Here is a 72,089-nt window from a genome sequence, read left to right as displayed (position 1 = left end):
CGCAGAGCCTGTCGCCTGGGTGAGATCGCCGCACCGCTTGCTTGCGGACCGCATCACGTCGCTGCGCACATCGTCGCAGAAACATCACATCCAGGAGCTGCGAGAGAGAGGGTCACCGCTGGACCGCGCATCGTCGCCCCGGAGACCGTCGCAGCCCCTACGAGATCATCGCATCGTGCCTTTGCGAGAACAGACTTCCTACGGAACCTACGCACCGGAATCTACGCAAGCTGCCTTCCTCCCCATACAGACCGGATTCGCCGCCACACGCCCGCTGCTGCAGCGGGGCTGTCCCATCGCCTCCCCAGGGTCTCAGGAGTAACGCATCGCTTGTTTCCACCGCACCAGCTTCCTGCTTGTGGAACTTTGTTGCATCTAAAAGGTACTGTGAGTCAACGTGACGCAACTGTGAACTTTTCACGCATCTGTGGATTATTTTAACGCAACTTAAAGAACTTTGATTACAAGCTGAAGAACTCTTTTTGAAACCATATCCTTGAACTGTGTATGTTGGATTTTTTGCCGTTTTGGTCTTGTGTAGTTTAGAATAAATATCTTTATTTTCCTAAACTGTTGTGGAATCAGTTTGTGGTGTTTTCACTGTGTTACTGTGAGTGTTGGAACAAATACTTTACGCATTGCCTCTGGTTAGCCTAGACTGCTCAGGCCAAGCTACCTTGAGGGCGAGCAGGGGTTATCTAAGAGGGTTATCTCCTCGTCCTGACTAGAAGCAAGGGTCCCTATTTGGACATTGGTACCTACCTCTGCCAACTAGAGACCCCCAGTTCTAACATTGGTGGTCAGGCGGTGGGATTTGAACTTGTATTTGTACTTGACCCACAGTAATTGGTGTACATCACTAGTGAGTGCAGACCACTACGCCACCGCATACTATTGGTTTTTGAGTTTTTTGAATTCTATTTTTGAGTAACTCTTCGAAAAGCATCATGTCTCAGAATGGGAAGGCACCCAGTGAGAGGGCAGAAGTGGAATTGGAGTTTGCCATTGGAGATTTGTATTCATACAAAGTTGAGCAACTTAGGAAATTCTGCCTTGATTTTGATTGCCCCATAAAAAGCGCCTACAGAAAAGAGGAGCTGCAGAGAATCTTGAAAGCCCATTGGGAGGCACAAGAGGGAGATGATGATGTGGATGTAGAAAATGCTTTTCAAGGCAACGATCTGCCAGTGGGCAGAGTAGGCTCAGGAGCTGGCAGCAACCACTCCAGTAGGGGCCTCACCCCAGAAGAGTTACAGGAAAATCAAAGAATAAGAGAATATGACTTGGAGGTCATGAAAATGAAAATGAGGCAATTGGAAGTAGAGAAGGTGGCGGAGGAGAGCAAGGATACCCGCGCCTTAGAGGAGAAGAAATTGCTTTTGGCTCATGAATTGAGAATAAAAGAGCTGGATCTGAAAAACAAGGAGGTGGATGCCAGTTCAAATGGTGGCAGTGCGCAGCCAGTGCATGGGGGTAAAGTATATATTCCCAAAGACCTGGTACAGAATTACCATAGGAGTGAGGATATTTATGCCTGGTTCACTTCGTATGAAATTGCATTGAAGATGAATGATGTGCCTGACAAGTATTGGGGGGCGGGCCTGTGGAAACATTTTGAGGCGTCTGGGAGGAGTGCTCTAGAGCCTTTAGAGTTGACAGGTGCCATGACCTACCCCAATATGAAGGAGGCCTTATGTCTCAGGTATGGCCTTACTCCAGAGCAGTACAGACTGCAGTTTAGAAACTCCAAGAAGAAAGAGTCTGAGACTTGGATGGAGTGTGTGAATGGGTACTCGCGTGCACTGGAAGGTTGGATGAAGGGCAGTAAAGTAACTGATTTGAAGGGGTTGTTGCATTTAATCAGTTGGGAGCACTTGAGTAGTCTTTGTGTTCCAGAGCTGCGCCAGCATCTTTTAGACAGCAAGCTGACCGACCCCATTGAGCTTGCTAAGGAGGCGGACCGCTGGACCAGCACCAGGGTCCACAAAGGAATTGTGGGTACCACAGCCAAAGGTGGGCAGGGTCCCCAGCAGAAGAGTGGGGGGGACAAGGGTAACCAAAAGGAGTTCTCACAAGGGCCCCAAAGTAGTTCCCCGGAAAAGGATTCCCAAACCCCCAAGCCTAAAAAGTCATGGCCCTCTAAGGGTAGGCGGGACAAGAGAAATAACCAGGGTCCCCCTACCTGCTATCACTGCAACGAGGTGGGCCATATTGCTCCGAAATGTCCCAAGAAGAAGCCCGCACCCACTGGTGCTCCCGCCCCAGCGTTAGCTAGTGTAGCTTTGGGTGGGGATTTGGTTTCTAGTGTCTGGGGAGAGCTAGCAGTTATGACCCTTGTCTCGCTAGGAGACCAAGAGGTGGTCCAGGAAACCTTACTGCCCTCTAACACTAAGAAATATGGGCAGAAGGTGACCATCAATGGGAGGGAGGTTGAGGCTCTGAGAGACACCGGAGCCAGTGTGACATCCGTGAGGTGTCAGTGGGTGTCTGACGAGCAAATCATCCCTGGTGTACTCCGCCCTGTAGTGGCCGCTGACAGCTCAGTGCGCCTCTGCAAGCTAGCGAAGGTTTCCTTTGAATGGGGAGGAGTCTCTGGTCTTTTGGAGGTAGTTGTCAGTGATGCCTTGCCTGTGGACTGTCTGTTAGGCAATGACCTGGAGAGTTCTCCATGGAAAGACATAGAGCACCGAACTCACTTGGAGATGTTGGGTCTGCCTGCGTGGATCTGCGTGACCACGCGTGCTATGGCAGCCAGTAAGGGTGAATCAGCAGAACTGGAGCCTGAAACAGTGGCCCAGAGACCTGCCAAGAGAGGAAGAGGCAGAGGGCGCGGGAAACCAGCCCCAGCCGTTCCCACAGTCCAGGAGGAAGCAGAACCTGAGGGGGATGCCCTGGAACCTACAGGGGAACAGGTGGCCGAACTGGGAGACCTACCTGAGCTGACCCATTGGCAGCAAGAAGGCGGTCCCTCCAGGGAGGAGTTCTGCCAGGCGCAGAAGGAATGCCCTTCCCTCATTGGTCTGCGGCAACAGGCTGTAGATCAGGCAGCAGGTGGAGCAGTCAAAGATCACTATGTTTACTGGGAAGGTGACCTACTTTATAGCGAGCCTAAGTTTGCTGAGCCCGGTGCAGCCCGTGTGCTGGTGGTACCCGAGCGCTTCAGAAACTTCCTAATGGGTCTGGCTCATGACGTGCCTCTTGCAGGACATCTGGGGCAAGACAAGACCCTAAACCGGCTTGTCACCCACTTCCACTGGCCCCAGATGAGAAAGCACGTTGGTTCCTTTTGCAGATCTTGCCAAACCTGTCAAGCTAGTGGCAAGACTGGAATGAAGTTGAAGGCCCCCCTTCAACCCTTCCCAGTGGTGAGCACCCCTTTCGAGCGGGTGGGCATAGATATCGTAGGGCCCCTGGACCCCAAGACAGCCTTAGGCAACAGGTTCATCCTGGTCTTGGTGGACCATGCCACCCGATACCCGGAAGCAGTCCCTCTCAGGACAATCACAGCACCCGTGGTGGGCCGTGCATTGATGGGGATCTTTTCCCGTGTGGGGTTCCCCAGAGAGGTGGTCTCCAACCGGGGTACCAACTTCATCTCTAGGTACATGAAGTCTCTGTGGGAGGAGTGTGGGGTAACTTATAAGTTCACCACTCCTTACCATCCTCAAGGAAATGGGCTGGTTGAAAGGTTCAACCGGACCCTGAAAGGTATGATTATGGGCCTAGCGGAGCCCATGAGACGGAAGTGGGACGTCTTGTTACCATGCCTGTTGTTTGCCTACAGGGAGGTGCCTCAGAAGTCCTTAGGGTTCAGTCCCTTTGAACTCCTGTATGGCCACCCTGTCAGAGGACCTCTCTCGCTGGTGAAGGAGGGTTGGGAAAAGTCCCGTGGGAAAACCCCCCAGGATGTGTTCAGCTATGTGCTGGCCATCCGCAACCAGACACAACGCTTCAGGAAGCTCGCTCAGGCGAACCTGGAAGCAAGCCAGGAAGAAATGAAAAGATGGTACGACCAGAATACCACTCTGGTCGAATTTCAACCTGGGCAGAAAGTGTGGGTGATGGCGCCAGTGGAGCCTTGCGCGCTCCAAGACAAGTGGTCTGGGCCATACGAGGTGGTGGAAAGGAAGAGTGAGGTAACCTACCTGGTTAACCTGAAGACTCCCAGGCAGCCCCTGAGAGTTTTGCACGTGAACCGCCTCAAACCCCACTTTGAGAGGTCTGAAGTAACCATGCTCATGGCTACAGATGCAGGAATGGAAGAGGATAGTGATCCTCTCCCTGACCTCCTGGCAGTTAAGGAGCACGATGGGTCAGTGAATGGTGTGGTCCTCTCGGCCACCCTGACCCCAGAACAGCAGAACGACTGTCGCCAAGTGTTGGGTCAGTTCTCCTCTCTGTTCTCCCTGACCCCAGGAGTCACCAACTGGTGCGTCCATGATGTGGACACTGGAGAAAGTCTGCCTGTGAAGCAAAAATTTTACAGGGTAGCTGACAAGGTCAGGGCCAGCATCAAGGAAGAGGTTTCCAAGATGTTGGCGCTAGGGGTGATTGAGCCCTCCAGCAGCCCCTGGGCTAGCCCAGTGGTCTTGGTCCCCAAGAAAGCTGCTACCCCCGGTGGCCCACCAGAACTCCGGTTTTGCGTGGACTACCGTGGGCTCAATGCGGTCACGAAGACTGACGCACACCCTATCCCCAGAGCTGATGAGCTCGTGGATCGGTTGGGAGCTGCCAAGTACCTCAGTACGTTTGATTTGACTTCGGGGTACTGGCAGATTGCCTTAACTGACGGGGCCAAAGAGAGGTCAGCATTTTCAACGCCAGAGGGGCACTTCCAGTTCCGTGTCATGCCCTTTGGGTTGAAGAATGCCCCTGCCACGTTCCAGAGACTGGTTAACCAGGTACTGTCCGGGCTGGAGGAATTCAGCGCCGCATACCTGGATGACATTGCTGTGTTCAGCTCCACGTGGGAAGAACACTTGCAACACCTCTGCGAAGTGTTGAAGGCTCTGCAGAAGGCAGGCCTCACTATCAAGGCCAGTAAGTGCCAGATAGGGCAGGGATCTGTGGTGTATTTGGGACACCAGGTGGGGAGCGGCCAGGTGGCGCCCCTACAGGCAAAAATTGATACCATTCTGGCTTGGGAGCCCCCCAAGACCCAGACAGAGGTGAGAGCCTTTCTAGGACTCACCGGGTATTACAGACGGTTTGTCAAGGGATATGGCACCATTGTCGCCCCCTTGACAGAACTCACTTCCAAGAAGTTGCCCAAAAGAGTTGACTGGACTGACGCCTGCCAAACTGCTTTTGAGGCCCTGAAGACTGCGATGTGCACAGCACCGGTGCTCAAGGCACCTGACTTTTCCAGTGAGTTCATAGTTCAGACGGACGCTTCAGAGCACGGTGTGGGAGCAGTACTCTCACAAGCCACTGAGGAGAATGGAGACCAGCCAGTAGCTTTCAATAGTCGGAGGCTACTCCCCAGGGAACAGAAGTGGAGTGCGATCGAAAGGGAGGCTTTTGCTGTGGTCTGGGCCCTGAAAAAGTTGAGGCCCTACCTGTTTGGGACTCACTTTCGTGTTCAGACCGACCACAGGCCCCTCAGGTGGTTAATGCACATGAGGGGTGAAAATCCAAAACTGTTGAGGTGGTCCATCTCCCTACAGGGAATGGACTTTACGGTGGAACACCGCCCTGGTACAGAACACGCCAACGCTGATGGTCTGTCCAGATTTTTCCGCCTTAGTGAAGAGAACTCCCAAGAGGGTGGGTAGTTCTCCCCACTTTCAGCTGGAGGGGACACGTGTTAGACCTGGCATCTTTGGCGTGATTACCCCTATCTTTTTGCCTCTACCTCCTGTATTTTTGATGCTGTGCTGGATTTCGTTTTTGCTGGTTTAGATGCTTTGGACATTCTGCCACTGCTGTCCAGTGCCAGAGTGTAAGTGCTCCCTATGTAAATTGTTATCATGATTGGATATCCATGTTTGGCATATTTGTATCACCACGAAGTCCCTAGTAAAGTGCACAGGGTGTGCCAGGGCCGGTGATGACGAATGCTACTAGTGGGCCTGCAGCACTGATTGTGCCACCCACAGGAGTAGCTCTAAAATGGTGTCTCGGGCCTGCCACTGCAGCGCCTACGGGCAGTTTAGAACTGCCATGTCCTCCTGGTCGGCGTCCCCGCTGACCAGGCCTAACCCTTCCCTTTGCGTGCACATCAGTCACCCCTATGGAAGGCCCAAGGTACCCCCCTGGGCAGGGTGCCGTGTATGTGAAAGGTAGAGCATGTACTGGTGCAGGTGACATGCTCTGGTAGTGAATTACAGCCATTTTCGTTTTTCACTATTGTAAGGCTATCTTGCTCCATAGGTTAACATGGGGGATGCTGGCTACAGTGGTTAACAGCGTTTCTTCTCATAGGAACAAGATAGGACATAAGTATCTAGTATCCCTGAACTCAGGGTTTAATAACGCATCTTTTAGGAAAGGTGGTTTTTAGATCCTGAGTTTGAGAACCACACTTTTAGAAAGTTGCTGTTCTCTTGTCTGACCCTTCTGTGTGCCTCAGAAGGTTTGTGTATTGACTGTCTGGTTTGTGAGTGACAGGGGCTGGGGAATCCCCCCAGAGGCTGGATGAGTCAGCACTAGGCTGAGTGGAGCAATTGCTACCTGAGTGGTGGGAGGAGTTAGCACCTGGGCTGAATAGGGCTGTGCCTGCCTGCCACAATGCTGGCTCCACCTCCTGCTGGGCGGCTGAGGACTCTGCCCCTCACTCTGAAAGGAAAGATGCAGCCAGCACATCAAGGTGCTCAGGATCCACCCAGAACTGGTTCAGACCGGGCTCAGGGCCCACATGCACAGAGAGAACAAAGACTTTAGGGGTATAAGAACAGGACCCCCGACAACAGAAAATTATATCATCCTGGAAATCAAGAAGGAACCTCTGCCAAGGAGAAAGCTGACTCTGAAGAAGGAAGACTGTCCTGCTGTTGCTCTGCTGGACTGACCTGTTGTTGCTTTGCTGCCAAGGAGAGGGGAAGGTCTTTGCTGTGAGCTGTGTCCCCTGTCTTGTAAGGGATCTCCAAGGGCCTGAGAAGAGCTGGCTCCCTGTTTCCGAAGTCCCAGGAACAAAAGGACTTCACCCCCAGTCTCCCTGAACTCTGCTGAGAGAGTTCTGTCCTTCGTAGAGTGCTTGATCCAGTTGTGGGGCCTCTAGAAGTTGAACCTGAGCTGGGAAGCTTGAGACTAAGCTGAGAAACTTGTGAAGCTGAAAAGTGTCGCATCGCTCGCTTGCAGAGCGCATCCCCGACAGTGCGAGAAGTTTCCCGCCGCTACGAAGGTCGAGATCGGCGCAGCGCCTGACGTCGCTGCCGGAGCCGTCGCACCCTTCGTTTGCGGGACGCACCAGCCCGGTGCGGGAGAATCGAACATCGCTGCGAGTGTCGTCGCAGAGCCTGTCGCCTGGGTGAGATCGCCGCACCGCTTGCTTGCGGACCGCATCACGTCGCTGCGCACATCGTCGCAGAAACATCACATCCAGGAGCTGCGAGAGAGAGGGTCACCGCTGGACCGCGCATCGTCGCCCCGGAGACCGTCGCAGCCCCTACGAGATCATCGCATCGTGCCTTTGCGAGAACAGACTTCCTACGGAACCTACGCACCGGAATCTACGCAAGCTGCCTTCCTCCCCATACAGACCGGATTCGCCGCCACACGCTCGCTGCTGCAGCGGGGCTGTCCCATCGCCTCCCCAGGGTCTAAGGAGTAACGCATCGCTTGTTTCCACCGCATCCGGCTTCCTGCTTGTGGAACTTTGTTGCATCTAAAAGGTACTGTGAGTCAACGTGACGCAACTGTGAACTTTTCACGCATCTGTGGATTATTTTAACGCAACTTAAAGAACTTTGATTACAAGCTGAAGAACTCTTTTTGAAACCATATCCTTGAACTGTGTATGTTGGATTTTTTGCCGTTTTGGTCTTGTGTAGTTTAGAATAAATATCTTTATTTTCCTAAACTGTTGTGGAATCAGTTTGTGGTGTTTTCACTGTGTTACTGTGAGTGTTGGTACAAATACTTTACGCATTGCCTCTGGTTAGCCTAGACTGCTCAGGCCAAGCTACCTTGAGGGCGAGCAGGGGTTATCTAAGAGGGTTATCTCCTCGTCCTGACTAGAAGCAAGGGTCCCTATTTGGACATTGGTACCTACCTCTGCCAACTAGAGACCCCCAGTTCTAACACACATCATATAGGAGAACTGCCTGTGTGGGGATTCTGACTAGGCCAGATTCCACCTCAGTACCCAGGGTCAACCCTACTAAACCCTTGGGCTGTGTACCACCACTGCTAACTGTACTAGGGGGTGCAGGTGCTTTAGGAGCTGCAGTGGTGGGGACTGGATTTTTCTTAGTGCATTCACTGCCCCAGTGTGAAACTGATTTGCAGGTATTACACCAAGGTTTCTTTGGGCCATCATTCTTCTTTTTCTTGTTTCCATTTTGGGAACCCCCCTCCTTATTGCTAGTTTGGGGGCCTGAAGACTTCTGGTCCTTTTCTTTATCTTTCTGATTCCCACCCTTCTGGTCTGTTTTCTTCTGGTCACCTTGGTTCTGGTTTTTCTGCTTAATCCTTGTTCTGACCCATTTGTCTGCCTTCTTTCCCAATTCTTGGGGAGAGGTCAAATCAGAGTCAACAAGGTATTGATGCAACAGCTGGTTCTGACATTTATTAAGGATCTGCTCTCTCATCATAAGATTGTACAATCCTGTATAGTCTGAAACTTTACTTCCCTGCAGCCAACCCTCCAGAGCCTTAGTGGCACAATCTACAAAATCAGTCCAGTCCTGAGTCTGTGCTTTTTGGGTGTCTCTGAACAACAACCTGTATTGCTCAGTGGTTAGGCCAAACCCTTCAATAAGAGCACTCTTCAGAACAGAGTAGTTTTTGGCATCCTCAGGTCTAACAGTGAGGAGCCTGTCCCTCCCTTTCTCAGAAAAGGAGTACCATAAAATTGCTGCCCACTGATCCTCAGGGACCTGCTGTACCATGCAGGCCCTCTCAAGAGCAGTCATCCATTTGTGGATATCATCCCCTTCCTTGTAGGGGGGCACAATTTTTGTCAGGTTTCTATTGTCATAGGCCCTGTCTTTTTCTTTAGGAACTTTGCTGCCACCAGTGGCATCTAAGCCACTCAATTTCTGCTCCCTTGCCAAGGTAAGTTTAGCTTGAGCCAAGGTAAGCTTAGCTTGAGCCAGAGCTAACTCCTCCCTCTCTATCTGGAGTTGGACAGCCCTCATTCTGGCCCTATGCTCTTTCCTCTGGGAGGGAGTCATCCCTCTCTGAGATTCTCTTGAGGCACTAGAAAGATGAGAATCCCCTGATTGAGATCTCACCCTCCTGTTACCTGGGAGAATTTGGTTATGAGACCTGGGGAGGTGCTGGCCCTCTCCATTCCCATGTAGGTCTAGGTTGGCCTGGTTAAGCCTGGCAACCTGTATCTGGTTCACCCTCTGATCCTGATCTTCAGGCTCTTCTAAATCTGAGCCTTCCTCTTCCTCTTCCTCTTCCTCCTCCTCTTCTTCTTCTTCTGGAAGATTCTCATTCTCAGGGGAGTGTATCCCTTCACCTGATTCTAAGGGAGCCTGACTCACCTTATCTAGGTCATTCTTTTCTAGGAGAGCTATTAGGGAAGGAATGGTAGGGTCTCTGCCCTTTTTTAGCCCCCTGGCTGTGCACAAGGCACTCAGGTCTTTGTGGCTAAGGTTGTCATATCTGGATGTTGTCCCTATAGGATCAACTATTACAGGAGCAGAGCCTGAGGCTCTATCTGTATCAGACATGACTGCTAGTGAGGTGTAAGTGATGCACTTACCTACACTGAGTGTTTTCCTACTGTACCTTGCTAGTGAGTTGTAGTCAGGGTGTGCTAGTCCCTTTAATCTACAAATACTAAGTTCAGTAGAACCTAATATGCTAAGCTTTTGATTTATATGTACTTAGAGGTACTTGATGTGATCTTTCAATTTGATGTAAAGATTGCAATGGTAAAACAAACAGCAAGCTCAAATCCGCACCGCTGCACACCAATGTGAGAAGTTGGCCTGATAGGTAGTGTTTCCAATTCTGGAACCACTGGTTATCAGTCCAAACAAACCCCAAAGATGTCAGGTTGTAAGTCAACCTTGTTAGACAAGCTATCCTAGTGGTAGCATGGACTAAGCAGCCTTAAAGGCTTAACTTAAGAGGTCGTGTTAAGCGAGCTGTTTTACCACATACAATCCTGTAATCAAATGAAAGGACACCACACAAGTATATATTGTAAAAATATATGTATTTATTTCTAAATTACTCCCCAGTACTCTTTATGAGGAAAGGGGCACAAGCGTTAAATCAAAAGCACAGTAAAACATATAAAGTTGCACAATTATGGATGAGGGCGGGTGGCCACTCAGACCATATACTAAAAAAGTGGTATAAGGAACACTTATCGAACAGTGGTTAGGCCTAGGGCCTAGAGATTCGCTGGGAGCAGTCAGGACTAGCAATGCTGAAGTCGGGAGTAGCCCACAGGAGACGGGTGCAGCACGGAAAGTGCGGCTCGCACCAATGCAATGTCAATGGTGCGTAAAAGTTGGATAAAGTGAATTAAAAGATACTTCCGCTGAACCTAGAGGAACAAAACTTTAGACACAGACCCTAGAGGTGTGTACCAGTGTAAGAACACCGGCGTTGCAATGTTACCTCACCCACAGGCCGTGGGTGCACAGGGTCGAAGTGGCGTCGGGTTTTGACACGCAGGCTCTTGGTGCTTGAAGCTGTTGCAGCTGCAGGCGCTGTGAAGCAGAAGTGTCCGGTGCGATCCAAAGGTGGATCGAAGTAGTAAAGTACCTGAAAGCAGAGGGGACAGAGTCTGGGTCACTCAGCAGTGACAAGGGTGGAACCAGGACGGAACCAGGCAATGTCGGGCGCAATCAGGTGGTTGTCGATAGGCTTCTCTCCGCTGTCACGTGGGCTCTGGGGCATCTGCGACGTCCAGGAGCAGGTCACGATCTGTCCCACGTACCACGTAGGCTCTCGCCGTCAGCACCGTCGGCTTTAAGATTGCAGCAAACAGCACTTGGCAAAAGCAATCCACGCGGAACCAGGAGATTGCTTATCACTCGAACCAGGAGAGTCAGAGTGGGGGCTCCTTTTCACAGCAGCTGGTGCAGATCTGGAGCAACCAGAAAAGCAAGTCGTATTTCAGTTTTCGTCGGCACAGGGGCCACAAGCCAGCTGGCAAGTGACCGGGCCAACGCGTCGAGCCAACACAAGCAGAAGGGCCCCATGCAGCACTCGTCGAGTGTGGAGGGGTGAGCTTTGGTGCAAGTGGAGCTCGGGGTTGGGGCTTCTCAAACCCCGGTGCACAGCTTCGAGGATCACTCGTGGGCTGCACGGTCAGCATCTCGTGGCCTTTTCAAGATGGCGTGCCCCACGCTTCCGGTTGCCTCCACTGGTCTCAGCTTTGCAGGGACTGTGGATCGGGCAGGGAGAAGGCAGGCAAGCTTGATCTCGTCGATCTCTGTCGCTCGAGTTCCGGCGGGAACTGCAACAAAGCAAGGGTCGAGGGCTGGATGTTGCCTGTTTGCACAGGGTGGTCACTCCTTGACCACAAGGGAGATTCTTCAGTCTTCTAACGTCGAGTAGAAAGTCGAAGGGTCCAGAATTAGTTTCTTATGTTTCTTCAGGATGATCTGCGTTGCATTGGCACTGCTCCCACTCTTATTCGAATCTGGTGGGCTGGACATCCTGCTAGGTCCCCTCCTATGGGTGGGACCCAGGAAGGGGGTGGTTACACCCCTTTCCTTTGATCCAGGCCGCGCTGGGACAGGGGCTGGGAGGCCCCAGAACCGGTTTGGCCGGATTATGCAAGGGGCAGCCTTGTGCTCCCCAGGCAGTGTCTGGTTTCTTTGAAACCTCCTGTGAGAAGTTGGCCTGATATGTAGTGTTTCCAATTCTGGAACCACTTGGTATCAGTCCAAACAAACCCCAAAGATGTCAGGTTGTAAGTCAACCTTGTTAGACAAGCTATCCTAGTGGTAGCATGGACTAAGCAGCCTTAAAGGCTTAACTTAAGAGGTCGTGTTAAGCGAGCTGTTTTACCACATACAATCCTGTAATCAAATGAAGGGACACCACACAAGTATATATTATAAAAATATATGTATTTATTTCTAAATTACTCCCCAGTACTCTTTATGAGGAAAGGGGCACAAGCGTTAAATCAAAAGCACAGTAAAACATATAAAGTTGCACAATTATGGATGAGGGCGGGTGGCCACTCAGACCATATACTAAAAAAGTGGTATAAGTAACACTTCTCGAACAGTGGTTAGGCCTAGGGCCTAGAGATTCGCTGGGAGCAGTCAGGACTAGCAATGCTGAAGTCGGGAGTAGCCCACAGGAGACGGGTGCAGCACGGAAAGTGCGGCTCGCACCAATGCAATGTCAATGGTGCGTAAAAGTTAGATAAAGTGAATTAAAAGATACTTCCGCTGAACCTAGAGGAACAAAACTTTAGACACAGACCCTAGAGGTGTGTACCAGTGTAAGAACACCGGCGTTGCAATGTTACCTCACCCACAGGCCGTGGGTGCACAGGGTCGAAGTGGCGTTGGGTTCTGTCACGCAGGTTCTTGGTGCTTGAAGCTGTTGCAGCTGCAGGCGCTGTGAAGCAGAAGTGTCCGGTGCGATCCAAGGGTGGATCGAAGTAGAAAAGTACCTGAAAGCAGAGGGGACAGAGTCTGGGTCACTCAGCAGTGACCAGGGTGGAACCAGGACGGAACCAGGCAATGTCGGGCGCAATCAGGTGGTTGTTGATAGGCTTCTCTCCACTGTCACGTGGGCTCTGGGGCATCTGCAACGTCCAGGAGCAGGTCACGATCTGTCCCACGTAGGCTCTCGCCGTCAGCACCGTCGGCTTCAAGATTGCAGCAAACAGCACTTGGCAAAAGCAATCCACGCGGAACCGGGAGATTGCTTATCACTCAAACCTGGAGGGTCAGAGTGGGGGCTCCTTTTCACAGGAGCTGGTGCAGATCTGGAGCAACCAGAAAAGCAAGTCGTATTTCAAGTTTCGTCGGTACAGAGGCCACAAGCCAACTGGCAAGGGACCGGGCCAACGCGTCGAGCCCACACAAGCAGAAGGGCCCCACGCAGCACTCGTCGAGTGTGGAGGGGTGAGCTTTGGTGCAAGTGGAGCTCGGGGCTGGGGCTTCTTAAACCCCGGTGCACAGCTTCAAGGATCACTCGTGGGCTGCACGGTCAGCGTCTCGTGGCCTTTTCAAGATGGCGTGCCCCACGCTTCCGGTCACTTCCACTGGTCTCAGCTCTGCAGGGACTGTGGATCGAGCAGGGAGAAGGCAGGCAAGCTTGATCTCGTCGATCTCTGTCGCTCGAGTTCCGGCGGGAACTGCAACAAAGCAAGGGTCGAGGGCTGGTTGGTACCTGTTTGCACAGGGTGGTCACTCCTTGACCACAAGGGAGATTCTTCAGTCTTCTAACGTCGGGCAGAAAGTCGAAGGGTCCAGAATTCGTTTCTTATGTTTCTTCAGGATGATCTGAGTTGCATTGGCACTGCTCCCCCTCTTATTCCAATCTGAGGGGTGGATCTCCTGCTAGGTCCCTCCCCTATGGGTGGGACCAGGAAGGAGGGTGGTTACACCCCCTTTCCTTTGTCCAGGTCTCACTGGAGCTGGGGCTGGGCTGCCCCAGAACCGGTTTGACCGGATTATGCAAGGGGAAGCCTTGTGCTCCCCAGGCACTGTCTGGTTTCTTTCAAACCTCCCTGCTACAATCCACTATCTCCTATCTGGGGTGGTGTCACACCTCCCTGTGACAGGAAATCCTTTGTCCAGGCCTCCTCTGCTGAGTTTCGGTCAGCAGCAGGAGGTCAGACATGTGTCTGTGGCAGAAGCATCCATTTTGTGGATCTGAGGCTCTTAACATGTCGTCCCCTCTAGCTATCCTATGGTCACCCCAATTGTTGCTTTTTGCTTCACTGGTTTTCGACTTACTGAGGCTGTGGGCCTGCTAATCAGACCCCCAGCCTGCTGTTCTCTCTCTAAATTTATAATACATGTGCTATAGGTACATACCACAATTGGAAATGGACTCCTTGTCAGCCCCTGTACAATGCACTATAGGTGCTCAGGGCATAGGTGCCACCAAGGCCTACCAGGGGCTGAAGCATAGCTTTTGCCACCCCTGGCTGGTTCTTAAATTGACACAACTGGCTGATCACTCAGCTGGGGCAAGTGGGTGTAATCACCCCTTGCTTAGATATAGTATACCTATATCTAAACCTATATCTGGACACATATATAGCCTGTAAGCCACTCCTATGGAAGGCCTCATCAATCCTGGAGGCAGAGTGCGTGGTTTTATGTGAGATGGAGCTCTGGCATGAGCTGAGCCTGTCTGCAGCTGTCGGGAACAACTCCCTAAGCTGATCCGGGATAATGCCATACCATATACTCTTAAGCGCCTTATAATCCTCGCGGTTATATAGCAACTTTGGTTTGGCTTTATCAAAACATGTCGTGTAAGGTGTCATACGAATTGGAATACTACCCCCTCGCCAGTTCTGGCGACGGGGGTAGCATTCCACCCTTCTAGAGGGATAAGACATGTTACTTTACTGAAACGCGGTTGATTTAAAATGAGCCTCAGATCCACAAAATGGATGCCCCTGCCACAGACACGGGTCTGGCCTCCTGCTGCTGACCGAAACTCAGCATATGGTGGCCTTGACAAAGGGTTTCCTGTCGCAGGGCGGTGTCAAACCACCCCAGACAGGAGATAGTGGATTGGAGTAGGGAGGTTTCAAAGAAACCAGACACTGCCTGGGGAGCACAAGGCTGCCCCTTGCATAATCCGGCCAACCTGGTTCTGGGGCCTCCCAGCCCCTGTCCCAGCGCAGCCTGGATCAAAGGAAAGGGGAGTAACCACCCCCTTCCTGGGTCCCACCCATAGGAGGGGGCCTAGCAGGATGTCCAGCCCACCAGATTCGAATAAGAGTGGGAGCAGTGCCAATGCAACTCAGATCATCCTGAAGAAACATAAGAAACAAATTCTGGACCCTTAGACTTTCTACTGAACGCAGAATACTGAAGAATCTCCCTTGTGGTCAAGGAGTGACCACCCTGTGCAAACAGGCACCATCCAGCCCTCGACCCTTGCTTTGTTCCAGTTCCCGCCGGAACTCGAGCGACAGAGATCAAGCTTGCCAGCCTTCTCCCTGCTCGATCCACAGTCCCTGCAGAGCTGAGACCAGTGGAGGCGACCGAAAGCGTGGGGCACGCCATCTTGAAAAGGCCACGAGACGCTGACCGTGCAGCCCACGAGTGATCCTCGAAGCTGTGCACCGGGGTTTGAGAAGCCCCCACCCCGAGCTACACTTGCACCAAAGCTACCCCCTCCACACTCGACGAGTGCTGCGTGGGGCCCTTCTGCTTGTGGCGGCTCGACGCGTTGGCCCAGTCACTTGCCAGCTGGCTTGTGGCCCCTGTGCCGACGAAAACTGAAATACGACTTGCTTTTCTGGTTGCTCCAGATCTGCACCAGCTCCTGTGAAAAGGAGCTCCCACTCTGACCCTCCTGGTTTGAGTAATAAGCAATCTCCCGGTTCCACGTGGATTGCTTTTGCCAAGTGCTGTTTGCTGCAATCTTGAAGCCGACGGTGCTGACGGCGAGAGCCTACGTGGGACAGATCGTGACCTGCTTCTGGACATCGCAGATGCCCCAGAGCCCACGTGACAGCGGAGAGAAGCCTATCAACAACCACCTGATTGCGCCCGACATTGCCTGGTTCCGTCCTGGTTCCACCCTGGTCACTGCTGAGTGACCCAGACTCTGTCCCCTCTGCTTTCAGGTACTTTTCTACTTCGATCCACCCTTGGATCGCACCGGACACTTCTGCTTCACATCGCCTGCAGCTGCAACAGCTTCAAGCACCAAGAGCCTGCGTGTCAAAACCCGACGCCACTTCGACCCTGTGCACCCACGGCCTGTGGGTGAGGTAACATTGCAACGCCGGTGTTCCTACACTGGTACACACCTCTAGGGTCTGTGTCTAAAGTTTTGTTCCTCTAGGTTCAGCGGAAGTATCTTTTAACTCACTTTATTTAACTTTTACGCACCATTGACATTGCATTGGTGCGAGCCGCACTTTCCGTGCTGCACCCGTCTCCTGTGGGCTACTCCCGACTTCAGCATTGCTAGTCCTGACTGCTCCCAGCGAATCTCTAGGCCCTAGGCCTAACCACTGTTCGATTGGTATCTCTTATACCACTTTTTTAGTATATGGTTTAAGTGGCCACCGGCCCTTATCCAAAAATTGTGCAACTTTGTATGTTATACTGTGCTTTTGATTTAAGGCTTGTGCCCCTTTCCTCATAAAGAGTACTGGGGAGTAATTTAGAAATAAATACATATATTTTTATAATATATACTTGTGTGGTGTCCTTTCATTTGATTACAGGATTGTATGTGGTAAAACAGCTCGCTTAACACGACCTCTTAAGTTAAGCCTTTAAGGCTGCTTAGTCCATGCTACCTCTAGGATAGCTTGTCTAACAAGGTTGACTTACAACCAGACATCTTTGGGGCTTGTTTGGACTGATACCCAGTGGTTCCAGAATTGGAAACACTACATATCAGGCCAACTTCTCACAAGTATCTAGTATCCCTGAACTCAGAATTTAATAACACATCTTTTAGGAAAGGTGGTTTTTAAATCCTGTGTTTAAGAACAGCACTTTTAAAAAGTTGCTGTTCTCTTGTCTGACCCTTCTGTGTGCCTGGGCCTGTTTGTGTATTGACTGTCTGGTTTGTGAGTGACAGGGGCTGGGGAATTCCCCCAGAGGCTGGATGAGTCAGCACTAGGCTGAATGAAGCAATTGCTACCTGAGTGGTGGGCAGGGTTAGCACCTGGGCTGAATAGGGCTGTGCCTGCCTGCCACAATGCTGGCTCCACCTCCTGCTGGGCGGCTGAGGACTCTGCCCCTCACTCTGAAAGGAAAGATGCAGCCAGCAAAACAAAGTGCTCAGGATCCACCCAGAACTGGTTCAGACCGGCCTCAGGGCCCACATGCACAGAGAGAACAAAGACTTTAGGGGTATAAGTACAGGACCCCTGACAACAGAAAATTAGATCATCCTGGAATCAAGAAAGAACCTCTGCCAAGGAGAAAGCTGACTCTGAAGAAGGAAGACTGTCCTGCTGTTGCTCTGCTGGACTGACCTGCTGTTGCTTTGATGCCAAGGAGAGGGGAAGGACTTTGCTGTGAGCTGTGTCCCCTGTCTTGAAGGAATCTCCAAGGGCCTGAGAAGAGCTGCCTCCCTGTTTTTGAAGTCCCAGGAACAAAAGGACTTCACCCCCAGTTTCTCTGAACTCTGCTGAGAGAGTTCTGTCCTTCCTAGAGTGCTTTATCCAGTTGTGGGGCCCCTGGAAGTTGAACCTGAGCTGGGAAGCTTGAAACTAATGCGAGAAGTTTCCCGCCGCTACGAAGGTCGAGATCGGAGCAGCGCCTGACGCCGCTGCCGGAGCCGTCGCATCCTTCGTTTGCGGGACGCACCAGACCGGTGCGGGAGAATCGAACATCGCTGCGAGTGTCGTCGCAGAGCCTGTCGTCGCTGGGTGAGATCACCGCACCGCTTGCTTGCGGACCGCATTACGTCGCTGCGAGCATCGTCGCAGAACCATCGCTTCGAGGAGCTGCGAGAGAGAGGATCACCGCTGGACCGCGCCTCGTCGCCCCTGAGATCGTTGCAGCCCCTACGAGATCATCGCATCGTGCCTTTGCGAGAACAGACTTCCTACGGAACCTACGCACCGGAATCCACGCAAGTGGCCTTCCTCCCCATACAGACCGAATTCGTCGCAACACGCCAGCTGCTGCAGCGGGGCTGTCGCATCGCCTCCCCAGGGTCTCAGGAGTAACGCATCGCTTGTTTTCCACCGCACCAGCTTCCTGCTTGTGGAACTTTGTTGCATCTAAAAGGTACTGTGAGTAAACGTGACGCAACTGTGAACTTTTCACGCATCTGTGGATTATTTTAACGCAACTTAAAGAACTTTGATTACAACCTGAAGAACTCTTTTGAAACCATATTCTTGAACTGTGTATGTTGGATTTTTGTCATTTTGGTCTTGTGTAGTTTGAATAAATACATTTATTTTCCTAAACTGTTGTGGAATCAGTTTGTGGTGTTTTCACTGTGTTACTGTGAGTGTTGGTACAAATACTTTACGCATTGCCTCTGGTTAGCCTAGACTGCTCAGGCCAAGCTACCTTGAGGGCGAGCAGGGGTTATCTAAGAGGGTTATCTCCTCGTCCTGACTAGAAGCAAGGGTCCCTATTTGGACAGTGGTACCTACCTCTGCCAACTAGAGACCCCCAGTTCTAACAGTCATTTGGTGTCATGTGTCATCATGTGTCATGTGGTGTCATGTGTCATCATGTGTCATCATGTGTCAAGTGGGTCATGTAGTGTCATGTGGTGTCATGTGGTGTCATGTGTCGCCATGTGGTATCATGTGGTGTCATGTTTTGTCATGTGTCATCAGGTGTCGTCATGTGGTGTCATGTGGTTTCATGTGTCATGTGGTGTCATGTGGGTCATGTGTTGTCATGCTTCATCATGTGTCATGTGGGTCATGTGATGTCATGTGGTGTCATGTGTTGTCATGTGTCATCATGTGTCATGTGGGTCATGTGGTGTCATGTGTCATCATGTGTCATGTGGTGTCATGTGTCATCATGTGTCATCATGTGTCAAGTGGGTCATGTAGTGTCATGTGGTGTCATGTGGTGTCATGTGTCGTCATGTGGTGTCATGTGGTGTCATGTGGTGTCATGTGTCATCATGTGTCATGTGCTGTCATGTGTCATCATGTGTCATGTGGTGTCATGTGTCATCATGTGTCATCATGTGTCGTCATGTGGTGTCATGTGGTGTCATGTTTCGTCATGTGTCATCATGTGTCATGTGGTGTCATGTGTCATCATGTGTCATGTGGTAACATGTGTCATCATGCATCATCATGTGTTGTCATATGTTGTCATGTGTCATCATGTGTCTTCATGTGGTGTCATGTGTCATGTGTTGTCATGTGTCATGTGGTGTCATGTGTTATGTGTTGTGGTGTTATATGTTATCATGTGTCATGTGGTGTCATGTGGTGTCATGTGGTGTCATGTGGTGTCATGTGGTGTCATGTGTCGTCATGTGTCATGTGTCATGTGGTGTCATGTGTCGTCATGTGTTTGTCATGTGTCATCATGTGTTGTCATGTGTCGTCATGTGTCATCATGTGGTGTCATGTGTCATGTGGTGTCATGTGTCATGTGGTGTCATGTATTGTCATGTGTTGTCATGTGTCATGTGGTGTCATGTGTCATGTGGTGTCACATGGTGTCATGTGTTATCATGTGTCATGTGGTATCTTGTGGTGTCATGTGCTGTCATGTGTCGTCATGTGTCATGCGTCGTCATGTGTTATGTGGTGTCATGTGGTGTCATGTGGTGTCATGTGTTGTCATGTACCGCCATGTGGTGTCATGTGTCATCATGTGTCATCATGTGTCATGTGGTGTCATGTGTCATCATGTGTCATGTGTCATCATGTGTCGTCATGTGTTGTCATGTGTCATCATGTGGTGTCATGTGGTTTAATGTGTCATGTGGTGTCATGTGTCATCATGTGTCATGTTGGTCATGTGGTGTCATGTGGTGTCATGTGGTTTAATGTGTCATGTGTTGTCATGTGTCATCATGTGTTGTCATGTGTTGTCATGTGTCGTCATGTGTTGTCATGTGTCATGTGGTGTCATGTGTCATGTGGTGTCATGTGTCATGTGGTGTCATGTGTTATCATGTGTAATGTGTCATGTGGTATCTTGTGGTGTCATGTGGTGTCATGTGTTGTCATGTGTCATGTGTCGTCATGTGTCATGTGGTGTCATGTGGTGTCATGTGGTGTCATGTGGTGTCATGTGTCGTCATGTACCCTCATGTGGTGTCATGTGTCATCATATGTCATCATGTGTCATCATGTGTCATGTGGTGTCATGTGTCATCATGTGTCATGTGTCGTCATGTGTCGTCATGTGTCGTCATGTGGTGTCATGTGGTTTAATGTGTCATGTGGTGTCATGTGTCATAATGTGTCATGTGGGTCATGTGTTGTCATGTGGTGTCATGTGGTGTCATGTTTCATCATTTGTCATCATGTGTCATGTGTTGTCATGTGTCATCATGTGTCGTCATGTGGTGTCATGTGGTTTCATATGTCAAGTGGTGTCATGTGGGTCATGTGTTGTCATGCTTCATCATGTGTCATGTGGGTCATGTAATGTCATGTGGTGTCATGTGTCATCATGTGTCATGTGGGTTATGTGGTGTCATGTGTCATCATGTGTCATGTGGTGTCATGTGTCATCATGTGTCATCATGTGTCATGTGGGTCATGTGGTGTCATGTGGTGTCATGTGGTGTCATGTGTCATCATGTGGTGTCATGTGGTGTCATGTGTCATCATGTGTCATCATGTGTCATGTGGGTCATGTGGTGTCATGTGGTGTCATGTGTCGTCATGTGGTGTCATGTGGTGTCATGTTTCGTCATGTGTCATCATGTGTTATGTGGTGTCATGTGTCATCATGTGTCATCATGTGTTGTCATGTGTTGTCATGTGTCATCATGTGTCATCATGTGGTGTCATGTGGTTTCATGTGTCATGTGGTGTCATGTGGGTCATGTGTTGTCATGCTTCATCATGTGTCATGTGGGTCATGTGATGTCATGTGGTGTCATGTGTCATCATATGACATGTGGTGTCATGTGTCATCATGTGTCATGTGGTGTCATGTGTCATCATGTGTCATCATGTGTCATCATGTGTCATCATGTGTCATCATGTGTCATGTGGGTCATGTGGTGTCATGTGGTGTCATGTGGTGTCATGTGTCATCATGTGGTTTTATGTGGTGTCATGTTTCGTCATGTGTCATCATGTGTCATGTGGTCATGTGTCATCACGTGTCATGTGGTGTCATGTGTCATCATGTGTTGTCATATGTCATGTGGTGTCATGTGTCATGTGGTGTCATGTGTCATCATGTGTCATCATGTGTTATAATGTTTCATGTGGTGTAATGTGGTGTCATGTGGTATCATGTGTTGTCATGTGTCATCATGTGTCATGTGGGATCATTTGGTGTCATGTGTCATCTGGTGTCATGTGGTGTCATGTGTCATGTGTCGTCATGTGTCGTCATGTGGTGTCATGTGGTTTAATGTGTCATGTGTTGTCATGTGTCATCATGTGTCATCATGTGTCATCATGTGTTATAATGTTTTATGTGGTGTAATGTGGTGTCATGTGGTATCATGTAGTGTCATGTGTCATCATGTGTCATGTGGGGTCATGTGGTGTCATGTGTCATGTGGTGTTATGTGGTGTCATGTGTCATGTGGTGTCATGTGGTGTCATGTGGTGTCATGTGTTTTCATGTGTCAAGTGGTGTCATGTGCCATCAAGTGTCGTGGTGTCATGTGTTGTCTTGTTGTGTCATGTGCCATGCATCATCATGTGTCATCATATGTTGCCATGTGTTGTCATGTATCATGTGGAATCATGTGGTGTCATGTGTCATCATGTGTCAAGTGTCATGTGGTGTCATGCGCTATCATGTGGTGTCATGTGTCATCATGTGTCAAGTGTCATGTGTTGTCATGTGGTGTCATGTGTCATGAGTTGTCATGTGGTGTCATGTGTTGTCATGTGCTGTCCCACTCCTGACTCTAAGGGAGCCTGACTCACCTTATCTAAGTCATCCTTTTCCAGGATAGCTATCAGGGAAGGAATGGTAGGGCCTCTGCCCTTTTTTAGCCCTCTTGCTGTGCACAAGGCACCCAAGTCTTTGTGGCTAAGGTTGTCATATCTGGAAGTTGCCTTGGTAGGGTCAACTATTACAGGAGCAGAGCCTGAGTGGATTGTAGCAGGGAGGTTTCAAAGAAACCAGACACTGCCTGGGGAGCACAAGGCTGCCCCTTGCATAATCCGGCCAAACCGGGTCTGGGGCATTCCAGCCCCAATCCCAGCGTGGCCTGGATCAAAGGAAAGGGGTGAAACCACCCCCTTCCTGGGTCCCACCCATAGGAGGGGACCTAGCAGGATGTCCAGCCCACCAGATTCGAATAAGAGTGGGAGCAGTGCCAATGCAACTCAGATCATCCTGAAGAAACATAAGAAACGAATTCTGAACCCTTCAACTTCCTACTCAACGTAGAAGACTGAAGAATCTCCCTTGTGGTCAAGGAATGACCACCCTGTGCAAACAGGCAACATCCAGCCCTCGACCCTTGCTTTGTTGCAGTTCCCGCCGGAACTCGAGCGACAGAGATCGACGAGATCAAGCTTGCCTGCCTTCTCCCAGCCCGATCCACAGTCCCTGCAGAGCTGAGACCAGTGGAGGCGACCGGAAGCGGGGGCACGCCATCTTGAAAAGGCCACGAGATGCTGACCGTGCAGCCCACGAGTGACCCTCGAAGCTGTACACTGGGGTTTGAGAAGCCCAAACCCTGAGCTACACTTGCACCAAAGCTACCCCCTCCACACTCGACGAGTGCTGCGTGGGGCCCTTCTGCTTGTGTTGGCTCGACGCGTTGGCCCGGTCACTTGGCAGCTGGCTTGTGGCCCCTGTGCCAACGAAAACTTGGAAACAACCTGCTTTTCTGGTTGCTCCTGATCTGCACCAGCTCCTGTGAAAAGGAGCCCCCACTCTGACCCTCCTGGTCTGAGTGAGAAGCAATCTCCCAGTTCCGTGTGGATTGCTTTTGCTAAGTGCTGTTTGCAGCAATCTTGAAGCCGACGGTGCTGACGGCGAGAGCCTGCGTGGGACAGATCGTGACCTGCTCCTGGACGTCGCAGATGCCCCAGAGCCCACGTGACAGCGGAGAGAAGCCTTTTGACAACCATCTGATTGTGCCCGACATTGCCTGGTTCCGTCCTGGTTCCACCCTGGTCACTGATGAGTGACCCAGACTCTGTCCCCTCTGCTTTCAGATTCATCTCGACTTTGATCCACCTTTGGATCACACTGGACACTTCTGCTTTCCATCGCCTACAGCTTCTCCAGCTCCAAGCACCAAGAACCTGCGTGTCAAAACCCAACGCCACTTCGACCCTGTGCACCCACTTCCTGTGGGTGAGGTAACATTGCAACGCCGGCGTCCCTACACTGGTACACACCTCTAGGGTCTTTGTCTTAAGTTTTGTTCCTCTAGGTTCAGCTGAAGTATCTTTAAACTAACTTTGTGCAACTTTGTATGTTATACTGTGCTTTTGATTTAACGCTTGTGCCCCTTTCCTCATAAAGAGTACTGGGGATTAATTTAGAAATAAACACATATATTTTTATAATATATACTTGTGTGGTGTCCTTTCATTTGGTATTACAGGATTGTATGTGGTAAAACAGCTCGCTTAACACGACCTCTTAAGTTAAGCCTTTAAGGCTGCTTAGTCCATGCTACCCCTAGGATAGCTTGTCTACAAGGTTGACTTACAACCAGACACCATAAGGGATTGTTTGGACTGATACAAGGTGGTTCCAAATTGGAAACACCGCATATCAGGCAAACTTTTCACACTGGGGGTGTCAATGATAGGTCATTACAACACACGTGACCCACGTATCATGTGTCATCATGTGTCTTCATGTGTCGTCATGTGTCGTCATGATAAGTCATGATGTGTCATGTGTCATGTGGTGTCATGTGGTGTCATGTGGGGTCATGTGGTGTCATGTGGTGTCATGTGGGGTCATGTGGGGTCATGTGGGTCATGTGGTGTCATGTGTCATCATGTGTCATGTGTCGTCATGTGGTGTCATCATGTGCTGTCATGTGTCATCATGTGGTGTCATGTGTCATCATGTGGTGTCATGTGTCGTCATGTGGTGTCATGTGTCATCATGTGGTGCATGTGTCATCATGTGGTGTCATCATGTGCCATCATGTGCCATCATGTGTCATCATGTGGTGTCATGTGGCGCCATGTGTTGCCATGTGCTGCCATGTGTCGCAATGTGGAGTCATGTGGGGTCATGTGAGGTCATGTAAATGTAAATGTAAATGTAGGTGTACTTATATAGCGCAACCTGTCACCCAAAGGGCATCCTGGCGCTTGCTTAGGGAACCCGTCCTGGTATTCCCCTGTGAGAGGCCCCTGATAGGGTGTCCACAGGGTGAAAGCCAGGCATCCCACCACGAGGGGCCGTAGTGGAGATTAAGCAAGCTATTGCTCAGAGTTGCAGAGTGAGACCCCGTGAGTCGAGTAGGCACCGGAGCGAGAATTGTCGAGACCGTGGAATTTTTAAGCCAGAGACCCGCTGAGGTTGGGAATCGAACCCTGGTCCACGGTCGATCTCAGCTTCCAGGTCTGCCGCCTCTCACCACTGAGCCACACTTCTCCACATGTGGGGTCATGTGGTGTCATGTGGTGTCATGTGGTGTCATGTGTCATCTTGTGTTGCCATGTGCCGCCATGTGCCGCCATGTGTTGCCATGTGGTGTCATACGGTATCATGTGTCATCATGTGGTGTCATGTGGTGTCATGTGGTGTCATGTGTCATCATGTGTCATCATGTGCTGCCATGTGTCGTCATGTTCCGTTATGTGGTGTCATGTGTCGTCATGTGTCATCATGTGTCATGTGGTGTCATGTGTCATCATGTGTCATGTGTTGTCATGTGTCGTCATGTGTCGTCATGTGGTGTCATGTGATTTAATGTGTCATGTGGTGTCATATGTCATCATGTGTCATGTGGGTCATGTTTCGTCATGTGTCATCATGTGTCATGTGTCATCATGTGTAATGTGGTGTTATTTGTCATCATGTGTCATCATGTGTCGTCATGTGTTGTCATGTGTCATCATGTGTCATGTGGTGTCATGTGTTGTCATGTGTCATCATGTGTCATGTGGGTCATGTGGGTCATGTGGTATCATGTGTCATCATGTGTCATGAGTCGTCATGTGTCGTCATGTGTCATGTGTCGTCATGTGTCATGTGTCATCATGTGTCATGTGGTGTCATGTTTTATGTGTTGTGGTGTTATGTGTTATCATGTGTCATGTGGTGTCATGTGGTGTCATGTGGGGTCATGTGTCGTCATGTGTCATCATGTGTCATTATGTGTCATCATGTGTCATCATGTGTCATGTGGGTCATGTGGTGTCATGTGGTGTCATGTGTCATCATGTGTCATGTGTCATCATGCAGTGTCATGTGTCGTCATGTGGTGTCATGTGTCATCATGTGGTGTCATGTGTCATCATGTGGTGTCATGTGTCATGTAGTGTCATCATGTGCCGCCATGTGTCGCAATGTTGGGTCCAGTGGGGTCATGTGGTGTCATGTGCTGCCATGTGCCGCCATGTGCCGCCATGTGCCGCCATGTGTCATCATGTGTCATCATGTGTGGTCATGTGTCATGTGGTGTCATGTGTCATGTGTTGTCATGTGTCATCATGTGTCGTCATGTGGTGTCATGTGGTTTCATGTGTCATGTGGGTCATGTGGTGTCATGAGTCATCATGTGTCATATGTTGTCATGTGTCATCATGTGTCGTCATGTGGTGTCATGTGTCATGTGTCATGTGGGTCATGTGGTGTCATGTGTTGTCTTGTGTCATCATGTGTCATGTGGGTCATGTGGTGTCATGTGTCATCATGTGTCATGTGTCGTCATGTGTCATGTGTTGTCATGTGTCATGTGGTGTCATGTGTTGTGTGTTGTGGTGTTATGTGTTATCATGTGTCATGTGGTGTCATGTGGTGTCATGTGTCGTCATGTGTCATGTGTCATGTGTCATGTGGTGTCTTGTGTCATCATGTGTTGTCATGTGTCATCATGTGTTGTCATGTGTCATCATGTGTCATGTGGTGTCATGTGGTGTCATGTGTTGTCATGTGTCATGTGGTGTCATATGTCATGTGGTGTCATGTGTCTTCATGTGCCATCATGTGTCATGTGGTGTCATGTGTCATGTTGTGTCATGTGGTGTCATGTGTTATCATGTGTCATGTGTCATGTGGTATCTTGTGGTGTCATGTGGTGTCGTGTCGTCATGTGTCATGTGTCATCATGTGTCATGTAGTGTCATGTGGTGTAATATATGGTGTCATGTGGTGTCATGTGTCGTCATGTTCCGTTATGTGGTGTCATGTGTCGTCATGTGTCAGCATGTGTCATGTGGTGTCATGTGTCATCATGTGTCATGTGTTGTCATGTGTCGTCATGTGGTGTCATGTGATTTAATGTGTCATGTGGTGTCATGTGTCATCATGTGTCATGTGGGTCATGTTTCGTCATGTGTCATCATGTGTCATCATGTGTCATGTGGTGTCATTTGTCTTCATGTGTCATCATGTGTTGTCATGTGTTGTCATGTGTCATCATGTGTCATGTGGTGTCATGTGTTGTCATGTGTCATCATGTGTCATGTGGGTCATGTGGGTCATGTGGTATCATGTGTCATCATGTGTCATGAATCGTCATGTGTCGTCATGTGTCATGTGTCGTCATGTGTCATGTGTCATCATGTGTCATGTGGTGTCATGTTTTATGTGTTGTGGTGTTATGTGTTATGTGTCGTCATGTTCCGTTATGTGGTGTCATGTGTCGTCATGTGTCATCATGTGTCATGTGGTGTCATGTGTCATCATGTGTCATGTGTTGTCATGTGTCGTCATGTGTCGTCATGTGGTGTCATGTGATTTAATGTGTCATGTGGTGTCATATGTCATCATGTGTCATGTGGGTCATGTTTCGTCATGTGTCATCATGTGTCATGTGTCATCATGTGTCATGTGGTGTTATTTGTCATCATGTGTCATCATGTGTCGTCATGTGTTGTCATGTGTCATCATGTGTCATGTGGTGTCATGTGTTGTCATGTGTCATCATGTGTCATGTGGGTCATGTGGGTCATGTGGTATCATGTGTCATCATGTGTCATGAGTCGTCATGTGTCGTCATGTGTCATGTGTCGTCATGTGTCATGTGTCATCATGTGTCATGTGGTGTCATGTTTTATGTGTTGTGGTGTTATGTGTTATCATGTGTCATGTGGTGTCATGTGGTGTCATGTGGTGTCATGTGGTGTCATGTGTCGTCATGTGTCATGTGTCATGTGTCGTCATGTGTCGTCATGTGTCGTCATGTGTCATCATGTGTCGTCATGTGTCATGTGGTGTCATGTGTCATCATGTGTTGTCATGTGGTGTAATGTGGTATCATGTGGTGTCAGGTGTCGTCGTGTGTCATGTATTATCATGTGTCGTCATGTGTCATCATGCGTCATGTGCTGTCATGTGCTGTCATGTGTCAAGTGGTGTCATGTGCCATCAAGTGTCATGTGGTGTCATGTGTCGTCATGTGTCATCATGTGTTGTCATGTGTCGTCATGTGTCATGTGGTGTCATGTGTCGTCATGTGTTGTCATGTGTCATGTGGTGTCATGTGTCATGTGGTCAGTCAGTCAAATTAACTTTATTCGATTTGTTAAAATCATACAAAGTACATAAAAACAGTATTATTTACAAATAAAAAGGAATTAAACAATTTCATTTATGAGCAAGTTAATGAGACGAAAATCGGTACGTTAAAATATATAAGAAACACATTATGTACATCAAATTTCCAAATTCATGCCCCTTCTGGCTCTGGTTGCTGCCACAAGGAAATTGGCCATGGCGAAAGTGATACAGATGTTACCCAGTGATTTTAAATATAACATGGCTGGTCTCACCTGGGAGAAGCCCGCTTCTCTTAGGACTGGTAGCAGGTATTTTTCCCTTTGGTCGGAGAAGAAATCGCAAAACATAACAAAATGTAAACTGTCCTGAACAGAAAAATTGTCACAAGTGCAGGGGGGAGCTAACTCAGGTTTCATCCAGGTATTAAAATGGCCCAAATAAAAATGAATAGTGTTAAATCTGAATTTTGTTAGCAAAAATCTATGGAACGGATTAGTGACAAAACATAAATAGGGTTCAATTGCAAGTGACTGGAGTGACAAATAATGCATTCGAACAGATGGTTTTGATAATTCGACTTCTTCTCGCAACATATATGCCCTAGACATAAACTGTTTTTTTATAAAACTCACATCCTGCTTTGTGATACACGAGGGGGAGGTGAATAAATCTGGACGTCCTAATTCATTAAAAGATTTGTGCAAATACGCCATCCATGGTATCTTGTGACTATACTCTAAACTCATCACATCCCTCATGATCGTGTGGTTTAACAGTAGTTCAGGGTTTAACCAGGTCTTAACCCCTTTAGTGCTAAGGCATTATCAGTAGTCTCATATAATTTCCATTGAAATCAATGGAAAGTCCATGACGAGTTACCCTTGTCATTAGCAGCCAAGAGGTTAAGCCAATATATTAATGGGGCCAGTCTCAGTTTGTCCTGGATGTAATCCAAACCAAGTTCTGTATGAATGGAGAAAACCGGGGAGGATTGGGGGAGGGACTGCACTGCACGTAAAAAACTATTTTCGGCTACCTGGATTTCTTCTAGTCGTGCATAACCCCATAGGGAGGCACCATACAAAGCCACGGGAAGGGATTTGCTGTTGTAAACCTGGATGATGGCCTTCATGGGTCTATGTCCCAGCCTTTTAGCAAAACTTAAGATGGCCCTAGATGTTCTTGTAACCGCTAGGCTTTTTGCACGTATTTGTGGGCCCCAGGTACCCCTGCTATCGAAAAGCACTCCCAAGTATGGAAACACGGGAAGTTCCGACACAATCTCCCCTTTACAATAGAAGGTTTTAATTCCTCTCTTGACACTTTTCCCTTGTGTCCCTACAACCATGGTGTGCGATTTGGAGGCATTAACCTTCAGGTCCAACCGGTCCATAAAAGTCCCAAAAGCATCTAACAATTTTTGGAGACATACCTCTGTGCGTGCAATGAGTACAGCATCGTCCGCGTATAGGAGAGCAGGGATCTTAACTTCTCCTACACGCGGTACGTCACATGCTGCCTCGAGCAAATGCTTGCCTAGGTCATTTATATAGATAGTAAACAACAGGGGGGCCAATATGCATCCCTGCCTAACACCCCGTAGAGATCTAAAACTTGATGTGCATCTCCCCTCTTTGGTTACTCTTACAGCAGCGAATAAATTCTGATGCATAGAAGCTATAAAAGCCACCAAGTCGGCGTCGATTCCCATATTAGTTAGGATTTCCCAAAGTTTCGATCTGTTGACCAAGTCGAAGGCCGAGGAGAGGTCCATAAATGCTAAATACAAGGTCCCCTCCTTGGCCACCGTATACTTAGAAATCAGAAGGTGCAGATTTGAGCACTGTTCTAGTGTGCCCCTTTTTTCCCTAAAGCCATACTGTATATCGGCCAAGCCACCGCAATCCTCCAGGCTATCTCTTAATCTCACTAAAAGGACTCTGCCCAGGATCTTAATGGCAGAGTCCAGGAGAGAAATGGGCCGGTAGCACCCTGGGTCATCCCTTCTGCCCTTTTTAAATATTGGCACTATGGTGGACGTAGCCCATGTATTTGGGGGGGGCGTGGTGTTTGCGGCTGTAAACACATTGGCCAGGATACCAGCCCAGAATTTGGGGGAGTGTAAATAAAAGTCAGCTGGTACCCCGTCTGGGCCGGGGGCTTTATTCTTTGTTGTGGCACAGATTGCTTTTTCCACTTCCCCGCTGTTGAATTGTATCGGTGTGGCCACCAAACTTGCACAGTTTTGTGACAGCGAACAGGCGCCAGACTCACCATAAACAGAACTGAAGTGGGCCAACCACTTCTCGTCCGGTATTACACAATCGGTATCTAGATTTGGGGAATCTGAAAAATAAGGGTGATTTACTACTGCCCAGAATTGCCTGCTTTCTCTCAAGATGTTAATGTCGATTAGTTGATTCCATTCCTCCTGCTTGATGCAATCCCTTCTGGACTTTGTGGCGGCCCTATACTCCTTTCTCAATACTGAAACCAAAGCCCTGTCCCTAGGTTGTGCTTTAAGGGCCATTTTTAAGGCTCTAAGAGCCCTGGTGCAAGCAGAATCAAACCATTTATGCAGCTTTTGTTCGCCCCTACCCCTTGATACCGTAAGATTCTCAGCCACTATATGACATATTGATTGAAAGGCAGCCATGGTGTCATTACCTGGCACAGTCGGATCTTGGCAGATTTTGATGTGCTCTTCAATCTTTTGACCGATATTAGTGTAAAACTCATCTGCCACCACATTCCCCCATTTCAAACGCCTGCCTTGGTCTGTTGTGCGAAGGGTGAAACCCTGTTTAGAATGCCCTGGCATGGGTCCCAAAGCACCCCCCCAGCGGATGGACAGAAAAACAGGATTATGATCACTAAAAGGCGAAAACACAGTACAATAGGAAATAATGCATTTAAATATGGCAGAGGTCACGAAAATATAGTCAATAACAGAACCCATGGGGGAGCCCTTGAACGTTGGTGCTCTAGGTACCCCCTCTCCTGCTGTAAATTCAAGGAGGTTAAATTTGGCCAGAAAGTCCTCCAGATCCTCTCCGCGCCTAGAATGTTCGAAGTGTGGGCCCTCCTGTTCCCAAGCCTCCGTAACTCCTAGGGTGGAGCAACCCAGATTACAGGGGTGAATATTAAAATCTCCCATTAGCACCAGTTCATGGCTGGAGGGGGAATTTTGGGTGAAAGCGGTTAAAAATGCGTCCAGTTAGGTGATGTTATTGCCCCCAAATTCCTTGTTGACAGAGTTGTAGAAATTGATGAACAAAATGCTTTTTAATGGACAGATTTGCCTTTCCACAATTAGACAATTTGGGGAATCATAATCAATTTTTTTTAGCGAGCCAGAGAGGTCTAAAGAAAAAAAGGTCGAGAGACCTCCCCTCGCTCTACCTGCAGCACTGGGGCGGGCCGCGACTGAAAAGCCTACAAAACCGTCCAACCATTGATTGGAAGACAAGTCCCAAGTTTCTTGTAGGGCGATGACGTCGTGATCTGCGACGAAGGCGACCCACTCGTTGTCGCTCCTTTTTGTACTAATTCCGGCAACGTTCCAGCTAATGATTTTACAGCCTGTTTCTTCCTTCGAGATAGGTGTCATAGGAGAACAGGGGTGTGTAGTGGGCTTATGTGGTGCCCTGCCCCCATTGACCTGGTTAGTGGTAATTGCATTTGATGGACCTGGAGGATCATTGAGCGGATACCCCTGGGTACAGTCTGTTGTTAAATTACTGATTGCGTCAGGAGTTCTTTTGTCGGCGCAGGGCAAGGGGATGGAATTACCGATAGGTGGTTGTCAGTCGCAGTCATCTAAATTAGAGAATGCAGAAAAATGATTTTCCAGCCCCAGGCCCCAATCCACAGACGCGACATCCTTCCTCCCTCTTTTAGTCACAATGTTCCATTTGGTTCTCAGGATACTTGAGTTTGGGCCACTACCCTTTCTGGGATAGAAGAAATCCAGAGTCAATGGAACTATAGAGGTTGATCTCCTTTGTTGTGGTAGGATGTTAGGTAGGATGTTAGGCAGAACCCCAGGGTCGGAGAAGTGTAGGACGACGCACTCCCCCTGAAACTTTTTCACCCTATCCCCAATCCACTTGACCCTTCTGGCTTTGACGAGCTCTTGGGAGAGTTGCTGTTTTCCCCATGGAGTGATTACCATGTTGTTGGTTAGCCATGATAAAGATTTATTAATTAGAGAAGATGTTGTTTCCCGCTCTCCTTGAGCCAAAGGAGGAACATTGGCAAGGACAAGTACCAGTGGGGAAGCTTCAACCACAAGCTCGAAGGTCCCTTTTTCGGTAGATGCGTCATCAGCAACAGCAGCAGAGATCGGTGTAAACAAGGGGACACCAGGAAGAGTGCTATTAGTAATGTTATTTGTTGGTGGTGGGTTTGGAACGGGGGTAGGGATGAGTCCGCTGATAGCTGTGGATACTGATTTATTTAAAGATTCCTCTATCTTAGCAGAGACGTTTTCAGGGAGTTTTCCTATCTCACCCATGGTTTGTTGTAATAGACCTTCCAGTCGGTTGACCTCCGATGTTAGCTTGTCTATTTTACTGACCAGAGGCTTAACCACGCCTTTGATTTTAGAGTCCATCAGGGCCAGTAATTTGTTAAATTGGGCGTTTGTGAGTGTGAAATAAGCCTCATTGGACAAGTCTAGCTCGTCTTCCTCAGAGTGCTTCCTCGGGGGGTTAGCCGCTTTATTTTTAGCTGATCTTAGGCATTCCCGTTTTCCCGGAGCAGGTATGTGAGAAGTTGGCCTGATATGTAGTGTTTCCAATTCTGGAACCACTGGGTATCAGTCCAAACAAACCCCAAAGATGTCAGGTTGTAAGTCAACCTTGTAGACAAGCTATCCTAATGGTAGCATGGACTAAGCAGCCTTAAAGGCTTAACTTAAGAGGTCGTGTTAAGCGAGCTGTTTTACCACATACAATCCTGTAATCAAATGAAAGGACACCACACAAGTATATATTTATAAAAATATATGTATTTATTTCTAAATTACTCCCCAGTACTCTTTATGAGGAAAGGGGCACAAGCGTTAAATCAAAAGCACTGTTAAACATATAAAGTTGCACAATTATGGATGAGGGCGGGTGGCCACTCAGACCATATACTAAAAAAGTGGTATAAGTAACACTTATCGAACAATGGTTAGGCCTAGGGCCTAGAGATTCGCTGGGAGCAGTCAGGACTAGCAATGCTGAAGTCGGGAGTAGCCCACAGGAGACGGGTGCAGCACGGAAAGTGCGGCGCGCACCAATGCACTGTCAATGGTGCGTAAAAGTCAGTTAAAGTGAATTAAAAGATACTTCCGCTGAACCTAGGAACACAAAACTTTAGACACAGACCCTAGAGGTGTGTACCAGTGTGGGAACACCGGCGTTGCAATGTTACCTCACCCACAGGCCGTGGGTGCACAGGGTCGAAGTGGCGTCGGGTTCTGGCACGCAGGTTCTTGGTGCTTGGAGCTGTTGCAGCTGCAGGCGCTGTGAAGCAGAAGTGTCCGGTGCGATCCAAGGGTGGATCGAAGTAGAAAAGTACCTGAAAGCAGAGGGGACAGAGTCTGGGTCACTCAGCAGTGACCAGGGTGGAACCAGGACGGAACCAGGCAATGTCGGGCGCAGTCAGGTGGTTGTCGATAGGCTTCTCTCCGCTGTCACGTGGGCTCTGGGGCATCTGCGACGTCCAGGAGCAGGTCACGATCTGTCCCACGTAGGCTCTCGCCGTCAGCACCGTCGGCTTCAAGATTGCAGCAAACAGCACTTGGCAAAAGCAATCCACGCGGAACCGGGAGATTGCTTATCACTCGAACCAGGAGGGTCAGAGTGGGGGCTCCTTTTCACAGGAGCTGGTGCAGATCTGGAGCAACCAGAAAAGCGAGTCGTATTTCAAGTTTCGTCGGCACAGGGGCCACAAGCCAGCTGGCAAGTGACCGGGCCAACGCGTCGAGCACACACAGGCAGAAGGGCCCCACGCAGCACTCGTCGAGTGTGGAGGGGTGAGCTTTGGTGCAAGTGGAGCTCGGGGCTGGGGCTTCTCAAACCCCGGTGCACAGCTTCGAGGATCACTCGTGGGCTGCACGGTCAGCGTCTCGTGGCCTTTTCAAGATGGCGTGCCCCCCGCTTCCGGTCGCCTCCACTGGTCTCAGCTCTGCAGGGACTGTGGATCGGGCAGGTAGAAGGCAGGCAAGCTTGATCTAGTCAATCTCTGTCGCTCGAGTTCCGGCGGGAACTGCAACAAAGCAAGGGTCGAGGGCTGGATGTTGCCTGTTTGCACAGGGTGGTCACTCCTTGACCACAAGGGAGATTCTTCAGTCTTCTCACGTCGTGTAGAAAGTCGAAGGGTCCAGAATTCGTTTCTTATGTTTCTTCAGGATGATCTAAGTTGCATTGGCACTGCTCCCCCTCTTATTCCAATCTTAGGGGTGGATCTCCTGCTAGGTCCCTCCCCTATGGGTGGGACCAGGAAGGGGGGTGGTTACACCCCCTTTCCTTTGTCCAGATCTCACTGGAGCTGGGGCTGGGCTGCCCCAGAACCGGTTTGACCGGATTATGCAAGGGGAAGCCTTGTGCTCCCCAGGCACTGTCTGGTTTCATTCAAACCTCCCTGCTACAATCCACTATCTCCTGTCTGGGGTGGTGTCACACCTCCCTGTGACAGGAAATCCTTTGTCCAGGCCTCCTCTGCTGAGTTTCGGTCAGCAGCAGGAGGTCAGACATGTGTCTGTGGCAGAAGCATCCATTTTGTGGATCTGAGGCTCTTTTAAAAATCAACTGCGTTTTAGCAAAAGTAACATGTCGTCCCCTCTAGAGGGGTGGAATGCTACCCCCGTCGCCAGAACTGGCGAGGGGGTAGTATTCCAATTCGTATGACACCTTACACGACATGTTTTGATAAAGCCAAACCAAAGTTGTAATATAACCGCGAGGATTATAAGGCGCTTAAGAGTATATGGTATGGCATTATCCCGGATCAGCTTAGGGAGTTGTTCCCGACAGCTGCAGACAGGCTCAGCTCATGCCAGAGCTCCATCTCACATAAAACCACGCACTCTGCCTCCAGGATTGATGAGGCCTTCCATAGGAGTGGCTTACAGGCTATATATGTGTCCAGATATAGGTTTAGATATAGGTATACTATATCTAAGCAAGGGGTGATTACACCCACTTGCCCCAGCTGAGTGATCAGCCAGTTGTGTCAATTTAAGAACCAGCCAGGGGTGGCAAAAGCTATGCTTCAGCCCCTGGTAGGCCTTGGTGGCACCTATGCCCTGAGCACCTATAGTGCATGGTACAGGGGCTGACAAGGAGTCCATTTCCAATTGTGGTATGTACCTAGGGTACATGGAATCCATTTTACAGAGAGAGCAGATAGCCTGGGGCCCTGATTAGCAGGGAACCAGGCCAACTAAGTCGAAAACCAGCTAAACACAAGGCAAAAAAATCTGGGGTAACCATAGTCAGGTAGCCACCTTCCTACATAACCCCCCCCCCCAAACGAAAGGAGATAAGGCTATCCTTGTCCAGGTAAGCCTTTATTGCCTGAGTGGCCATATAAGGAAGTACCTGCACTAGCATGGGTACCCCCTGTCTCATGGTCCACTAAGCAGTCCCTCACCCTTGGGGTATCAGAGGGTCTCCACCATAGGGAATCACTACCTTGGGTGTGTCTTTGCAAGTTAGAAGGCTGGTTTGGATATGGAGTTTTGAAGTGAGGTTCCACTAATTTAGGACTCAGCTTCCTCCAATTATCTTCCACCATGTGTGCCCTTCTCTCTTCAACTGAGTTGCACTGTGCTCTCAGGGTCAACCTCTGGCTACCTAAAGCTGGAGGCTGGGTCCCTCTGTTTGGCTTGCTGGAGGGACAGTTCAGGTTTGGGCCCTTTGGGTCCCAGGTTTGGCTGTGCCCAACAGAATCCATCTGTGGGAGGTCCCTAACTGTTTTTAAGGGGGCTCCCTCAGGAGTTTTTAAAGTTTTCACCTTACTAGGCCTACTAGTTTTGGTGCCCCTAATCTGTTGACTGGGGTGCTTTATTTGACAGGGGGCCCTCTGGGTCTCACTGTCCTTCTTGTCCTCTGCAGCCCTGGGCTGACTGAGGCAAGGTAGAGAGGGGCAGGTTACCTGCTCCAGACTGGATCCCACCTGAGAAGGGTCCACTGCCATCAGAGGCTCTGTCAGGCCAGGCCTAACAACCTCTAGGGCAGTTCCTTCATCAGGGGTAAGATCAGTTCCCTGAGGAGGCTGATCCTGTCCTACTGTCTGGTGAGGGGGAGATTTCTCTTCCTCCTCCATGCTCTCAGTTTGGGTGGAGTGATCCATCATTTCAGGCTTCACAACACACATATCTGTTTGAGTTTGGGCTGTGGCCATCACAGCCCCACCAACCTTTTCAGGAGGAGACTCAGTTTGGGTTTCTGCTGTTATCATAACAGCTTTGCTATTCTGTTTTGGAAGAGCTTCTGTTAAAGATGGGGCAGAGAGTTGCTCAGCCCTACCAACCTTTTCAGGGAGGACATCTTGGATTGGGGCTGTAGCTAATACAGCCCCACTAACCTTTCCATTGGAGTTTACCATTCTGGAATGGATTTCTTGTTCAACCTCAGCCCAGGCTGAGATTTCTAAATCATTACCCAGTAGGCAGTCTACAGGCAAGTTTGGGGACACTGCCACTCTCTTTGGGCCAGTGACACCTCCCCAGCTGAGACTTACTACTGCCATGGGATGATTTGTTTGGATACCATCAATGTTTGTTACCTGGTATGTGGCACCTGGTAAAAGTTGCTTAGAGGGGACTATACAGTCAGCCACCATGGTGATGCTAGCCCCTGTGTCTCTAAAGGCTTCAACTTTCAAACCATTGATGATGGGTTCTTGTCTATATTTGCTCAAGGTATTTGGGCAAACAGAGAAGTTGGCAAACCCCATGCCAGTCTCATAAACAAGGTCATTTGGGGATGGGGACCTGGATAGGCCAGGGTCTCCCTGGGCTCCAAAAGTAAACCCACCCAGATTCCTGGGTGTGCTCCCACTTCCTGGGGGATTACTGCTGACAGTAACAGGAGGTGTTGGAGCTGGCTTTGGAGGTATGTTTTCTTTATTGCCATTCTTGGGACAACAGCTGTCTGTTTTGTAATGCCCAACCTGTTTACAGGCATGACAATAAGGTTTTTTCTCTGTTGATGAAGTGTCTTGGGACCCACCCCCCTTCTTGGAGTTTTGGGGCCCTGGAGAAGTGTTTTTTTACTTTTATCCCCACCCTTATCTTGAGGCTTGGTAGACCCCTTCTTCTGGTTATTGTCCTGATTCTTAGGCCTAATCCTGGTTCTGACCCACTTATCTGCCCTCTTTCCCAATTCTTGGGGAGAGGTCAAATCTGAGTCCACCAGGTGCTGGTGTAAGAGCTGGTTCTGACAATTACTTAGGATCTGCTCCCTCATAATCAAATTATACAATCCTGTGAAGTCATGTACTTTGCTGCCATTTAGCCAACCCTCCAGAGCCTTAGTTGCACAATCAACAAAATCAGTCCAGTCCTGAGTCTGTGTCTTCTCGGTATCTCTGAACTTTAACCTGTACTGTTCAGTGGTTAAGCCAAACCCATCTATTAGGACACTCTTCAGGACTTTGTAATTGCTGGCATCCTCATGTCTGACAGTGAGGAGCCTATCTCTCCCTTTCTCTGAAAAGGAGTACCATAAGATTGCTGCCCACTGTTCCTCAGGAACCTGCTGTACCATGCAGGCTCTCTCCAGAGCAGTCATCCATTTGTGGATGTCATCCCCTTCCTGATAGGGGGGCACAATCTTTGTCAGGTTTCTACTATCATAGGACCTGGGTTTCTCTTTATGAACTTTGCTGCCACCAGTGGCATCTAAGCCACACAATTTCTGTTCCCTAGCCAAGGTAAGTTTAGCTTGAGCCAAGGTAAGTTTAGCTTGAGCCAGAGCTACCTCCTCCCTCTCTATCTGGAGTTGGACAGCCCTCATTCTGGCCCTATGCTCTTTTCTCTGGGAGGGAGTCATCCCTCTTTGAGATTCTCTTGAGGCACTAGAAAGATGAGAGTCCCCTGATGGAGATCTCACCCTCCTGTTACCTGGGAGAATTTGGTTATGAGATCTGGAGTGGTGCTGGCCCTCTCCATTCTCATGTAGGTCCAAGTTGGCCTGGTTAAGCCTGGCAACCTGTACCTGGTTTCCCCTCTGATCCTGATCTTCAGGCTCTTCTAAATCTGAGCCTTCCTCTTCCTCTTCCTCCTCCTCTTCTTCTTCTGGAAGATCCTAATTCTCAGGGGAGTGTATCCCTTCACCTGATTCTAAGGGAGCCTGACTCACCTTATCTAGGTCATCCTTTTCTAGGAGAGCTATTAGGGAAGGAATGGTAGGGCCTCTGCCCTTTTTTAGCCCCCTGGCTGTGCACAAGGCACTCAGGTCTTTGTGGCTAAGGTTGTCATATCTGGATGTTGTCCCTATAGGATCAACTTCTACAGGAGCAGAGCCTGAGGTTCTACCTGTATCAGACATGACTGCTAGTGAGGTGTAAGTGATGCACTTACCTACACTGAGTGTTTTCCTACTGTACCTTGCTAGTGAGTTGTAGTCAGGGTGTGCTAATCCCTTTAATCTACAACTACTAAGTTCAGTAGAACTTAATATGCTAAGCTTTTGATTTATATGTACCTAGAGGTACTTGATGTGATCTTTCAATTTGATATAAAGATTGCAATGGTAAAACAAACAGCAAGCTCAAATCCGCACCGCTGCACACCAATGTGAGAAGTTGGCCTGATATGTAGTGTTTCCAATTCTGGAACCACTGGGTATCAGTCCAAACAAACCCCAAAGATGTCAGGTTGTAAGTCAACCTTGTAGACAAGCTATCCTAATGGTAGCATGGACTAAGCAGCCTTAAAGGCTTAACTTAAGAGGTCGTGTTAAGCGAGCTGTTTTACCACATACAATCCTGTAATCAAATGAAAGGACACCACACAAGTATATATTTATAAAAATATATGTATTTATTTCTAAATTACTCCCCAGTACTCTTTATGAGGAAAGGGGCACAAGCGTTAAATCAAAAGCACTGTTAAACATATAAAGTTGCACAATTATGGATGAGGGCGGGTGGCCACTCAGACCATATACTAAAAAAGTGGTATAAGTAACACTTATCGAACAATGGTTAGGCCTAGGGCCTAGAGATTCGCTGGGAGCAGTCAGGACTAGCAATGCTGAAGTCGGGAGTAGCCCACAGGAGACGGGTGCAGCACGGAAAGTGCGGCGCGCACCAATGCACTGTCAATGGTGCGTAAAAGTCAGTTAAAGTGAATTAAAAGATACTTCCGCTGAACCTAGGAACACAAAACTTTAGACACAGACCCTAGAGGTGTGTACCAGTGTGGGAACACCGGCGTTGCAATGTTACCTCACCCACAGGCCGTGGGTGCACAGGGTCGAAGTGGCGTCGGGTTCTGGCACGCAGGTTCTTGGTGCTTGGAGCTGTTGCAGCTGCAGGCGCTGTGAAGCAGAAGTGTCCGGTGCGATCCAAGGGTGGATCGAAGTAGAAAAGTACCTGAAAGCAGAGGGGACAGAGTCTGGGTCACTCAGCAGTGACCAGGGTGGAACCAGGACGGAACCAGGCAATGTCGGGCGCAGTCAGGTGGTTGTCGATAGGCTTCTCTCCGCTGTCACGTGGGCTCTGGGGCATCTGCGATGTCCAGGAGCAGGTCACGATCTGTCCCACGTAGGCTCTCGCCGTCAGCACCGTCGGCTTCAAGATTGCAGCAAACAGCACTTGGCAAAAGCAATCCACGCGGAACCGGGAGATTGCTTATCACTCGAACCAGGAGGGTCAGAGTGGGGGCTCCTTTTCACAGAAGCTGGAGCAGATCTGGAGCAACCAGAAAAGCGAGTCGTATTTCAAGGTTCGTCGGCACAGGGGCCACAAGCCAGCTGGCAAGTGACCGGGCCAACGCGTCGAGCACACACAGGCAGAAGGGCCCCACGCAGCACTCGTCGAGTGTGGAGGGGTGAGCTTTGGTGCAAGTGGAGCTCGGGGCTGGGGCTTCTCAAACCCCGGTGCACAGCTTCGAGGATCACTCGTGGGCTGCGCGGTCAGCGTCTCGTGGCCTTTTCAAGATGGCGTGCCCCACGCTTCCGGTCGCCTCCACTGGTCTCAGCTCTGCAGGGACTGTGGATCGGGCAGGTAGAAGGCAGGCAAGCTTGATCTCGTCGATCTCTGTCGCTCGAGTTCCGGCGGGAACTGCAACAAAGCAAGGGTCGAGGGCTGGATGTTGCCTGTTTGCACAGGGTGGTCACTCCTTGACCACAAGGGAGATTCTTCAGTCTTCTCACGTCGTGTAGAAAGTCGAAGGGTCCAGAATTCGTTTCTTATGTTTCTTCAGGATGATCTAAGTTGCATTGGCACTGCTCCCCCTCTTATTCCAATCTGAGGGGTGGATCTCCTGCTAGGTCCCTCCCCTATGGGTGGGACCAGGAAGGGGGGTGGTTACACCCCCTTTCCTTTGTCCAGGTCTCACTGGAGCTGGGGCTGGGCTGCCCCAGAACCGGTTTGACCGGATTATGCAAGGGGAAGCCTTGTGCTCCCCAGGCACTGTCTGGTTTCATTCAAACCTCCCTGCTACAATCCACTATCTCCTGTCTGGGGTGGTGTCACACCTCCCTGTGACAAGAAATCCTTTGTCCAGGCCTCCTCTGCTGAGTTTCGGTCAGCAGCAGGAGGTCAGACATGTGTCTGTGGCAGAAGCATCCATTTTGTGGATCTGAGGCTCTTTTAAAAATCAACTGCGTTTTAGCAAAAGTAACATGTCGTCCCCTCTAGAGGGGTGGAATGCTACCCCCGTCGCCAGAACTGGCGAGGGGGTAGTATTCCAATTCGTATGACACCTTACACGACATGTTTTGATAAAGCCAAACCAAAGTTGCTATATAACCGCGAGGATTATAAGGCGCTTAAGAGTATATGGTATGGCATTATCCCGGATCAGCTTAGGGAGTTGTTTCCGACAGCTGCAGACAGGCTCAGCTCATGCCAGAGCTCCATCTCACATAAAACCACGCACTCTGCCTCCAGGATTGATGAGGCCTTCCATAGGAGTGGCTTACAGGCTATATATGTGTCCAGATATAGGTTTAGATATAGGTATACTATATCTAAGCAAGGGGTGATTACACCCACTTGCCCCAGCTGAGTGATCAGCCAGTTGTGTCAATTTAAGAACCAGCCAGGGGTGGCAAAAGCTATGCTTCAGCCCCTGGTAGGCCTTGGTGGCACCTATGCCCTGAGCACCTATAGTGCATGGTACAGGGGCTGACAAGGAGTCCATTTCCAATTGTGGTATGTACCTAGGGTACATGGAATCCATTTTACAGAGAGAGCAGATAGCCTGGGGCCCTGATTAGCAGGGAACCAGGCCAACTAAGTCGAAAACCAGCTAAACACAAGGCAAAAAAATCTGGGGTAACCATAGTCAGGTAGCCACCTTCCTACAAGGTACTAGTGGGGAAATGTGACGCTCAAGACTAGTAGTTGACTCTAGCGCTGCCTCCTGCGCGCTACACTCTTCAAGTCCAGCGACAGTGCCACTAGGCTGGATAATAATGGTATCCGGAAATGGATTAGATGTATCATTGTTTGTGCTAAAAGTGCTCAAAAGACCAAAGGGGTCCTCTGCCTCAATGTCTATAAAAGGGGATTGAGTGGATGAGTCTATGCCCAGCGAAGCTCTCCTGTCGCAGTTGATTTTTTCAACGACTTGTACCAGGTAGTTCTCTATAGAGTTGCTGGGTGTAGGTAACTTTTTAGGAGGCATTATGCTGTTTACACACAACCAAAGTTAAGCAAACACTCACGTGAAAGTACACAGAGACCGCGATTTCGGGGCAGCAAACCAAGGGACCAGGCCCAACCCAACCGTGGCCAACCTCGGACGGCCTCAGACGGCCCGCCCTTTGCCCGGGCTTAGCCCGGTGTGAGAAGTTGGCCCGATATGCAACGTTCGCTATTCTAGCGACCGCTATGTATCGTTCCAACGACCCTTATGGTGTTTGGTTGTAAGTCAACCTATAGACCAGCTATCCTAGTAGCGTGGATACGAGCAGTCTAAGGCTAAAGACTCGAGAGGGCGTGTTAAGCCAGCTGTTTACCACACATGTACCCCTTGAACACCCAGTGAAAGGACACCACACAAGTGTTATGAAAATAAACAGTATATTTATTAAGAATCACAACAGCCCTGTACTCTTTATGAGGGCAGGGTACTAAGCACAAACCAAATCTCTTTAGCAAATACTTCAAGTGCACAGTTTAAAACAAGTGTCCGAGGACACGGAAAGGTTAAGGCAAGTCGGAAGCGAGGGACTCGGGACCCTAGAGTAAGGGGCTATGCAGGCACCGAAATGCCGAGTTACCTAGCCACGAGGGCTGCGGCTGCACAAGTCTTACAGGCGTCGGGGTCTTCGCTGACGAGCCAGGAGCCGGAAGGAAAGGAGTTGCTGGCCGGCGACCAGTGAAGAATAGTTTGTAGAGATCCAAGCCTGGATCGGGGATTGATGAAAAACCTGAAAGCAGAGGGGACAAAGTTCGTACTACTAGCCAGTAGTTAGAGGGTACCAGGAAGGCACTGGTTGGCCGTCACCTCGACTAGGTGAGTGGGCGACGCTAGGCTCTGCAGTCTCACGGACCAGGAGGCGTTGTCGGCGACCACGGTGGAGGTGCGAGCTGTCCCACGAAGGATGATGCTGTTGGCGTCGCTGGGCCCAGGATGGGGCAACAAGCCTTGGCAGGTCTCAGGGCCACGTGGTGGGCCTAAGATGGCGTCTTGAGTGGACCAGGAGGGTCCGGGATGCTTCTTGCAAAGATGGAAGCAAGGGCCAGTCTGGAGCAACCAGACCAGCAGTGATGATTCTCGGATGTCGTCAAAGAAGGTCACCAGCCAGCGGCTAGTGACCAGACAACGTGCTGAGCAGCGAGCAGAAGGGCCCCACGCAGATCGTGGAGATGCTGGGAGACTGCACTTCGGTGCTGGAGCGGCTCAGGGTCGGGGCTTCTCGGACCCCAGAGCACTCACCAGAGAGTTATCTCGATGGTCGTGCTGGTTAAGAGCGTGCAGGTTCTGATGATGGCCGGTCCCTCGAGGTCTCGTCGCACCCACAGATCACAGCTGAGCTGATGACGTGGGTAGAGGTCAGAGGTGCCAGGGAAGCCGGTTCTCGTCGAGCTGGGCCGTCGGATTCCTTGAGGAAGGACTTACAGCAAACCGCAGAGTTCTTAGATGGTGCCCGCTGATGCAGGGTGACTACTCCTTAGCCACAAGGGAGAAATCTTGAGAAGAGTCTTGAAGTCCTTTCGTAGAAAGTATTCTTGATTCAAAGATGATCTAATTTGGAAGGGTCCCCGCTCCGGCCTTTATTCTAAAGAAAGGGGTGGGAACATGACTAGGTCCTGCCCTAAGGGTGGGACCAGGAAGGGGGGTAGTTACACCCCTCTCCCCTGCCGGACTTTCCCCAGGCCAGGGCTGTCGCCCCTGGAACTGGTTCTAACCGGCAGATGCGTAGTGAGCACCGGGGTGCCACTCCGCAGTCACCTTCTCGCAAAAGCCCTACCTACCCAGAATACACAAACCCTGTCTGGGACGGTGCGAACACCGCCCTCGACAGGAAACCCTTTGTCCAAGCGCTCCTCGCTGGAAGGACTCCCAGCAGCAGGAGGTCAGACTCGTGTCTGTGGTGGCAGCATCCATTTTGTGGAGCTGAGGCTTTCGTTAACTTAAACCGGGGTTCACAGTTACGTACATGTCGTGTCCCTCTAGAAGGGCGGGATGCTAACCTCGTCGCCAGGGTTGGTGAGAGGGCAGCATCCCGATTCGTATGACACCTTACTCGACATGTCTTGATAACGCGACACCGAAATTACCGATGTGGCACGCGTTATCATGGAACAGCCATTGGGTCCTTTATCCGCAAGCTGCAACCGGGCTCGGCTCGGGCCAGAGCACAGTTCACACGAGCCCACGCACTCTGCCTTCAGGATTGTCAAGGCCTGCCATAGGAGTGACTGATAGGAACTCGGGTGTCCATTGTGGTTAGATATAGGACTACTATATCTAAAGCAAAGGGTGATTACACGACTTCGCCCCAGCTGTCATGCAGCCAGTTGTGTCAAATTTAGGAGGCCAGCCAGGGGTGGCATAATACATGCTGCAGCCCATGGCGGCCCTGGGTACACCTATGCCCTGAGTTACAGGGTCTGATAAGGTGGCCCAGTACCAATTGGTAAATGCACCTAGGGTACATATCGTAATTTAGAAAGAGAACAGCCAGGCTGTGGGTCTGATTGGCAGGCCCACAGCCAGAGAAAGTCGTAAACCAGTGAAACAAAAGCAAAAAATCTGGGTGATCATAGGATTGCAGACCCTACTCTCCTACATGACCCCCCCCCCAAACGTCGGAACAATTAGCTAACCTTGACCAGGTGAGTCTTCTTGTTCTAAGTGGAAATATCTGGAGAGCCCATCGGCATTGCCATGATCAGTACCAGGTCTATGTTCCACTGTAAAGTCCATCCCCTGTAGGGAAATGGACCACCTAAGCAGTTTGGGGTTTTCACCCTTCATCTGATTTAGCCACAAGAGGGGCTTATGGTCGGTCTGAATCTTGAAGTGAGTGCCAAACAAGTATGGCCTCAGCTTCTTCAGGGCCCAAACCACAGCAAAGGCCTCCCTCTCAATAGCTGACCAATTCTTCTCTCTAGGGGTCAGCCTTCTGCTTATAAAAGCAATGGGCTGGTCTTGACCATCAAAATTCAGTTGAGAAAGAACAGCTCCCACACCCAACTCAGAAGCATCTGTTTGGACAATGAATGGTTTGGAGTAGTCCGGACTCTTGAGGATAGGCGCCGTGCACATGGCCTGCTTTAGGTCATCGAATGCTTTTTGACAGCTCGCTGTCCACTGAACCTTTTTTGGCATTTTCTTACTTGTCAGTTCGTTTAATGGTGTCACAATTGAACCATAGTTCCTGACAAACTTCCTATAGTAACCAGTCAGGCCCAAGAAAGCTCGAACCTGAGTCTGGGTGGTTGGAGGAGCCCAGTCCCTGATTGACTGTATCTTGCTCTCCAGGGGCTGAACCTGGCCTCCACCTACAAGGTGGCCCAGGTATACAACCTGTGTCTGCCCTATCTGGCACTTGGTGGCCTTGATAGTGAGACCTGCTGCTTGCAGCGCCTCTAACGTCTTCCGCAGGTGGACCAGGTGATCCTCCCAGGTGGAGCTAAAGACAGCAATATCGTCAAGATACGCCGCACAGAAGTCATCCAGCCCAGTAAGGACTTGATTCACCAACCGTTGGAAGGTGGCAGGTGCATTTTTCAGACCAAAGGGCATCACCACGAACTGATAATGCCCCCCAGGGGTTGAAAATGCTGTTTTAGGCTTGGCGTCCTCAGCTAACCTGATTTGCCAATACCCAGCTGTCAGGTCAAACGTACTTAAGTAGCTGGCCGAGGCCAATCTATCGATAAGCTCGTCTGCCCTTGGTATTGGGTGGGTGTAGGAGAGTAGGGTCTGCTATCCTATGGTCACCCCAATTTTTGCTTTTTGCTTCACTGGTTTTCGACTTACTGAGGCTGTGGGCCTGCTAATCAGACCCCCAGCCTGCTGTTCTCTCTCTAAATTCTTAATACATGTGCTATAGGTACATACCACAATTGGAAATGGACTCCTTGTCAGCCCCTGTACCATGCACTATAGGTGCTCAGGGCATAGGTGCCACCAAGGCCTACCAGGGGCTGAAGCATAGCTTTTGCCACCCCTGGCTGGTTCTTAAATTGACACAACTGGCTGATCACTCAGCTGGGGCAAGTGGGTGTAATCACCCCTTGCTTAGATATAGTATACCTATGTCTAAACCTATATCTGGACACATATATAGCCTGTAAGCCACTCCTATGGAAGGCCTCATCAATCCTGGAGGCAGAGTGCGTGGTTTTATGTGAGATGGTGCTCTGGCGTGAGCTGAGCCTGTCTGCAGCTGTCGGGAACAACTCCCTAAGCTGATCCGGGATAATGCCATACCATATACTCTTAAGCGCATTATAATCCTCGCGGTTATATAGCAACTTTGGTTTGGCTTTATCAAAACATGTCGTGTAAGGTGTCATACGAATTGGAATACTACCCCCTCGCCAGTTCTGGCGACGGGGGTAGCATTCCACCCTTCTAGAGGGAGAAGACATGTTACTTTACTGAAACGCGGTTGATTTAAAAATGAGCCTCAGATCCACAAAATGGATGCCCCTGCCACAGACACGGGTCTGACCTCCTGCTGCTGACCGAAACCCGGCAGAGGAGGCCTGGACAAAGAGTTTCCTGTCACAGGGCGGTGTCAAACCACCCCAGACAGGAGATAGTGGATTGGAGTAGGGAGGTTTCAATGAAACCAGACACTGCCTGGGGAGCACAAGGCTGCCCCTTGCAGGATCCGGCCAAACCGGTTCTGGGGCCTCCCAGCCCCTGTCCCAGCGCGGCCAGGATCAAAGGAGAGGGGTGTAACCACCCCCTTCCTGGGTCCCACCCATAGGAGGGGACCTAGCAGGATGTCCAACCCCCTAGATTCGAATAAGAGGGGGAGCAGTCCCAACGGACCTCAGATCATCCTGAAGAAACATAAGAAACGAAATCTGGACCCTTCGACTTTCTACACGACGTGAGAAGACTGAAGAATCTCCCTTGTGGTCAAGGAGTGACCACCCTGTGCAAACAGGCACCATCCAGCCCTCGACCCTTGCTTTGTTGCAGTTCCCGCCGGAACTCGAGCGACAGAGATCGACGAGATCAAGCTTGCCTGCCTTCTACCTGCCCGATCCACAGTCCCTGGAGAGCTGAGACCCGTGGAGGCGACCGGAAGCGTGGGGCACGCCATCTTGAAAAGGCCACGAGACGCTGACCGTGCGGCCCACGAGTGACCCTCGAAGCTGTACACCGGGGTTTGAGAAGCCCCAGCCCCGAGCTCCACTTGCACCAAAGCTCACCCCTCCACACTCGCTGAGTGCTGCGTGGGGCCCTTCTGCTTGTGTGCGCTCGACGCGTTGGCCCGGTCACTTGCCAGCTGGCTTGTGGCCCCTGTGCCGACGAACTTTGAAATCCGACTTGCTTTTCTGGTTGCTCCAGATCTGCACCAGCTCCTGTAAAAAGGAGCACCCCCTCTGACCCTCCTGGTTTGAGTGATAAGCAATCTCCGGGTTCCGCGTGGATTGCTTTTGCCAAGTGCTGTTTGCTACAATCTTCAAGCCGATGGTGCTGACGGCGAGAGCCTACGTGGGACAGATCGTGACCCGCTCCTGGACGTCGCAGATGCCCCAGAGCCCACGTGACAGCGGAGAGAAGCCTATCGACAACCGCCTGATTGCGCCCGACATTGCCTGGTTCCGTCCTGGTTCCACCCTGGTCACTGCTGAGTGACCCAGACTCTGTCCCCTCTGCTTTCAGGTACTTTTCTACATCGATCCACCCTTGGATCGCACCGGACACTTCTGCTTCACAGCGCCTGCAGCTGCAACAGCTCCAAGCACCAAGAACCTGCGTGACAGAACCCGACGCCACTTCGACCCTGTGCACCCACGGCCTGTGGGTGAGGTAACTTTGCAACGCCGGTGTCTTTACACTGGTACACACCTCTAGGGTCTGTGTCTAAAGTTTTGTGTTCCTAGGTTCAGCGGAAGTATCTTTTTATTCACTTTAATTGACTTTTACGCACCATTGACAGTGCATTGGTGCGCGCCGCACTTTCCGTGCTGCACCCGTCTCCTGTGGGCTACTCCCGACTTCTTCATTGCTTGTCCTGACTGCTCCCAGCGAATCTCTAGGCCCTAGGCCTAACCATTGTTCGTAAAGTATTACTTATACCATTTTTTTGATATATGGTCTGAGTGGCCACCCGCCCTCATCCATAAACGTGCAACTTTATATGTGTAACAGTGCTTTTGATTTAACGCTTGTGCCCCTTTCCTCATAAAGAGTACTGGGGAGTAATTTAGAAATAAATACATATATTTTTATAATATATACTTGTGTGGTGTCCTTTCATTTGATTACAGGATTGTATGTGGTAAAACAGCTCGCTTAACACGACCTCTTAAGTTAAGCCTTTAAGGCTGCTTAGTCCATGCTACCACTAGGATAGCTTGTCTACAAGGTTGACTTACAACCTGACATCTTTGGGGTTTGTTTGGACTGATAACCAGTGGTTCCAGAATTGGAAACACTACCTATCAGGCCAACTTCTCACATTGGTGTGCAGCGGTGCGGATTTGAGCTTGCTGTTTGTTTTACCATTGCAATCTTTATCAAATTGAAAGATCACATCAAGTACCTCTAGGTACATATAAATCAAAAGCTTAGCATATTAAGTTCTACTGAACTTAGTAGTTGTAGATTAAAGGGATTAGCACACCCTGACTACAACTCACTAGCAAGGTACAGTAGGAAACCACTTAGTGTAGGTAAGTGCACCACTTACACCTCACTAGCAGTCATGTCTGATACAGGTAGAGCCTCAGGCTCTGCTCCTGTAGAAGTTGATCCTATAGGGACAACATCCAGATATGACAACCTTAGCCACAAAGACCTGAGTGCCTTGTGCACAGCCAGGGGGCTAAAAAAGGGCAGAGGCCCTACCATTCCTTCCCTAATAGCTCTCCTAGAAAAGGATGATCTAGATAAGGTGAGTCAGGCTCCCTTAGATTCAGGTGAAGGGATAAACTCCCCTGAGAATGAGAATCTTCCAGAAGAAGAGGAGGAGGAAGAGGAAGAGGAAGGCTCTGATGTAGAAGAGCCTGAAGATCAGGATCAGCAGGGAAACCAGGTACAGGTTGCCAGGCTTAACCAGGCCAACTTGGACCTACATGGGAATGGAGAGGGCCAGCACCACTCCAGATCTCATAACCAAATTCTCCCAGGTAATAGAAGGGAGAGATCTCTGTCAAGGGACTCTCACCTTTCTAGTGCCTCAAGAGAATCTCAAAGAGGAATGACTTCCTCCCAGAGAAAAGAGCATAGGGCCAGGATGAGGGCTGTCCAACTCCAGATAGAGAGGGAGGAGGTAGCTCTGGCTCAAGCTAAACTGACCTTAGCTCAAGCTAAACTTACCTTGGCTAGGGAACAGAAAATAAGTGGCTTAGATGCCACTGGTGGCAGCAAAGTTCCTAAAGAAAAAGACAGGGCCTATGACAATAGAAACCTGACAAAAATTGTGCCCCCCTACAAGGAAGGGGATGATATCCACAAATGGATGACTGCTCTTGAGAGGGCCTGCATGGTACAGCAGGTCCCTGAGGATCAGTGGGCAGCAATTTTATGGTACTCCTTTTCTGAGAAAGGGAGGGACAGGCTCCTCACTGTTAGACCTGAGGATGCCAAAAACTACTCTGTTCTGAAGAGTGCTCTTATTGAAGGGTTTGGCCTAACCACTGAGCAATACAGGTTGTTGTTCAGAGACACCCAAAAAGCACAGACTCAGGACTGGACTGATTTTGTAGATTGTGCCACTAAGGCTCTGGAGGGTTGGCTGCAGGGAAGTAAAGTTTCAGACTATACAGGATTGTACAATCTTATGATGAGAGAACAGATCCTTAATAACTGTCAGAACCAGCTGTTGCATCAGTACCTTGTTGACTCTGATTTGACCTCTCCCCAAGAATTGGGAAAGAAGGCAGACAAATGGGTCAGAACAAGGATTAAGCAGAAAAACCAGAACCAAGGTGACCAGAAGAAAACAGACCAGAAGGGTGGGAATCAGAAAGATAAAGAAAAGGACCAGAAGTCTTCAGGCCCCCAAACTAGCAATAAGGAGGGGGGTTCCCAAAATGGAAACAAGAAAAAGAAGAATGATGGCCCAAAGAAACCTTGGTGTAATACCTGCAAATCAGTTTCACACTGGGGCAGTGAATGCACTAAGAAAAATCCAGTCCCCACCACTGCAGCTCCTAAAGCAACTGCACCCCCTAGTACAGTCAGCAGTGGTGGTACACAGCCAAAGGGTTTAGTAGGGTTGACCCTGGGTACTGAGGTGGAATCTGGCCTAGTCAGAATCCCCACACAGGCAGTTCTCCTATATGATGTGGACATATCTTTGCCCACTGCAGTAAGCCCCAGTAACCTGGGCAAATATAGGCAGACTCCCTTAATTAATGAGAAACTGGCTCAGGCCTACAGGGACACTTGTGCCAGTGTCACAATGGTGGCACCTGGCTTTGTGGACCCTGGACAAATTGTACTAGGTGAAAGTTACCTAGTGACCAATGCAAGCAACTCCACTACTTCCCATAGTGTGGCTGTTGTGAACTTCTCCTGGGGAGGGGTAGATGGCCTAAAGAAAGTTGTTGTGAGTGCAGACCTACCAGTAGACTGTCTGTTAGGCAATGATCTTGAAAGCTCAGTTTGGTCAGAAGTGGAGTACAGGACTCATGCAGAAATGCTAGGGATTTCAGCTCATGTCCTTGCAGTGACAAGGTCTCAGGCTAAGAAGTGCCTTCCTGAACCAGTGGTGGATCTTGAAACAATAGACCAACCACAACCCAAGAGAAGGAGCAAGAGGGTTAAGGCTGTGCCTTCCCACTTGCCCCAGGTTGAGGATCAGGTTTCACAGGAAACTGATTCTGCAGTCCAAGAGGAGACTGTCTCTGAGGAGCTTGAACCTGATCAGGTTGAGTTTCTGGGGACAGGGGGACCCTCAAGGGCAGACCTGGGGCAGGCCCAATTAGATTGCCCTTCACTTGAACCCCTCAGACAGCAAGCTGCTGCTGAGGCTGCAGGGAATGCTCAAGGTACCCATAAAGTGTATTGGGATGAAGGACTCCTTTATTCAGAGGCTAGAGACCCCAAGCCTGGCACAACCAGGAGGTTGGTTATACCTTTGAAGTTTAGGGGCTTCCTTCTTACCTTGGCCCATGATATTCCCCTTGCAGGACACCTAGGCCAGAATAAGACTTGGGACAGGCTTGTTCCACACTTTCACTGGCCTCACATGTCAGAAAATGTCAAGGAGTTTTGTCGCTCCTGTGTCACTTGCCAAGCCAGTGGTAAGTCAGGTGGCACAACAAAGGCCCCCCTGATACCACTACCTGTGGTGGGGGTACCCTTTGAAAGAGTTGGAATAGACATTGTGGGTCCCATGGATCCTCAAACAGCATCTGGGCACAGATTTATACTGGTGGTAGTGGATCATGCCACCAGGTACCCAGAAGCAATTCCCCTGAGGACCACCACAGCTCCTGTGGTGGCAAAAGCCCTCATTGCAGTTTTCTCAAGAGTGGGCTTTCCAAAGGAGGTTCTTTCAGACAGAGGTACTAACTTCATGTCTGGATACTTAAAAGCAATGTGGAAAGAGTGTGGAGTAAACTATAAGTTTACCACACCCTACCATCCACAGTGCAATGGGCTTGTGGAAAGGTTCAACAAGACCCTAAAGGGAATGATAAAAGGTTTACCAGAGAAGCTTAGGCGGAAATGGGACATCCTTTTACCCTGCTTGCTCTTTGCTTACAGAGAGGTCCCACAGAAGGGGGTTGGCTACAGCCCTTTTGAACTTTTGTTTGGCCACCCTGTAAGAAGTCCATTGAGTTTGGTGAAGGAAGGATGGGAGTTACCTCTCAAAAAGCCTAAACTAGACATTGTGGATTATGTACTTGGTCTCCGCTCCAGGATGGCTGAATACATGGAGAGAGCATCCAAAAACCTTGAGGCCAGTCAGGAATTACAGAAAGCCTGGCATGACCAAAAGGCTGTTCTGGTTGAGTACCAGCCAGGGCAGAAGGTGTGGGTGTTGGACCCAGTGGGGCCAGCAGCTCTCCAGGACCAATGGACTGGACCCTACCCTATCATTGAAAAGAAGGGAGAAGTCACCTACCTGGTTGACTTTGGCACCCCTAGGAGCCCCCACAGGGTGCTCCATGTCAATCGTTTGAAAGCATTTGTTGACAGGGAGGACATGAGTCTCCTCATGGCCACAGATGGGGAACAGGAGGAAGAGAGTGACCCTCTCCCAGACCTGCTTTCCCAGAACCCTGATGATGGTTCAGTTGATGGAGTAGCCTTGGCAGGCAGCCTCACTGAGCAGCAACAGGTGGACTGCAGACAGGTGTTGCAGGCCCACAGACACTTGTTTTCACTCACACCCAGTCAGACTAACTGGTGCACCCATGAGGTGGATACTGGTGACAATCTGCCTGTGAAGAATAAGATCTACAGGCAACCTGACCATGTCAGGGATTGTATAAAGGCTGAGGTGCAAAAGATGTTGGAGCTTGGAGTGATTGAGCCATCAGAGAGCCCATGGGCTAGCCCAGTGGTCCTTGTGCCAAAACCTCATACCAAAGATGGGAAGAGAGAAATGAGGTTTTGTGTGGACTACAGAGGTCTCAATGCTGTCACTAGGACAGATGCTCATCCCATTCCAAGAGCAGATGAGCTCATTGATAAATTGGCTTCTGCCAAGTTTCTGAGCACATTTGATTTGACAGCTGGCTACTGGCAAATCAGACTAGCTGAAGAGTCAAAAGCCAAAACAGCATTCTCTACCCCTAGTGGGCATTATCAGTTTGTGGTAATGCCCTTTGGTTTGAAGAATGCACCTGCCACTTTCCAAAGGTTGGTGAACCAAGTCCTTGCTGGGTTGGATGACTTTTGCGCAGCATATCTAGATGATATTGCTGTCTTTAGCTCCACCTGGGAGGATCACCTGATCCACCTGAAGAAGGTTCTGGAGGCCCTGCAAAAGGCAGGCCTGACTATCAAGGCTACTAAGTGCCAGATAGGGCAGAGCAAGGTTGTGTACTTGGGCCACCTAGTAGGTGGGGGTCAAGTTCAGCCACTGGAGAGCAAGATCCAGACCATACAGGACTGGACTCCTCCAACTACCCAGACACAAGTCAGAGCCTTCTTGGGCCTGACTGGGTATTACAGAAAATTTGTAAAGAACTATGGGTCCATTGTGACACCATTGAATGACTTGACATCCAAGAAGATGCCCAAAAAGGTTCAGTGGACAGTTAGCTGTCAAAAGGCATTTGATGACCTGAAGAAGGCCATGTGCTCTGCACCTATCCTGAAGAGTCCTGACTACTCCAAACAGTTCATTGTACAGACAGATGCTTCTGAGTTGGGGGTGGGAGCTGTGCTTTCACAACTTAATCAAGATGGTCAAGACCAGCCCATTGCTTTTATTAGCAGAAGGCTGACCCCCAGGGAGAAACGTTGGTCAGCTATTGAGAGGGAGGCCTTTGCTGTGGTTTGGGCCCTGAAGAAGTTGAGGCCATACTTGTTTGGTACTCACTTCCTAATTCAGACAGACCATAAGCCCCTCTTGTGGCTAAATCAGATGAAGGGTGAAAATCCCAAACTGCTCAGGTGGTCCATTTCCCTACAGGGGATGGACTTTACAGTGGAGCACCGCCCAGGGACTGACCATGGTAATGCAGATGGTCTCTCCAGGTACTTCCACTTAGAACATGAAGACTTATCTGGTCAAGGTTAAGTTTAATGTCCCTGCGTTTGGGGGGGGGGGTTATGTAGGAGAGTAGGGTCTGCTATCCTATGGTCACCCCAATTTTTGCTTTTTGCTTCACTGGTTTTCGACTTACTGAGGCTGTGGGCCTGCTAATCAGACCCCCAGCCTGCTGTTCTCTCTCTAAATTCTTAATACATGTGCTATAGGTACATACCACAATTGGAAATGGACTCCTTGTCAGCCCCTGTACCATGCACTATAGGTGCTCAGGGCATAGGTGCCACCAAGGCCTACCAGGGGCTGAAGCATAGCTTTTGCCACCCCTGGCTGGTTCTTAAATTGACACAACTGGCTGATCACTCAGCTGGGGCAAGTGGGTGTAATCACCCCTTGCTTAGATATAGTATACCTATGTCTAAACCTATATCTGGACACATATATAGCCTGTAAGCCACTCCTATGGAAGGCCTCATCAATCCTGGAGGCAGAGTGCGTGGTTTTATGTGAGATGGTGCTCTGGCGTGAGCTGAGCCTGTCTGCAGCTGTCGGGAACAACTCCCTAAGCTGATCCGGGATAATGCCATACCATATACTCTTAAGCGCATTATAATCCTCGCGGTTATATAGCAACTTTGGTTTGGCTTTATCAAAACATGTCGTGTAAGGTGTCATACGAATTGGAATACTACCCCCTCGCCAGTTCTGGCGACGGGGGTAGCATTCCACCCTTCTAGAGGGAGAAGACATGTTACTTTACTGAAACGCGGTTGATTTAAAAATGAGCCTCAGATCCACAAAATGGATGCCCCTGCCACAGACACGGGTCTGACCTCCTGCTGCTGACCGAAACCCGGCAGAGGAGGCCTGGACAAAGAGTTTCCTGTCACAGGGCGGTGTCAAACCACCCCAGACAGGAGATAGTGGATTGGAGTAGGGAGGTTTCAATGAAACCAGACACTGCCTGGGGAGCACAAGGCTGCCCCTTGCAGGATCCGGCCAAACCGGTTCTGGGGCCTCCCAGCCCCTGTCCCAGCGCGGCCAGGATCAAAGGAGAGGGGTGTAACCACCCCCTTCCTGGGTCCCACCCATAGGAGGGGACCTAGCAGGATGTCCAACCCCCTAGATTCGAATAAGAGGGGGAGCAGTCCCAACGGACCTCAGATCATCCTGAAGAAACATAAGAAACGAAATCTGGACCCTTCGACTTTCTACACGACGTGAGAAGACTGAAGAATCTCCCTTGTGGTCAAGGAGTGACCACCCTGTGCAAACAGGCACCATCCAGCCCTCGACCCTTGCTTTGTTGCAGTTCCCGCCGGAACTCGAGCGACAGAGATCGACGAGATCAAGCTTGCCTGCCTTCTACCTGCCCGATCCACAGTCCCTGCAGAGCTGAGACCCGTGGAGGCGACCGGAAGCGTGGGGCACGCCATCATGAAAAGGCCACGAGACGCTGACCGTGCGGCCCACGAGTGACCCTCGAAGCTGTACACCGGGGTTTGAGAAGCCCCAGCCCCGAGCTCCACTTGCACCAAAGCTCACCCCTCCACACTCGCTGAGTGCTGCGTGGGGCCCTTCTGCTTGTGTGCGCTCGACGCGTTGGCCCGGTCACTTGCCAGCTGGCTTGTGGCCCCTGTGCCGACGAACTTTGAAATCCGACTTGCTTTTCTGGTTGCTCCAGATCTGCACCAGCTCCTGTAAAAAGGAGCACCCCCTCTGACCCTCCTGGTTTGAGTGATAAGCAATCTCCGGGTTCCGCGTGGATTGCTTTTGCCAAGTGCTGTTTGCTACAATCTTCAAGCCGACGGTGCTGACGGCGAGAGCCTACGTGGGACAGATCGTGACCCGCTCCTGGACGTCGCAGATGCCCCAGAGCCCACGTGACAGCGGAGAGAAGCCTATCGACAACCACCTGATTGCGCCCGACATTGCCTGGTTCCGTCCTGGTTCCACCCTGGTCACTGCTGAGTGACCCAGACTCTGTCCCCTCTGCTTTCAGGTACTTTTCTACATCGATCCACCCTTGGATCGCACCGGACACTTCTGCTTCACAGCGCCTGCAGCTGCAACAGCTCCAAGCACCAAGAACCTGCGTGACAGAACCCGACGCCACTTCGACCCTGTGCACCCACGGCCTGTGGGTGAGGTAACTTTGCAACGCCGGTGTCTTTACACTGGTACACACCTCTAGGGTCTGTGTCTAAAGTTTTGTGTTCCTAGGTTCAGCGGAAGTATCTTTTTATTCACTTTAATTGACTTTTACGCACCATTGACAGTGCATTGGTGCGCGCCGCACTTTCCGTGCTGCACCCGTCTCCTGTGGGCTACTCCCGACTTCTTCATTGCTTGTCCTGACTGCTCCCAGCGAATCTCTAGGCCCTAGGCCTAACCATTGTTCGTAAAGTATTACTTATACCACTTTTTTGATATATGGTCTGAGTGGCCACCCGCCCTCATCCATAAACGTGCAACTTTATATGTGTAACAGTGCTTTTGATTTAACGCTTGTGCCCCTTTCCTCATAAAGAGTACTGGGGAGTAATTTAGAAATAAATACATATATTTTTATAATATATACTTGTGTGGTGTCCTTTCATTTGATTACAGGATTGTATGTGGTAAAACAGCTCGCTTAACACGACCTCTTAAGTTAAGCCTTTAAGGCTGCTTAGTCCATGCTACCACTAGGATAGCTTGTCTACAAGGTTGACTTACAACCTGACATCTTTGGGGTTTGTTTGGACTGATAACCAGTGGTTCCAGAATTGGAAACACTACCTATCAGGCCAACTTCTCACAGTGGGCGTCAGTCTTAGTGACTGCATTGAGACCCCTGTAGTCTACGCAAAACCTCATCTCTCTCTTACCACCCTGGGTGTGAGGTTTTGGCACTAGAACTACAGGACTAGCCCAAGGGCTATCCGAGGGTTCAATGACTCCCAGCTCCAACATTTTCTGCACTTCATTCTTGATGCAGTCTCTAACGTGATCAGGCTGCCTGTAGATTTTACTCTTGACGGGCAGGCTGTCACCAGTGTCAACCTCATGGGTGCACCAATCGGTCCGACTGGGTGTTAGAGAAAACATATGCCTGAACGACTGAAGAACCTGTTTACAGTCGCTCTGTTGATGTTCGGAGAGGCTGCCACAAAAGACAACACCATCTACCGAGCCATCGTCAGGATTCTGAGTGAGCAGGTCGGGGAGAGGGTCACTCTCTTCTTCCTGTCCCTCATCTAGGGCCATGAGCAAACTCATGTCCTTCCTGTCGACATATGCTTTTAGCCTGTTGACATGAAGCACCCTGTGGGGGCTCCGGGGAGTTCCCAGGTCGACCAAGTAGGTGACCTCTCCCTTTTTCTCCAGGATGGTGTGGGGCCCGGACCATTTGTCCTTGAGTGCTGCTGGGGCCACTGGCTCCAACACCCACACCTTCTGTCCGGGCTGGTAAACAGTCAAGACAGCCTTTTGGTCATGCCAAGCTTTTTGGAGTTCTTGGCTGGCCTTAAGGTTTTCGGATGCCTTTTCCATGTACTCAGCCATCCGCGAGCGGAGGCCAAGCACATAGTCCACTATGTTGGCTGCAGGCTTTCTGAGAGGTCTCTCCCATCCTTCCTTCACCAAACACAGGGGTCCTCTTACAGGATGCCCGTACAAGAGTTCAAAAGGGCTGTAGCCAACCCCCTTCTGTGGGACTTCTCTGTAGGCGAACAAGAGGCAGGGGATCAGGACGTCCCATCTTCGCCGAAGCTTTTCCGGTAGTCCATGAATCATCCCTTTTAGGGTCCTGTTGAATCTCTCAACAAGCCCATTGCATTGTGGATGATAGGGTGTAGTGAACTTGTAGTTGACACCACATTCCTTCCACATAGCAGTTAAGTAGCTCGACATGAAGTTTGCACCTCTGTCGGAGACGACCTCCTTAGGGAAGCCCACTCTGGAGAACACTCCAACTAGGGCTCTTGCCACAACAGGTGCTGTAGTGGTCCTAAGGGGAATAGCTTCAGGATACCTGGTGGCATGATCCACTACCACCAGTATAAACTTGTGCCCTGATGCTGTTGGTGGTTCCATGGGACCGACGATGTCGATCCCCACCCGTTCAAAGGGCACCCCCACCACAGGCATTGGTATAAGGGGGGCCTTTGTTGTGCCACCTGACTTACCACTGGCTTGGCAAGTGACACAGGAGCGGCAAAACTCCTTGGTATCTTCGTTCATGTGCGGCCAGTGAAAGTGTGAGACGAGCCTGTCCCACGTTTTCGTCTGGCCTAAGTGACCTGCTAAGGGAATCTCGTGGGCCAAGGTAAGTAGGAAACCACGCTGAGACAAGGGTACGACCAGCCTCCTGGTCATGCCAGGCTTGGGGTCTCTTGACTCAGTGTACAGGAGTCCATCTTCCCAGTATACCTTGTGGGTACCTGTGGCGTTCCCAGCAGCCTCAGCAGCAGCCTGCTGTCTGAGGGGTTCAAGAGAAGGGCAGTCTAACTGGTCCTTCCCCAGGTCCTCCCTTGAGGGTCCCCCTGAGCCCAAGAATTCAACTTGATCAAGTTCGAACTCCCGCGGCTCAGTTTCCCTCAATTCCTGTAGGTCAGCCTCCTCTGAGACTTGATCCACGACCTGGGGCAAGGGGGTAGGCGCAGCCTTAACCCTACCGCTCTTTTTCTTGGGAGGTGTCTGGTCCATTGTTCCAGGATCCAGCACCTGTTCAGTGGGGCATTTCCTGACCTGTGACCTAGTCACAGCGAACACATGTGCTGGCAAACCTAACATTTCCATGTGAGTCCGGTGCTCCACTTCTGACCATTGTGATGACTCCAAATCATTGCCCAACAAACAATCCACTGGGAGGTCTGGACTAACTACAACCTTCTTTTGGCCCGTTACCCCTCCCCAGGAGAAAGCTACAATTGCCATACTGTGATTGGTAGTGACATTGCTTGCATTGGTCACCAGGAATTCTGTACCTGGCATGATCTGTCCAGGGTCCACAAAGTTAGGCGTCACCATGGTGACGCTGGCACAAGTGTCCCTATAGGCCTGAGCCATCTTTCCGTTTATGAAAGGCGTCTGTCGGTATTTGCCCAGAGTATTGGGGCTTACGTCAGGGGACACGTCCACGTCCCCTGTACTGACAAGGACAGCCTGAGTGAGTGTGCCAACTAAGTTGTCACGCCCCTCAGAACCCAGGGTTAACCCTACTAAACCCTTGGGAGGCGCACTACCACTGCTGACTGTACTAGGGGGCACAGGTGCCTTAGGGGCTGCAGTGGCAGGAGTCTGCCCTCCTCCTTTCTTGGTGCACTCACTAAACCAGTGAGACTTACTTTTACAGTACTGGCACCATCTTTTGGATTGGCCTTCTTTCTTCTTTTGGGGAGCCTGACCCCCACCCTCTTTGGGTTGTTGGGGACCTGTCGAAGACTTCTGGTCATTTTGTTCCCCCTTAGAATCTTTACCCTTCTGGTCTGCTTTCTTCTGACCACCTTGATTCTGGCCCTGGTTCTGTTTAACTCTCGTACGAACCCATTTGTCTGCCTTCTGTCCCAATTCTTGGGGAGAGGTCAGATCCGAGTCGACAAGATGCTGATGCAACAACTGGTTCTGACAATTGTTTAAAATTTGTTCTCTCATCATCAAATTGTACAATCCTTTGTAATCAGTAACCTTACTGCCCAGCAACCAGCCCTCAAAAGCCTTAGTGGCACAATCGACAAAATCAGACCAATCTTGAGACTGCGTTTTCTGGGTATCCCTGAACAGCACCCTGTACTGCTCAGTGGTTAGGCCGAACCCTTCAACGAGTGTACTCTTCAAGACTTGGTAATTGTTAGCGTCCTCCACCCTTGTGGTGAGGAGCTTGTCTCTTCCTTTTCCTTCAAAGGAGAGCCACAAGATAGCTGCCCACTGACTCTGGGGTACACCTTGCACAGTGCAGGCCCTCTCCAAAGCAGTAATCCATTTGTGGATGTCGTCCCCTTGTTTAAAGGGGGGCACTATCTTCCCAAGGTGTTTCGTATCGAAACTCTTTTCCCTATTACTGGGTACATTGCTGCCACCAGTGGGGACTACCCCACTTAACTGTTGCTCTCTTGCAAAGGCAAGCTTCTCTTTGGCCAGGGCAAGTTCTTCCCTTTCGATCCGCAGATTAGCCGCCCTTTCCTTAGCTTCGTACACTCTCCTCTGAGGGGACGTCATCCCTCTTTGAGAAGAGTTGTGAGAGCCATTGGTTCGAAAGGATCTGTTAGAGCCTCTTGATAGAGACCTAACTCGTCCATTCCCAATGTTAAGCGCACCTGACAGTAGCGCCGGGGGTCCCCCAGTACCACTATCGTGTTTGCTTAAGTTGGACCGTGTTAGTCTGACGACTTCTACCTGTCCCTTATCTGCCTCATCCCCAGAGAGATCCTCATCCTCATCTTCCTCCCCATCTTCGTTCTCAGTTGCGAGATGAATGAGGTCAGGATCGTCCCGGGTTCCCTCGAGGGGAGGCATACCTCCTTCTGGATTAGAAGGGCTAAGAAGCTTCTCAGCCTTTCTGGCATCATAAGTCTCTAGGAGACCAATCAGAAAGGAGGTGGTGGGGTTAGCCCCTTGCTTAATCTTCCTAGAGGTACATACTTGTCGTAACTCATGGAAGTTAAGCGCAGTATATCTTGACGGGATGACCTGTGGAGGGTCAACTGACACAAGGGGAGACTCAGAGTTTCCTCCTTTGTCCGACATACTGTTTCTAGTGTGGTGTAAGTGATGCACCTACCTACACTATGTGTTTACCTACTTTTTCCCTTGCTAAGAGTTGCAGCCAAGGTGTGCTAAGCCTTGAGGAGCTGCAACAGCTGGTTCAGTAGAACTCAGAGTATTCTAAGCTTTAGTTATATGTACTAACAGTACTTGTGCGATCTTTCAACAAGATATTCTTAGGATACGTGTGGTAAAACAACAGCAAGCTCAAATCCCAACCGCTGCTCACCAATGTGAGAAGTTGGCCCGATATGCAACGTTCGCTATTCTAGCGACCGCTATGTATCGTTCCAACGACCCTTATGGTGTTTGGTTGTAAGTCAACCTATAGACCGGCTATCCTAGTAGCGTGGATACGAGCAGTCTAAGGCTAAAGACTCGAGAGGGCGTGTTAAGCCAGCTGTTTACCACACATGTACCCCTTGAACACCCAGTGAAAGGACACCACACAAGTGTTATGAAAATAAACAGTATATTTATTAAGAATCACAACAGCCCTGTACTCTTTATGAGGGCAGGGTACTAAGCACAAACCAAATCTCTTTAGCAAATACTTCAAGTGCACAGTTTAAAACAAGTGTCCGAGGACACGGAAAGGTTAAGGCAAGTCGGAAGCGAGGGACTCGGGACCCTAGAGTAAGGGGCTATGCAGGCACCGAAATGCCGAGTTACCTAGCCACGAGGGCTGCGGCTGCACAAGTCTTACAGGCGTCGGGGTCTTCGCTGATGAGCCAGGAGCCGGAAGGAAAGGAGTTGCTGGCCGGCGACCAGTGAAGAATAGTTTGTAGAGATCCAAGCCTGGATCGGGGATTGATGAAAAACCTGAAAGCAGAGGGGACCAAGTTCGTACTACTAGCCAGTAGTTAGAGGGTACCAGGAAGGCACCGGTTGGCCGTCACCTCGACTAGGTGAGTGGGCGACGCTAGGCTCTGCAGTCTCACGGACCAGGAGGCGTTGTCGGCGACCACGGTGGAGGTGCGAGCTGTCCCACGAAGGATGATGCTGTCGGCGTCGCTGGGCCCAGGATGGGGCAACAAGCCTTGGCAGGTCTCAGGGCCACGTGGTGGGCCTAAGATGCCGTCTTGAGTGGACCAGGAGGGTCCGTGTAGGAAGGTGGCTACCTGACTATGGTTACCCCAGATTTTTTGCCTTGTGTTTAGCTGGTTTTCGACTTAGTTGGCCTGGTTCCCTGCTAATCAGGGCCCCAGGCTATCTGCTCTCTCTGTAAAATGGATTCCATGTACCCTAGGTGCATAAAAAGATTGGCTTGGGTCACCTTATCAGCCCCTGTACAGAGCACTATAGGTGCCCAGGGCATAGGTGCATCCAAGGCCTACCAGGGGCTGCAGCATATCTTTTGCCACCCCTGGCTGGCTATCTAAAATTGACACAACTGGCTGATCACTCAGCTGGGGCAAGGTGGTGTAATCACCCCTTGCTTAGATATAGTATGCCTATATCTAAACCTATCTGGACACATATAAACCTGTGAGCCACTCCTATGGCAGGCCTTAACAATCCTGAAGGCAGAGTGCATGGTTTAATGTGAGATGGTGCTCTAGCATGAGCTGAGCCTGTCTGCAGCTGTCGGGACCAATTCCCTTAGCTGTTCCGGGATAATGCCAAACCATATACTATTAAGTGCATTATAATCCTCGCGGTTATATGTCAACTTTGGTTTGGCTTTATCAAAACATGTCGTGTAAGGTGTCATACGATTTGGAATACTACCCCCTCGCCAGTCCTGGCGACGGGGGTAGCATTCCACCCCTCTAGAGGGGACGACATGTTACTTTTGCTAAAACGCGGTTGATTTTTAAAAGAGCCTCAGATCCACAAAATGGATGCTTCTGCCACAGACACATGTCTGACCTCCTGCTGCAGACCGAAACTCAGCAGAGGAGGCCTGGACAAAGGATTTCCTGTCACAGGGAGGTGTGACACCACCCCAGACAGGAGATAGTGGATTGTAGCAGGGAGGTTTGAATGAAACCAGACAGTGCCTGGGGAGCACAAGGCTTCCCCTTGCATAATCCGGTCAAACCGGTTCTGGGGCAGCCCAGCCCCAGCTCCAGTGAGACCTGGACAAAGGAAAGGGGGTGTAACCACCCCCCTTCCTGGTCCCACCCATAGGGGAGGGACCTAGCAGGAGATCCACCCCTCAGATTGGAATAAGAGGGGGAGCAGTGCCAATGCAACTCAGATCATCCTGAAATCAACTTTAAACTAAGAAGACGACTGGACTTCGACATTCTAATGATAGAAGACTGAAGAGCATCTCCCTTGTGGCCTAGGAGGGGCCACCCTGTGAACACAGGCATCACCCAGCACCTCGACGTCTGCTTTGCCGCCGCCTCCCGCCGGAGTCCGAGTGCAGAGCCTGACAAGACCCAGCTTCCCAGACTTCTCCCAGCCCGATCCACAGTCCCTGCAAAGAAGGGACCCGTGGAGGCACCGAGAGACGTGGGAGCGGCCATCTTAAAAGACCCCCGAGACGCTGACTGCGCAGCACCCGAGGCACCCTCGACTCTGTGCTTTGGGGTTTGAGAAGCCCCACAACCGAGCAGCATTTGCACCAAAGACCAGCCCTCCAGCATCTCCACGATCTGCGTGGGGCCCTTTTGCTTTTTGCCACTCGACTCGCCATCCCGGCCGCTTGTCACGTGGTCAGCGGCCATCTTGGCGACGAAATCTACGATTTACACTGTGGGTCTGGTTGCTCCAGACCTGCCCTCGCTCCTGTAGAAAGGAGTACCCGCTCTGACCTTGCTGGTCCGAGTAATAAGCCTTTTTCACTTTCCCCGTGGCTTGCATTAGCCAAGGCTTGTTTGCTTCAATCGAGTTGCCGACACCGCCATCAGCTAGAGCCTTCGAGGGACAGCTCGTGATCGACTCCTGGACGTCCTTGACCTCTTCGTGTCCCCGTGGCTGCAGAGAGAAGCAACCCCTGATCACCTGTTTGCACCCGACTTTGCCTGGTTCCAATCTGGTTCCACGGTGGTCACTGGTCAGTGACTTTGAACATTGTCCCCTCTGCTTTCAGGTCTTCACCACTTCAGATCCACCCTTGGATCCACCGGACACTTCTGCTTCACATCGCCTGCAGCTGCAACAGCTTCAAGCACCAAGAACCTGCGTGACAGAACCCGACGCCACTTCGACCCTGTGCACCCACGGCCTGTGGGTGAGGTAACATTGCAACGCCGGTGTTCCCACACTGGTACACACCTCTAGGGTCTGTGTCTAAAGTTTTGTGTTCCTAGGTTCAGCGGAAGTATCTTTTAATTCACTTTAACTGACTTTTACGCACCATTGACAGTGCATTGGTGCGCGCCGCACTTTCCGTGCTGCACCCGTCTCCTGTGGGCTACTCCCGACTTCTTCATTGCTAGTCCTGACTGCTCCCAGCGAATCTCTAGGCCCTAGGCCTAACCATTGTTCGATAAGTGTTACTTATACCACTTTTTTAGTATATGGTCTGAGTGGCCACCCGCCCTCATCCATAATTGTGCAACTTTATATGTTTAACAGTGCTTTTGGTTTAACGCTTGTGCCCCTTTCCTCATAAAGAGTACTGGGGAGTAATTTAGAAATAAATACATATATTTTTATAATATATACTTGTGTGGTGTCCTTTCATTTGATTACAGGATTGTATGTGGTAAAACAAGCTCGCTTAACACGACCTCTTAAGTTAAGCCTTTAAGGCTGCTTAGTCCATGCTACCACTAGGATAGCTTGTCTACAAGGTTGACTTACAACCTGACATCTTTGGGGTTTGTTTGGACTGATAACCAGTGGTTCCAGAATTGGAAACACTACCTATCAGGCCAACTTCTCACATTGGTGTGCAGCGGTGCGGATTTGAGCTTGCTGTTTGTTTTACCATTGCAATCTTTATATCAAATTGAAAGATCACATCAAGTACCTCTAGGTACATATAAATCAAAAGCTTAGCATATTAAGTTCTACTGAACTTAGTAGTTGTAGATTAAAGGGATTAGCACACCCTGACTACAACTCACTAGCAAGGTACAGTAGGAAAACACTCAGTGTAGGTAAGTGCATCACTTACACCTCACTAGCAGTCATGTCTGATACAGGTAGAGCCTCAGGCTCTGCTCCTGTAATAGTTGATCCTATAGGGACAACATCCAGATATGACAACCTTAGCCACAAAGACCTGAGTGCCTTGTGCACAGCCAGGGGGCTAAAAAGGGGCAGAGGCCCTACCATTCCTTCCCTAATAGCTATCCTAGAAAAGGATGACTTAGATAAGGTGAGTCAGGCTCCCTTAGATTCAGGTGAAGGGATAAACTCCCCTGAGAATGAGGATCTTCCAGATGATGATGCAGTAGAGGAGGAAGAGGAAGAGGAAGGCTCTGATTTAGAAGAGCCTGAAGATCAGGATCAGCAGGGAAACCAGGTACAGGTTGCCAGCCTTAACCAGGCCAACTTGGACCTACATGGGAATGGGGAGGGCCAGCACCACCCCAGATCTCATAACCAAATTCTCCCAGGTAATAGGAGGGAGAGGTCTCTATCAGGGGACTCTCACCTTTCTAGTGCCTCAAGAGAATCTCAAAGAGGGATGACTTCCTCCCAGAGAAAAGAGCATAGGGCCAGAATGAGGGCTGTCCAACTCCAGATAGAGAGGGAAGAGGTAGCCCTGGCTCAAGCTAAGCTTACCTTGGAACAAGCTAAACTTACCTTGGCAAGGGAGAAAAAAATAAGTGGCTTAGATGCCACTGGTGGCAGCAAAATTCCTAAAGAGAAACCCAGGTCCTATGATAGTAGAAACCTGACAAAGATTGTGCCCCCCTATCAGGAAGGGGATGACATCCACAAATGGATGACTGCTCTGGAGAGAGCCTGCATGGTACAGCAGGTTCCTGAGGAACAGTGGGCAGCAATCTTATGGTACTCCTTTTCAGAGAAAGGGAGGGATAGGCTCCTCACTGTCAGACATGAGGATGCCAGCAATTACAAAGTCCTGAAGAGTGTCCTAATAGATGGGTTTGGCTTAACCACTGAACAGTACAGGTTAAAGTTCAGAGATACCCAGAAGACACAGACTCAGGACTGGACTGATTTTGTTGATTGTGCAACTAAGGCTCTGGAGGGTTGGCTAAATGGCAGCAAAGTACATGACTTCACAGGATTGTATAATTTGATTATGAGGGAGCAGATCCTAAGTAATTGTCAGAACCAGCTCTTACACCAGCACCTGGTGGACTCAGATTTGACCTCTCCCCAAGAATTGGGAAAGAGGGCAGATAAGTGGGTCAGAACCAGGATTAGGCCTAAGAATCAGGACAATAACCAGAAGAAGGAGTCTACCAAGCCTCAAGATAAGGGTGGGGATAAAAGTAAAGAAAACACTTCCCCAGGGCCCCAAAACTCCAAGAAGGGGGGTGGGTCCCAAGACACTTCATCAACTGAGAAAAAGCCTTATTGTCATGCCTGTAAACAGGTTGGGCATTACAAAACAGACAGGTGTTGTCCCAAGAATGGCAATAAAGAAAACATACCTCCAAAGCCAGCTCCAACACCTCCTGTTACTGTCAGCAGTAATCCCCCAGGAAGTGGGAGCACACCCAGGAATCTGGGTGGGTTTACTTTTGGAGCCCAGGAGGACCCTGGCCTATCCAGGTCCCCATCCCCAAATGATCTTGTTTATGAGACTGGCATGGGGTTTGCCAACTTCTCTGTTTGCCCAAATACCTTGAGCAAATATAGACAAGAACCCATCATCAATGGTTTGAAAGTTGAAGCTTTCAGAGACACAGGGGCTAGCATCACCATGGTGGCTGACTGTATAGTCCCCTCTAAGCAACTTTTACCTGGTGCCAGATACCAGGTAACAAACATTGATGGCATCCAAACAAATCATCCCATGGCAGTAGTAAGTCTCAGCTGGGGAGGTGTCATTGGCCCAAAGAGAGTGGCAGTGTCACCAAACTTGCCTGTAGACTGTCTACTGGGTAATGATTTGGAAATCTCAGCCTGGGCTGAGGTTGAACAGGAAATCCATTCTAGAATGGTAAACTCCAATGGAAAGGTTAGTGGGGCTGTACTGGCTATAGCCCCAATTCAAGATGTCCTTCCTGAAAGGGTTGGTAGGGCTGAGCAACTCTCTGCCCCATCTTTACCAGAAGCTCTTCCAAAACAGAATAGCAAAGCTGTTATGATAACAGCAGAAACCCAAACTGAGTCTCCTCCTGAAAAGGTTGGTGGGGCTGTGATGGCCACAGCCCAAACTCAAACAGATATGTGTGTTGTGAAGCCTGAAATGATGGATCACTCCACCCAAACTGAGAGCATGGAGGAGGAAGAGAAATCTCCCCCTCACCAGACAGTAGGACAGGATCAGCCTCCTCAGGGAACTGATCTTACCCCTGATGAAGGAACTGCCCCAGAGGTTGTTAGGCCTGGCCTGGCAGAGCCTCTGATGGCAGTGGACCCTTCTCAGGTGGGATCCAGTCTGGAGCAGGTAACCTGCCCCTCTCTACCTTGCCTCAGTCAGCCCAGGGCTGCAGAGGACAAGAAGGACAGTGAGACCCAGAGGGCCCCCTGTCAAATAAAGCACCCCCATCAACAGATTAGGGGCACCAAAACTAGTAGGCCTAGTAAGGTGAAAACTTTAAAAACTCCTGAGGGAGCCCCCTTAAAAACAGTTAGGGACCTCCCACAGATGGATTCTGTTGGGCACAGCCAAACCTGGGACCCAAAGGGCCCAAACCTGAACTGTCCCTCCAGCAAGCCAAACAGAGGGACCCAGCCTCCAGCTTTAGGTAGCCAGAGGTTGACCCTGAGAGCTCAGTGCAACTCAGTTGAAGAAAGAAAGGCACACATGGTGGAAGATAATTGGAGGAAGTTGAGCCCAAAAATAGTGGAGCCTCACTTCAATACTCCATATCCAAACCAGCCTTTAACTTTGCATAAACACACCCAAGGTAGTGATTCCCTATGGTGGAGACCCTCTAATACCCCTAGGGTGAGGGACTGCTTAGTGGACCATGAGACAGGGGGTACCCATGCTAGTGCAGGTACTTCCTTATATGGCCACTCAGGCAATAAAGGCTTACCTGGCCAAGGATAGCCTTATCTCCTTTCGTTTGGGGGGGGGTTATGTAGGAAGGTGGCTACCTGACTATGGTTACCCCAGATTTTTTGCCTTGTGTTTAGCTGGTTTTCGACTTAGTTGGCCTGGTTCCCTGCTAATCAGGGCCCCAGGCTATCTGCTCTCTCTGTAAAATGGATTCCATGTACCCTAGGTGCATAACTAGATTGGCTTGGGTCACCTTATCAGCCCCTGTACAGAGCACTATAGGTGCCCAGGGCATAGGTGCATCCAAGGCCTACCAGGGGCTGCAGCATATCTTTTGCCACCCCTGGCTGGCTATCTAAAATTGACACAACTGGCTGATCACTCAGCTGGGGCAAGGTGGTGTAATCACCCCTTGCTTAGATATAGTATGCCTATATCTAAACCTATCTGGACACATATAAACCTGTGAGCCACTCCTATGGCAGGCCTTAACAATCCTGAAGGCAGAGTGCATGGTTTAATGTGAGATGGTGCTCTAGCATGAGCTGAGCCTGTCTGCAGCTGTCGGGACCAATTCCCTTAGCTGTTCCGGGATAATGCCAAACCATATACTATTAAGTGCATTATAATCCTCGCGGTTATATGTCAACTTTGGTTTGGCTTTATCAAAACATGTCGTGTAAGGTGTCATACGATTTGGAATACTACCCCCTCGCCAGTCCTGGCGACGGGGGTAGCATTCCACCCCTCTAGAGGGGACGACATGTTACTTTTGCTAAAACGCGGTTGATTTTTAAAAGAGCCTCAGATCCACAAAATGGATGCTTCTGCCACAGACACATGTCTGACCTCCTGCTGCAGACCGAAACTCAGCAGAGGAGGCCTGGACAAAGGATTTCCTGTCACAGGGAGGTGTGACACCACCCCAGACAGGAGATAGTGGATTGTAGCAGGGAGGTTTGAATGAAACCAGACAGTGCCTGGGGAGCACAAGGCTTCCCCTTGCATAATCCGGTCAAACCGGTTCTGGGGCAGCCCAGCCCCAGCTCCAGTGAGACCTGGACAAAGGAAAGGGGGTGTAACCACCCCCCTTCCTGGTCCCACCCATAGGGGAGGGACCTAGCAGGAGATCCACCCCTCAGATTGGAATAAGAGGGGGAGCAGTGCCAATGCAACTCAGATCATCCTGAAATCAACTTTAAACTAAGAAGACGACTGGACTTCGACATTCTAATGATAGAAGACTGAAGAGCATCTCCCTTGTGGCCTAGGAGGGGCCACCCTGTGAACACAGGCATCACCCAGCACCTCGACGTCTGCTTTGCCGCCGCCTCCCGCCGGAGTCCGAGTGCAGAGCCTGACAAGACCCAGCTTCCCAGACTTCTCCCAGCCCGATCCACAGTCCCTGCAAAGAAGGGACCCGTGGAGGCACCGAGAGACGTGGGAGCGGCCATCTTAAAAGACCCCCGAGACGCTGATTGCGCAGCACCCGAGGCACCCTCGACTCTGTGCTTTGGGGTTTGAGAAGCCCCACAACCGAGCAGCATTTGCACCAAAGACCAGCCCTCCAGCATCTCCACGATCTGCGTGGGGCCCTTTTGCTTTTTGCCACTCGACTCGCCATCCCGGCCGCTTGTCACGTGGTCAGCGGCCATCTTGGCGACGAAATCTACGATTTACACTGTGGGTCTGGTTGCTCCAGACCTGCCCTCGCTCCTGTAGAAAGGAGTACCCGCTCTGACCTTGCTGGTCCGAGTAATAAGCCTTTTTCACTTTCCCCGTGGCTTGCATTAGCCAAGGCTTGTTTGCTTCAATCGAGTTGCCGACACCGCCATCAGCTAGAGCCTTCGAGGGACAGCTCGTGATCGACTCCTGGACGTCCTTGACCTCTTCGTGTCCCCGTGGCTGCAGAGAGAAGCAACCCCTGATCACCTGTTTGCACCCGACTTTGCCTGGTTCCAATCTGGTTCCACGGTGGTCACTGGTCAGTGACTTTGAACATTGTCCCCTCTGCTTTCAGGTCTTCACCACTTCAGATCCACCCTTGGATCCACCGGACACTTCTGCTTCACATCGCCTGCAGCTGCAACAGCTTCAAGCACCAAGAACCTGCGTGACAGAACCCGACGCCACTTCGACCCTGTGCACCCACGGCCTGTGGGTGAGGTAACATTGCAACGCCGGTGTTCCCACACTGGTACACACCTCTAGGGTCTGTGTCTAAAGTTTTGTGTTCCTAGGTTCAGCGGAAGTATCTTTTAATTCACTTTAACTGACTTTTACGCACCATTGACAGTGCATTGGTGCGCGCCGCACTTTCCGTGCTGCACCCGTCTCCTGTGGGCTACTCCCGACTTCTTCATTGCTAGTCCTGACTGCTCCCAGCGAATCTCTAGGCCCTAGGCCTAACCATTGTTCGATAAGTGTTACTTATACCACTTTTTTAGTATATGGTCTGAGTGGCCACCCGCCCTCATCCATAATTGTGCAACTTTATATGTTTAACAGTGCTTTTGGTTTAACGCTTGTGCCCCTTTCCTCATAAAGAGTACTGGGGAGTAATTTAGAAATAAATACATATATTTTTATAATATATACTTGTGTGGTGTCCTTTCATTTGATTACAGGATTGTATGTGGTAAAACAAGCTCGCTTAACACGACCTCTTAAGTTAAGCCTTTAAGGCTGCTTAGTCCATGCTACCACTAGGATAGCTTGTCTACAAGGTTGACTTACAACCTGACATCTTTGGGGTTTGTTTGGACTGATAACCAGTGGTTCCAGAATTGGAAACACTACCTATCAGGCCAACTTCTCACAGTCCGGGATGCTTCTTGCAAAGATGGAAGCAAGGGCCAGTCTGGAGCAACCAGACCAGCAGTGATGATTCTCGGATGTTGTCAAAGAAGGTCACCAGCCAGCGGCTAGTGACCAGACAACGTGCTGAGCAGCGAGCAGAAGGGCCCCACGCAGATCGTGGAGATGCTGGGAGACTGCACTTCGGTGCTGGAGCGGCTCAGGGTCGGGGCTTCTCGGACCCCAGAGCACTCACCAGAGAGTTATCTCGATGGTCGTGCTGGTTAAGAGCGTGCAGGTTCTGATGATGGCCGGTCCCTCGAGGTCTCGTCGCACCCACAGATCACAGCTGAGCTGATGACGTGGGTAGAGGTCAGAGGTGCCAGGGAAGCCGGTTCTCGTCGAGCTGGGCCGTCGGATTCCATGAGGAAGGACTTACAGCAAACCGCAGAGTTCTTAGATGGTGCCCGCTGATGCAGGGTGACTACTCCTTAGCCACAAGGGAGAAATCTTGAGAAGAGTCTTGAAGTCCTTTCGTAGAAAGTATTCTTGATTCAAAGATGATCTAATTTGGAAGGGTCCCCGCTCCGGCCTTTATTCTAAAGAAAGGGGTGGGAACATGACTAGGTCCTGCCCTAAGGGTGGGACCAGGAAGGGGGGTAGTTACACCCCTCTCCCCTGCCGGACTTTCCCCAGGCCAGGGCTGTCGCCCCTGGAACTGGTTCTAACCGGCAGATGCGTAGTGAGCACCGGGGTGCCACTCCGCAGTCACCTTCTCGCAAAAGCCCTACCTACCCAGAATACACAAACCCTGTCTGGGACGGTGCGAACACCGCCCTCGACAGGAAACCCTTTGTCCAAGCGCTCCTCGCTGGAAGGACTCCCAGCAGCAGGAGGTCAGACTCGTGTCTGTGGTGGCAGCATCCATTTTGTGGAGCTGAGGCTTTCGTTAACTTAAACCGGGGTTCACAGTTACGTACATGTCGTGTCCCTCTAGAAGGGCGGGATGCTAACCTCGTCGCCAGGGTTGGTGAGAGGGCAGCATCCCGATTCGTATGACACCTTACTCGACATGTCTTGATAACGCGACACCGAAATTACCGATGTGGCACGCGTTATCATGGAACAGCCATTGGGTCCTTTATCCGCAAGCTGCAACCGGGCTCGGCTCGGGCCAGAGCACAGTTCACACGAGCCCACGCACTCTGCCTTCAGGATTGTCAAGGCCTGCCATAGGAGTGACTGATAGGAACTCGGGTGTCCATTGTGGTTAGATATAGGACTACTATATCTAAAGCAAAGGGTGATTACACGACTTCGCCCCAGCTGTCATGCAGCCAGTTGTGTCAAATTTAGGAGGCCAGCCAGGGGTGGCATAATACATGCTGCAGCCCATGGCGGCCCTGGGTACACCTATGCCCTGAGTTACAGGGTCTGATAAGGTGGCCCAGTACCAATTGGTAAATGCACCTAGGGTACATATCGTAATTTAGAAAGAGAACAGCCAGGCTGTGGGTCTGATTGGCAGGCCCACAGCCAGAGAAAGTCGTAAACCAGTGAAACAAAAGCAAAAAATCTGGGTGATCATAGGATTTCATACCCTACTCTCCTACACCCGGCGCCTGCCCGCGCGCGTCCCGCGACGCGGGAAGGGATGCCCCTTTTTGTGCGCCTCCTGGCGCGCTCAGCCTCGACGCGACTTCCGTCCAGGTCGCGGAGGCTTCTGGGTCTTGTGGTCTCAACTCCCCCGCTCGGCGGCAGCACTGGTGGTCAGAGGCTGCAGCGGGGGGAGGAGACCGGCGATGTCAGGGCAGCGTGCTGGGCGCTGCAAGCAGGTTCCGCGGTGGTCAGAAAGAGCCCAGCAAACAACGGCAGCGGACAACTAGGGAGCTCCAAACGGCAGCAACAGCAGGTAACCGGCAAAGACACACCCACTCCCCAGCAAGGGATGCCCCTTTTTGTGCGCCTCCTGGCGCGCTCAGCCTCGACGCGACTTCCGTCCAGGTCGCGGAGGCTTCTGGGTCTTGTGGTCTCAACTCCCCCGCTCGGCGGCAGCACTGGTGGTCAGAGGCTGCAGCGGGGGGAGGAGACCGGCGATGTCAGGGCAGCGTGCTGGGCGCTGCAAGCAGGTTCCGCGGTGGTGAGAAAGAGCCCAGCAAACAACGGCAGCGGACAACTAGGGAGCTCCAAACGGCAGCAACAGCAGGTAACCGGCAAAGACACACACATGTGGTATCATGTGGTGTCATGTGTCGTCATGTGTCATGTATTATCATGTGTCGTCATGTGTCATCATGCGTCATGTGGTGTCATGTGCTGTCATGTGTCAAGTGGTGTCATGTGTCGTCATGTGTTGTC

The sequence above is a fragment of the Lissotriton vulgaris genome, chromosome 2_2 (genome assembly GCF_964263255.1).
Source record: "Lissotriton vulgaris chromosome 2_2, aLisVul1.2, whole genome shotgun sequence".
NCBI lineage: Eukaryota > Metazoa > Chordata > Amphibia > Caudata > Salamandridae > Lissotriton > Lissotriton vulgaris.
Note: the sequence above shows the minus strand (reverse complement) of the source record.